This window comes from Lytechinus pictus, chromosome 17 (genome assembly GCF_037042905.1).
Source record: "Lytechinus pictus isolate F3 Inbred chromosome 17, Lp3.0, whole genome shotgun sequence".
Classification (NCBI taxonomy): domain Eukaryota; kingdom Metazoa; phylum Echinodermata; class Echinoidea; order Temnopleuroida; family Toxopneustidae; genus Lytechinus; species Lytechinus pictus.
In genome coordinates, this window is record NC_087261.1 from 6,929,185 (window position 1) to 6,994,873 (window position 65,689).

At 36.4% G+C, this 65,689-nt stretch overlaps 1 protein-coding gene across 1 annotated transcript; it reads right to left on the minus strand.

Annotated features, from left to right (window-relative positions):
- Positions 1 to 30,069: 30,069 nt before the first annotated feature.
- Positions 30,070 to 60,367, minus strand: LOC129280418 (cubilin-like). Its single transcript, XM_064112453.1, has 15 exons — positions 59,973 to 60,367; positions 55,054 to 55,413; positions 52,722 to 53,060; positions 49,915 to 50,891; positions 47,763 to 48,104; positions 41,989 to 42,336; positions 41,366 to 41,707; positions 37,783 to 38,133; positions 36,430 to 36,771; positions 35,810 to 36,151; positions 35,226 to 35,567; positions 34,565 to 34,906; positions 33,405 to 33,758; positions 32,866 to 32,974; positions 30,070 to 32,621 (listed from the first exon to the last, which is right to left on the minus strand). Exons 4-15 carry the CDS (start codon positions 50,441 to 50,443, stop codon positions 31,061 to 31,063), a joined length of 5,304 nt encoding a protein of 1,767 aa, XP_063968523.1. The 5' UTR covers positions 50,444 to 50,891; positions 52,722 to 53,060; positions 55,054 to 55,413; positions 59,973 to 60,367; the 3' UTR covers positions 30,070 to 31,060.
- Between the last annotated feature and the right edge of the window lie 5,322 nt (positions 60,368 to 65,689).

Here is a 65,689-nt window from a genome sequence, read left to right on the forward strand (position 1 = left end):
ACATTTTTTTAATTTAAAAAAGTATTTTTTTCAAGGGGCCCTAAGGGATATCCCGACGGCCTAGCCAGGGTATCCACGTATCCTAACTTGTAGAACTCGAGTCGGGCAACCAAATAAACACTAGTTTGACCCGGCGCATGCACATTTAGGGGGCTCAAATTAACAAAATTAAAGGAATAAGGGGCTATTTATCGCATTTTTTTTGTTAAAAAAAGTATTTTTTTCAAAGGGCCCCCAGGTATATTCCGACGGCCTAGCCAGGGTAACCAAGTATTCTAACTTGTAGAACGTGACTCGGGCAACCAGATAAACACTAACTTGACCCGGCGCATGCACATTTAGGGGGCTCAAATTAACAAAATTAAAGGGAATAAAGGGCTATTTAGAGCATTATTTTAATTCAAAAAAGTATTTTTTTCAAGGGGCCCCCAGGGATATCCCGACGGCCTAGCCAGGGTAACCACGTATCCTAACTTGTAGAACTCGACTCGGGAAACCAGATAAACACTAACTTGACCCGGCGCATGCACATTTAGGGGGCTCAAATTAACAAAATTAAAGGGAATAAAGGGCTATTTAGAGCATTATTTTAATTCAAAAAAGTATTTTTTTTCAAGGGGCCCCCAGGGATATCCCGACGGCCTAGCCAGGGTAACCACGTATCCTAACTTGTAGAACTTGACTTGGGCAACCAGATAAACACTAGCTTGACCCGGCGCATGCACATTTAGGGGGCTCAAATTAACAAAATTAAAGGCTATAAAGGGCTATTTAGAGCATTATTTTAATTCAAAAAAGTATTTTTTTTTCAAGGGGCCCCCAGGGATATCCCGACGGCCTAGCCAGGGTAACCACGTATCCTAACTTGTAGAACTCGACTCGGGCAACCAGATAAACACTAGCTTGACCCGGCGCATGCACATTTAGGGGGCTCAAATTAACAAAATTAAAGGGAATAAAGGGCTATTTAGAGCATTATTTTAATTCAAAAAAGTATTTTTTTCAAGGGGCCCCCAGGGATATCCCGACGGCCTAGCCAGGGTAACCACGTATCCTAACTTGTAGAACTCGACTCGGGAAACCAGATAAACACTAACTTGACCCGGCGCATGCACATTTAGGGGGCTCAAATTAACAAAATTAAAGGGAATAAAGGGCTATTTAGAGCATTATTTTAATTCAAAAAAGTATTTTTTTCAAGGGGCCCCCAGGGATATCCCGACGGCCTAGCCAGGGTAACCACGTATCCTAACTTGTAGAACTTGACTTGGGCAACCAGATAAACACTAGCTTGACCCGGCGCATGCACATTTAGGGGGCTCAAATTAACAAAATTAAAGGCTATAAAGGGCTATTTAGAGCATTATTTTAATTCAAAAAAGTATTTTTTTTCAAGGGGCCCCCAGGGATATCCCGACGGCCTAGCCAGGGTAACCACGTATCCTAACTTGTAGAACTCGACTCGGGCAACCAGATAAACACTAGCTTGACCCGGCGCAAGCACATTTAGGGGGCAACTCGGTAAAGCATCTCATGAGCAGATCTTATTCATCTATTATTCCCAGTCCTAATTCCTCCGCCAATAAAATAGTTCCGAAAGCTGTGTGATACATGTGTTTTTCTTTTATTTGCACAAAATATATTTAGTGGTTGCACAATCTTTGTTTTTAGATTCAGTCTAATCATTATACATTCTCTTTTTTGTAATCAGCTTACAAAATAACAAAAATGAGAATGGGTTGGGTCGAATGAATATCTTTAGCCTTCTGTTGTAGATCGTCATCTCTTTTGCATGTGTAGCCTTCAATTTAATTAATCAGCAAGGAATTATACCCCTCCAATGAACTTTCATGAACTAAAATGTCTCTTTTAGACGATATCGCGTGACTAATTTCAAAGCTATTGATTGATTGATTGATTGATTCATCGATTAAATTTCCAAAGCGACTATCACATAATTATAAATTAATTTCAAAATCATTTTAAAAGGCCAAAATTTTCTGGCTCGCTGGCGACTTTTTTAAATTATTCCACATTTGCTACGTTGTGCTGCCTCAACATATTTCGTTTATTATCTGCAATATGTGGTGTATGTACCCGCGATTTGCTAAAAAAAATGGCCATCTGTTTAAAAATATCACGAGGTTCCGGGGGCTCCGCCCCAGACCAGTGGCGCCACCGAATGGGAGGCCCCAGTGAGTTGCCCCCCCCCCCCCCCGAAATTTAAAGAAAAAAAATGTATAGTAAACGTCGTCATAATTCTCCAAAAACGTTTTATGTTCTTTAAATTTTAAAAATGTTCTCATCCATTCACCGTTAGCATTTAGCTCCCAACAATTTTGGTCACTAACATAAATATTTCAGGCCATTATATAAAATTCAAAATGTCTCTCGCAAATATTAATGATTGAGATAAGTAAATTATATGTTCACATGGGGCTTAAAAACTCAATCTTATTAGAGTTTTCATTATTCGTTTTAGCGAGATACATATCCTGCGTATTCATAATTTTCATAAATGAAATATTTTCAGCGAATTAGATAGCCTTTCATTTCATAATTACAAAAAGTGCTTAGAATGGCTAGGTATCATCCCGGATATAAAAAAATTTCAGCTCACGCTTCGCGCTCGCATTATTTATTTGGTGAGATATCATCTACATGACCCAATTAATGCAAACAGCTAATCCTTAACAGGTCCCTTTCCGATTTCATAGGGACTGCATTTGAAAAATGTTATTTTGCCTCCTCCTAGGTTAAAAACCCTGGTGCCGTCATTGCCCCGGACCCGATCCGCATAGCACTGCCCCCCCCCCAAAAAAAAAAAAAGTTCTACAACCGAGAACAAAAAAGAAATGATAAAAGGAAAGAAAAGAAAGGAAGATGAAAGATATGATGTCATTTTCTGCATACCATGTCAAAATCAATCTCAAAGTTAAAGGTGATTTTTTTTCTCGCCCGCTTCGCTCGCTCGAGGCTTCTTATTAAGCAATTTTTTTCTCTGCGCGCCATGGTGTGCCCCCTCTTTTATGTTCTTATCACACATTGCGCTTCGCCCTAATGCTCGGGGCGTAATCATAAAACATCCTGTTCATACAATGATATGACCCCTCCGTTCTCCTTTCTATCTCTCCCTTTCCCCCTTCTTTTCTTTCCTATCTCTCCCTTTCGCTTCTCTCTCTTCTATTTTATCTCCTCTCTTTCCATGTTGTTTTTTTACTCTACCCACGGGCAGCACCAAGGGATGGGGGAAAAGTCAGGACCGTGGTTCCCCATGCTTAAAAAAGCCCTATATTCCTTTAATTTTGTTAATTTGAGCCCCCAAAATGTGCATGCGCCGGGTCAAGCTAGTGTTTATCTTGTTGCCCGGATCAAGTTCTACAAGTTAGGATACGTGGTTACCCTGGCTAGGCCGTCGGGATATCCCTGAGGGCCCCTTCGAAAATAATATTTTTTTAAATAAAAAAAATGCTCTAAATAGCCCTTTATTCCTTTAATTTTGTTAATTTGAGTCCCCTAAATGTCCATGCGCCGGGTCAAGCTAGTATTTATCTAGTTGCCCGAGTCACGTTCTACAAGTTAGGATACGTGGTTTCCCCGGCTAGGCCGTTGGGATGTCCCTGGGGGCCCCTTGAAAAAATACTTATTTTTAATTTTAAAAATGCGATAAATAGCCCCTTATTCCTTAAATTTTGTTAATTTGAGCCCCCTAAATGAGCATGCGCCGGGTCAAACTAGTGTTTATCTGGTTGCCCGAGTAGAGCTCTACAAGTTAGGATACGTGGTTACCCTGGCTAGGCCGTCGGGATATCCCTGGGGGTCCCTTGAAAAAAATACTTTTTTTAATTTAAAAAATGCGATAAATTTAGCCCTTTGTTCATTTAATTTTGTTAATTTGAGCACCCTAAATGTGCATGCGCCGGGTAAAACTAGTGTTTATCTGGTTGCCCGAGTAGAGTGTTACAAGTTAGGATACGTGGTTACCCTGGCTAGGCCGTCGGGATATCCCTGGGGGCCCCTTGAAAAAAATACTTTTTTTAATTAAAAAAATGCGATAAATTTAGCCCTTTGTTCCTTTAATTTTGTTAATTTGAGCCCCCTAAATGTGCATGCGCCGGGCAAAACTAGTGTTTATCTGGTTGCCCAAGTAGTGTTCTACAAGTTAGGATACGTGGTTACCCTGGCTAGGCCGTCGGAATATACCTGGGGGCCCCTTGAAAAAAATATTTTTTTTTAATTAAAAAAATGCGATAAATATAGCCCTTTATTCCTTTAATTTTGTTAATTTGAGCCCCCTAAATGTGCATGCGCCGGGTCAAGTTAGTATTTATCTGGTTGCCCGAATCATGTTTTACAAGTTAGGATTCATGGTTACCCTGGCTTGGCCGTCGGGATATACCTGAGGGCCCCTTGAAATAAATATTTTTTTTTAATTAAAAAAATGCGATAAATATAGCCCTTTATTCCTTTAATTTTGTTAATTTGAGCCCCCTAAATGTGCATGCGCCGGGTCAAGATAGTGTTTATCTGGTTGCCCGAGTCGAGCTCTACAAGTTAGGATACTTGCTTACCCTGGCTAGGCCGTCGGTATGTCCCTGGGGGCCCTTCAAAAAAAATACTTTTTTTTAAACAAAAAAAAATGCGATAAATAGCCCCTTATTCCTTTAATTTTGTTAATTCGACCCCCCTACAATTACATGCGCCGTGTCAAACTAGTGTTTATTTTGTTGCCCGAGTCGAGTTCTAGAAGTTAGGATACGTGGTTACCCCGGCTAGGCCGTCGGGATATTCCATGGGGGCCCCCCAAAAAAATACTTTTTTAATTAAAAAAATGCGATAAATAGCCATTTGTTCCTTTAATTTTGTTAATTTGAGCCCCCTTAATGCGCATGCGCCGGGTGAAGCTAGTGTTTATCTGGTTGCCCGAGTCGAGTTCTACAAGTTAGGATACGTGGTTACCCTGGCTAGGCCGTCGGGATATCCCTGGGGGCCCCTTGAAAAAAATATTTTTTTTAAATTAAAAAAATATGATAAATAGCCCTTTGTTCCTTTAATTTTGTTAATTTGAGCCCCCCAAATGAGCATGCGCCGGGTCAAGCACGTGTTTAAGTTGTTGCCCGGGTCGAGTTCTACAAGTTAGGATTCCTGATTGCCCCGGCTAAGCCGTCGGGATATCCCTGGGTGCCCTCCAAAAAAAAAATCAAAAATTAAAAATTTCATGCCCTTTATTTCACTGACGTTTGTCCCCCCTATGTTCTCGTACTAGGGCAAGCCAGTCTTTCTATGGTTGCCCGAGACGTGCTGCACCTGTTAGATCCCCTAATCAGCTTTCAACCCCCCCCCCCCCCCCCCCCAGTTTTTGAAAATCGAATATCGAATATTTGGCCAACTTCACATGCGTTTGAATATCGAACCTGAATATCAAACCAGCTTCACAGTTTGAATATCGAATATCGAATATCAAACCAACTTCATGCCGTTCTTCTTTTTGTTGTTATAATGTTGGGTACCCAGGTCTGTTGACGTTGGCGCTATATCCATCGATTTCGATGATTTTCGCCAGGCTTGGTTTGAGAGCTTCGGCGTCGGAGCTTCCTGGAGTTAGGGCGCGGCGTACTGCTCCCTTCTTCATGATTATATGCCATCAGGTGGTAGTTATAAATAAGTGGTGGGAACGACTTATAAGTGGTGGGAACCACTTATAAGTGGTGGGAACCACTTATAAGTGGTGGTAACGACTTATAAGTGGTGGTAACGACTTATAAGTGGTGGGAACCACTTATAAGTGGTGGGAACCACTTATAAGTGGTGGGAACGACTTATAAGTGGTGGGAACGACTTATAAGTGGTGGGAACGACTTATAAGTGGTGGTAACGACTTATAAGTGGTGGGAACCACTTATAAGTGGTGGGAACCACTTATAAGTGGTGGGAACCACTTATAAGTGGTGGGAACCACTTATAAGTGGTGGTAACGACTTATAAGTGGTGGGAACCACTTATAAGTGGTGGTAACGACTTATAAGTGGTGGGAACGACTTATAAGTGGTGGGAACCACTTATAAGTGGTGGGAACCACTTATAAGTGGTGGGAACCACTTATAAGTGGTGGGAACGACTTATAAGTGGTGGGAACGACTTATAAGTGGTGGGAACGACTTATTAAAAAAATATTGTCATGCATGTCCCCTCCCGGGCTCCGTAAAAACTGGCCAGGACGGACTTTATTCTTATCTTTGTACCGCGTTACTCGCAATTAAAAACAGAAAATCGGAGAGAGGAGACAAACAAGCAATATTAGAGTTTAGGTCAGAACATTTCCATCCGGGGGGGGGGGGGGCTAAATCAAACAAGAATAATAATAATAAAGTCATCATTTTGACAAGGGTCTGAGGACAGAGTTGCGACAAACAAACCTGGGAATTTTTTTAAGTAATCTAACCAAAAAATTAAGTCATGTTGTTATTCTTTTTAAGTAGATATTCATGGAATTTTTGCAAAAGCGCACTTGTCTATTCCCCTTTTATCTCTGTCTCTCGTTCTCTCTCGTTCTCCGTGACATCTGAACATTTTTTTTCTATTATTTCCCTAAATGATTCTTCTTTCATCCTTATACGCATCATCACCCAGGGGAAGCGCTTTTATGCACTATGAATCACTGACGGATGTCATAAGCGCCTGTGTTGTCGGTAAATGAGACAAAGTTTTTTTTTTAGATACTGTATGTTGGTCGAAAAAAAGAGTATTCATAAAAGCTCTTTGTGTTGCTAAGTATGAAAAGCATTCAATAGGTCATCCTGCCGATAAACACTAATCTTCCTTTTGTTCGGGGCGTTGACGATCTGTATCCTGCTCTTTTCGGAAGGAATTTGTTTGAGTGACCGCCCTGACATTCTTTTGTTCGGGTAGTACCGATATCATGGACTACATGGACGTTTCCTTTTTGAAAAGAGCATAAGATGAATGGTGTGCTAAACCGCTTTCTTTTCTCCTTTTTCAGAATAGTAGACAACAATAATGAGAAGAAGAGGGATGATAGGGACGGAAAAAGTTCAAAAGTGCACCGAGATCAGCTAAATAGGTTGCAGTCCATCCATCTCTCACATGAACGAACTCACGATTTTTCTCCGTTTCGAAAAAGTTGAAGGTAAGTCTCAACCGATATTCAGGGGGAGCCGTCACTAACCAGCCTATGTTACGGTTATTGTAGTAGTTGGTGGGATACCATGAGGGATACTGGATAGATGTTTCAGAATCGGGTCTCACACTTTTACCTGTACATAAAAGTGCAACTTTTCTTTTTCATTCTTTGACAAAGCCTCCATGCTATATACTTGAGGAAATCTCGTCATTCGTTCTCATTTCAGTTTGGAAATTGCCGTACGTTGAAGAAAATTATAGAAACAGATAACCATGATATTGGGCAAAATACTGCCCAAAATTGGTTGGACATGTAATTACCCCCTGCTGGTTAAAATTTTACCCAGTATTTTTTTTTACAGTGTACCATGCAAAATAATCACAATCAGATGGTTATTTTCACGTTTTTGTACACGGTTTTGTAAAAAATGTATGTAGGGGGGGGGGGGGGCTGTACAGTAGCCCACCCTTCCCCCGCTTCCGCGGCCCCTGAACATAAAGCATATAATGTGTGAGACGGGAATCCCCCCCCCCCCCACTTAAAGATGGCACCAATTCATGATGACTTTCTTTTCTCATAGAGTAAAGATGTCAATGATAATTTTAATATTTAGCAACGATCACAATTATTGATAATCATGGCATTGATATACTCACGTATCCATCCATTTGGTTGTGCAATCGAATTGATGACACAGGGAATAAGAAACACCAAACAGATCAAATAGAATAAGTTAGCCATATTAGTTGCCTTTAAAGAGTCCATTCAATAACTCCGAACACATTTTCATACAGATGTAATCAAAGTTTTGTCATAAACTTGAATACATCGACAGAGAAATCCCAAGTGAATTTCACAAAAAAATAATCATGAGTAACCTGAAAGCTGTTCCTTCTTACAAATGACAATATTTCTTGAGTATGATAAGGTATTGTTTTACTTCCTCACTAGTATATATCCGTTGATATCATATTCGTTTATATACCATTCTTTACAAGGAAATATTTTAACAGCTATCAACATGAAACATCGGGGATTTTATTTTCATTTTTCAAGTGTTTCCGCTTATTGGTTAACGATTTCTTTTTAAAAATATAAATTGATGATGAGGTCTTTCTTTGATTTCAATCAGTTTGTTTCCATAGCACTTAATGACTGCATTATATTACGTTTTATGATAGCAACCCCGCTATCTTCTTTGGATTATCTTATAATTATTGTAAGAAACTAGCACTGTTTTAAGTTGTCGTAAAATTCTAATAAAAATATATCTAGCTGAGTGGAACATTGATTCCACTAGCACCAGCATGACCAGGAGAGCTTGAATGGTTGAGCAATGATGACGAAAAATGATTTGGATCCTTATCAAGCAGATAATTTGCATTCCCCCAAACCATGGACCTATTACGAATAGGTCCATGCCCAAACATACGTGTACATCTCGCGATACACGTCATGCACGTAATGGTTAACCATAGAGCTATTATAGCTCCGTTGTTAAACAACTGATTTTTGTAAGCTAAATACCATCACACACATGGTGGTTTTTTTTATTACGAGGTAACTAGCATCCCTAAATTAGACTCCAAAATAGCCAATCTGGAATAAAATTATTGATAATGGTTTTTCAACTGATTTGAGTAGGTATGGGTGTCAACATTTCCAAAAAAAAGTTCGAAAGAATACGGGTTGGGGAAAGTGGTTTTTAAGGTCAAAGGTCAATGACCTTTTCATAATATTGTATAATAGTATCTCTGAGATGAAAAGGCGCAGGTTGGTGATAATGGCGTAAAAATGCAAAAATTCTTATCAGAATGTAAAATAAAATAAAATTAAGTACCTAGAATGGACATTCACCAATAAAATTCAAGGTCAGAGCCTTTCAAAGGTCAATGACCTTTTTAACATTATATACACCATACTGTATAAATGGTATATCTGAGATGATAAGGTACAGGTTGGTGATCATGGTGTCAAAGTGCACAGATTCTTACAAGAAGATCAAATAAAACAAATTAAAGTACCTAAAATGGACATTCACCAATAAAATTCAAGGTCAAAGCTTTTCGAAGGTCAATGACTTTTTTTACATTATATACCATACTGTATAATGTTATCTTTGAGATGAAAAGGCACAGGTTGGTGATTATGGTGTCAAAATGCACAGATTCTTACCAGAAGATCAAATGATATAAAATTAAGCACCTAGAATGCACATTCACCCATGAAATTTAAGGCCAAAGGTCAATGACCTTTTATACATTATATACATGTACCATATTATATAATGGTATCTCTATGATAAAACGGTGCAGGTTGGTGTTCTTGGTGTCAAAATACACAGATTCTTACAAAAAGATTAAATTAAATAAAATTAAGCATCGAGAATGCATATTCATCCATAAAATTTAAGGACAAAGGTAAATGTCCTTTTTAACTTAAGATAATAATAATATCTCTGAGATAAAACACCGCAGGTTGGTGATCTTGGTGCCAAAATGCAGAGATTTGTACAAGAAGATTAAACAACACCAAAGTATCATACAGAATAAACTTTCACCCTTGAAATCCAAGATCAGAGGTTATATATATTTATATATACATATATATTTATATATATATATATATATATATACATATGTATATATTGTCACGAAAAGGGTTTATTTCGTGTTTAAGAACATGAACGTTATGCATGTTTTGTACGGTTTTTGTGGAATAATTATTTCCTGGAGATGTTTGACCGGTTAATTTTGTTATTAATAGCTTGAACTAAATAAATGCTTTAATTTGATATGTCATTCATGCATATCCGATTTCGGATTTCGGATTGTACCAGAGGTTAACTGTAACAGAAATGTCTAATTAATGCACGTACGTTAAGTTCGTAAACTCGTGAGGCCTTGCCGATGATCTGTTGAAATACGGCGCCCACGGGGTTCATTGCACGTAAAGTATGCAGATTGATTTGGATTTGATATACAATAAATAAAGTTGGTGGATGCGATCGAAATGATTCATATGATCGTTCGCATGTCTTTACACGGGGAAACCTAGGATGGATTTCAAGTCCTAGACGACGACTGTGGTGAAATTTCCTTGTATGTTGAGTCTGTTGCACGCCAGCAAGAGACTATACCAGGGCTTGCTCTTTTGGTAGTCTGGTTGGTCTGGAAGCGGACGGTTGCTGGTCTGAAGCAGACGGTCGGAGGTCTGGAGCAGACAACGGTGGAAACTACAAGTAGAGTAGAGCCAATGGGTATGGTCGTGAGAGCCTGACTGCAGAAGGACCCATACATATGGTCGAAGAACCAGACGTAGTTTGCAGTACTGGTACAGACCTGGTTTCAGTACGGACTCAGGCGTGGTCGCGGTACTGAACAGACGTGGTTGCAGTGCTGAACAGACGTTGTTACAGTACGGTATCAGACGTGGTCGCGGTACTGAACAGACGTGGTTGCAGTACGGAATCAGGCGTGGTTGCAGTACTGAACAGACCTGGTTGCAGTGCTGAACAGACGTTGTTACAGTACGGTATCAGACGTGGTCGCGGTACGGAGCAGATGTGGTTGCTGTACTGAACAGTCGTGGTTACTGGTCTGAAGCAGACGACGGAGGAAATTATATGTAGAGCAGAGTCCATGGGTATGGTCGTGGAAGCTTGACTACAGAGGAACCCATACCTATAGTCGAGAGATCTTAAACAACAGGAATCAGATGCATATGGTCGAGAGAGCTTAACTACACAAGCTAGATGCATATGTAATGGTCGGGTGAGCTGTTTGAGCTAACAATAGCGAGTGTAGCCGTCTGGAAGTTGCCTGGTGGTGGAACTGGCTGGTTCGAGGCTTGTGCAAGTGTCAACTGCGGCAGTATATATCTGCCAAACGGATCTGCGACTAAAAGTTTGGAAATCGACGTGGCAAAACACCCGCCGGTGGTTTGCATCCTGACAAGAGCGGGCTGCCGGCGGACCGTACCACCCTCTCCGCCAGCGATTCCGTCACAATATACGATATATATATATATATATATATATATATATATATATATATATATATATATATATATATATATATATATTGTGAACTAAGTACAATGCATTACCACTTTGCCTCATTAATATCATCTATGTCAAACACGCGGAATGTAATATCGTTATATATATATATATATATATATATTGTAAAATTGTATATATTGTAAAGAAATGGATGAAGAGAACAATGGTAGGCGTAGCTTAAATCAAGGTTCCCCAGAACTATCTACCCTTTGGAAAAATTGGTGATGCCGAAAAAATGTCTCTGCCGGGAATCGAACCCGGGCCCCCAGCTTTGAACGCCGGTGCCTTAACCGCTAGACCACAGAGACGGGTGAGTGGCTAAGGCGACCCCGATCCAATTGACCGTCAGATAGACAGATTTTCGTCACTTTACCAATTATAATTTCCTTTGTCGGGTAATTGTGGGTTTCGAACAATGACAAGCCGCCATGCTTTCTTTACAATATTTAAATAAAAGAGTTGCCAAAGCTGTTGTACATGTATAACTTTACACACACATATATATATATATATATATATATATATATATATATATATATATATATACACATATATATATATATATATATATATACATATATATATATATATATATATACATACATATATACATATATATATATATATATATATATATATATATATATATATATATATATATATATATATATGCATATATCTAAATCTGTATGACATAAAAATAACCAAAAACTTATCCTTTGTGTTCATAATTTATTTCCCAATAATGTAAATAAAGATGCCTAAAATTTTGTCATGAAAACATGGAGGTTTCATAATTTCAGTCTGAAATAATGAAGGTCATGGAGAATGAATTTAAGGGTCAGAGGTAAATGAACTCTTTCCAAAATATCAGTGGAAATTTATTAAAAAATTGATAACCAAATAACACTTCTTCATATATTGCGATGTGTTGCCAAAAGCAATGAAAAATATAAATGAAATCAAGTATATACTTTGAAATGATTTTTTATCTTAAGTAGCAGCATTTAATGCTTCATGATATCTAAATCAAGGTTGTCGTGTCTTTTTCTCTCCAGAGATAGGCCACTCACCTCAATGCTATAGTAAATACTATAAACTATTAGCTTCATCTTCTGAAAATATATAGGATAGGTCTAACTATCATGTCACAGCTAGCATCATCTGAGAGCATTTCCAAACAGCAGAGGGATGATGATGAAGATGAAATGAAGGCCAGTATTAGAACTGCAGCTTCTGTCATAGTAAATGGCATGTATCTCAACTTCAACAAAGATGAATTCCCGTATAATTATTATTAATAATAATTACCTTTCATTGCGAGGATTCAGAATCTCTTGAGATGCTGATGCAGGACAAAACTTCATATCTGCTCTCTGCCTTACGTCACCCATCATGCTATTTTTGATAGGTATCATTTTGTACAAGGATCATGCATTTGGTCCAGAACAACTGATTGTTATCATGCACAAATTAGGCATATAATAATGAAATTCAAAAGGAGATAATAGCTTACAAGTATACACATCCATCGACCTAACTAACAAAAACTCTTACTACAGCACCACTTTCCGTTCTTGAGAATCAAGCTGTGCAACATATCAGTAATAATATATCCTGGTCTGGTATCCCTTGACAGAACGTTAGGCTTCCATTGAATGGGACAGATCATCATTGCCCCTGGCTATATGAAAATGTTCTCGGATGATGCTTGCCAAAAGAGTCAGGCCTATCCTTTCCGTTTACAGGTTAAGTTATCGTTTATAGTATTGATTGTAGCTTTTGAAGTTAGTGACTTATTGCTACGGATAAATTAGTACATTGATTTAGATTTATGAAATGCATATCTAATTGCTGCTACTTTAGTCAACTTCATAATTTCAAATTATATCATACATTATTTTTTTTACACTTTTGGCAGTGCATTATTAAAAAGTGTTATTTGATCTCAATTTCACATCGAACTTGTATTTTGACATCATCATTGGTCAATGATTCAACTATTAAATTTGTGTTCATTTTCCACGCAGGCCAGTTTTTTTCCCATCAGAATCACTATGCCTACATGCCACAATCAAGTTATCGACCCATTTACTTAAATTCCCTGACCTTATTGACATAGTTGATTGACCTCTAACCCCTAAATATATTTTTCATGGCTATTATTTATCCTTATTTCCTTATATCAGAGTGATATCATTAAACATCCAAGTTTTCATTAGGCCTACAAATGGCTATCTTCCTTTCTATCATTCACAAATAAAATGTGAATATAATGGATTAATTTCTTTTTGGGGGTAATCATGCATGGATATATGAATATTTAATAACTTTTGACCTTTGACTTTGGATATCAAAGGTGAAGGATTATTCTTTATGATTATTTAGTGCCTTTTTATCTTCTTGCAAAAAGTTGCTTTTTGACACCCAAATCACCAACGTGCAGCAGAGATACCATTATACGATATATAGCCTATGTAAAAAGGTCATTGACCTTTGACCTTGAACTTTATGGATTAATATGCATTCTAGGTGATAAACGATCACTAACCTGTGCCGTTTCATCTCAGAGATACTATTATACAGTATGATACATAATGTAAAAAAAAAGTCATTGAACTTTTAAAGGCTTTGACCTTAAATGTTATTGCTTAATGTGTATTCTGGGTACTGAATCTTATTTTATTTTATCTTCCTGTAAGAACCTCTGTATTTTGACACCAAGATCACCAACCTGCGCCTTTCCATCTCAGAGATACCATTACACCGTATATGGTATATAATGTAAAAAAGGTAATTGACCTTTGAATGTTATTGTTTAATGTGCATTCTGGGTACTTAATTTTATTTTATTTGATCTTCCTGTAAAAACCTCTTCATTTTTACACCAAGGTCACCAACCTGCGACTTTTCATCTCAGAGATACCATTATACCGTATAAAATGTAAATAAGGTCATTGACCTTTGAAAGGCTTTGACTTTGAAGTTCATGGGTGAATGAGCATTGTAGGTACTTGATTTGATTTTAGTTGATTTTCTTGTAAGAATCTGTGCATTTTGACACCATGATCACCAACCTGTAATATTTTATCTGGGAGATACCATGATACAGTTTATTTTAAAAAGTCATTGACCTTTGACCTTGACAAAACATTTTCCTCAACCCGCATTCCTCCTAACTTTTTTGGGGTAAATGTTAATCCCCATACCTACTCAAATCAGTGAAAAAAACCATTTCCAATAATATTATTCCAGATGGTTACTAATTACGGGATACTAGAAACACCTTCGGAGGTTAAACAACTGATATGTTAAAGTTGATTACCATCATACCCTTGATGTGTTTTCAGATATTACGAGGTAACCAATTTAGAAACGCCTTCAGATGTTAAACTAATTATTTTTAAAGATTAATTGCGACCCCTATCAGTATTTTACAAAGGAAAGGAGTGGTTCTTTGTGTTGATGTCGAAAACAGGACTAGCAAATTCTACTTCGAGTATTATGTTGGAATTTCTAACCCATTTTTATTTTTGTCAATATTTTGTTTCCTCTATTTACTCACCCAATCATCTTCAAAATCTAAAAAAAGATATTATTTTTTCATTTACACTATTCATCTTCTTTCAGTGAAGCCCTGATGATCTTGTCATAAACCTAAAGATATATGTACAGTTGGAATTCATTTTGCCAGATAAAATAAGTAAAGTATCATTCGGCGTATAACTCGTGCATTAGGTGCGATTCTTGGATACATTTAAGTTTATACATGTACCATTTGATTCTAGCTACTCTGGCAGATTCGGAATGTCTACATAAAAAATGAATTATGACACAATGCTGCGGTACATGCATGCCCTAAGGATTGCACTCATGGATCTTAAATGGCAAGTTGAACGCAACTCAAACTTATTTGCAGGGCCCTGGGAACGATTTTTTCAGTGGGGGTGCTGAAATCTCTCCTCAAAGGTGGGGGGACACAATTGGGTTTTCCATTGTTCTTTTATATACACACACACACCTCTAAGGGCTCCACGCACACACCCACCTCTCTCTCTCTCTCTCTCTCTCTCTATATATATATATATATATATAGGCGTAAAATAATCCAGGCATTGACGCTCGGTGTAGCTTTCAAAGTATCTCATTTAATGCTAGCTTTTGGCCAGTAGGGCATTCATCAGGCCTATATGTATTGATTCAGAAATATAGATATGTTTTATATACACATTGGCCTGATCGAAAAGGGTGTATTAAAAGGACTGTTTGCAGTTACCCATGAAGACGATCCATATATCAAATCAAATAATGCGAGCACGAAGCGCGAGCTGAAAAATTTGACATTCCGACCTAAATACTGGACATTCTAAGCACTTTTTGTAATCATGAACAGGATAGGTATATAACTATACAATTGATGCGAGCGCGAAGCGCGAGCGGAAACAGAATTGAGATTTCATACTGAAAAACAAGACATTCTAAGCACTTTTCTAATCATGAAGAGGATAGGTATATAACTATACGATCGATGCGAGCGCGAGCGGAAATAAACATGAGATTTCAGACCTAAAAACGGGACATTCTATTCATGTTTTGTAAATCAAGAAAATGATGGGTAATTGGATATCTACCTACATTAATAATGTGAGCGCGAAGCGCGAGCAGAACATTTTTGGTTCTGATCTGAAAGTTAATAATTAAAGCACGTTTAAAGGGGTACTGCATACTGAATGTAATATGGTTTGAACAGATAAAGAAAAATCAGACGAACAAAAGAATAAAGATTTGATCAAAATCAGACAAGGAATATCAAAGTAATTGCATTCTAAAGATTGACATTATTCCGGTGAAATAGTTTCAGGCATGTTTTTATTAATATTCAATGAGCAAGCTGATGATGTAATATCCCCACTTGTTCTTGTGCATTTTATTATATAAACTTATGTTTATTCAATATTTTCCCTTTAAGAACAAAAAAGTTGAATTGACAACTGATTTAGTCCATTATATATTCTTTGCTGCAACTTATTTCATTATAAGGGAGACATATCATTAACACTGGTATGAAAAAATGAAACAATTTTGATTCCATGTAATGAAATAAGAAAAAAGGATAATGTGGATGTGACATCATCAACCCACCTATTGAATATTCATGACGACATGCATATCACCATTTTCACAAAATATTGCTAAACTTTGAAATTGAATAACTTAAAGAAATGTTATCAAAATCTGATAACAAATAGTTATTTTGATAACATGTATTTGATATAAATACTTTCAGCCCGGAGTACCCTCCTCCCCCCCCCCCCAAAAAAAAAAAAACAAGCTGCGTATCTGAATAAACATGCGTGCGCGTGATTAGATTTAGATCTAGTATCTGGGCATTCTAAATGTATTTTTTTATTATAAAATTCAATAATGCGAGCAGAAAATTTTTGATATTCCGATCTGAAAAAGGGTGCCTTCAAACACTATTTCAAGTACTGTGTCTGAAAATTCTAAAGGGGGGTTCATTTTCATTACATTTCTGTCATTATCTTACCTACCAGATTTCCAGAAGGTGCTGCCTATGGAAAATAACACACGCAGCACCCCTATATTTTGGGGGTGCTTCACCCCCATTCACCCCCAGCACCCCCGCTTCCCAGGGCCATGGGGTAGGGCGAAAAAGACTGTGAAATTTGATTTCTCTTGTCTGACTTGTAATATTGTTTATTCAAAACAAGGGTGGTCGGGCGCGCGCACACTTGATTATCGATTCGGCATAAAACCTGGAAGTTTCAACAAGTCCATTAGAGATATCTCTATGGTCCAACCACACCCATGCCCCCCATGTCCCTCCCCGCTATCGAATAGTGTGTATGGTTATCAAGTACCGCGCGCGACCACGTCTGTATCGGAATGCCGGAGCTTGATTGAGTCGCGCTAGGAGGGATATATGTTATTGGAATATATGTGAGAGACAGTAGTAAATGATTTGTGATTGTCGGATGTGATAATTAAGTACATCATAACATATTTTTGAAAATACAGGGGGAACTTGATTTCGTGGGGGTGCTGCCTTTGGAAAATAATACACGCAGCACCCCCAGGGAAATTTCTGGGGGTGCTTCAGCACCCCCGCTTCACAGGTCCATGCTTATTTGAACAAAATTCTAACATGTCAACCAATTTTAAAAAGGGGGTTATGACAAAAAGCAAATTCAACTCAAGAAAAAAGTAGAGTTGGGTGACAGAGAAATCAAACAAGCATTACATCAAATCGAAAACATTAAGGCCTATACAGCATGTCCCACAAAAAATCTTAATGGCACTCTAGAAGGATATGATATAAAACAATTACAACATTACATTGTTTTTGTCTTTACACTCGTTTAGTACAATTCATTTCTAGAACTGGATTTTATGTGATATGGTCTAATAATTACAAAGATTTATGCATTTGTTCATAACACATCAGGAAACCTCTCCATCCAAGTTTTGCATTAAGTTATATGTGCAGTCAAGTTCAGATGAAATGATTTGTTATCTGTTCAATTGATGCAAATCATATTTATTCCCGTTCAGCCGCGGTAGTACATCTGCAAGGCTCCTAATTTTTCCGGACTTGGGGATTATTATTATCATTATTATTTATTCGACCAATATAAAAAAGTACATACACATTACATCAGAAAATAACAATTACAGTACATGAACATGCAAAGAAATGCGGGAACGGCATGTGGGTCAGGGGGCACAAAAGCGAAATTCATCACTGTTGCCCGAAGGTATGAACCCCCACACATGCCGCTCCCAAGACATAAATCAAATATATAAATATTCTTACACAAAATATTGCACGTTGAAAAAAAGGGAATGCAAAAACAAGAAACCTATTATTCATCCCCTCTGATTAGACTACAAAACTCTACCACAATACTGATAGGTACTTTTTATAGGCCTTCTAGTGCAGATTTAGGATATCAAAGATTGATAGAGGATTCCATTAACAGGGCGATGAGTTTAAATAGAGAACTATATATCTGTGGAGACTTCAATTGTGACATGCTCTGTAAAAAAGTCACAGTTAATTCTGTCACTCTGTAGAACTCATAAGTTTTAACAATATATTCAAAATGCAACCAGAATTACTGAAACAAGTGTAAGTTTGATTGATATTGTTCTAACAAATACCTCTCATAACATTGTAGAAAGTTGTGTTCTGTCTGAAGGATTGAGTGATCATAGTCTTGTGTATTTTGTAAGGAAATTACATAGACCAAAGATTAAACCCAAAACTGTAATCTTTCGTAATTTCAAGAGATTCGACACACAATGTTTCTTGGAAGATCTTTCCAAGACTGAAATAGGGAGGCAACTCCAAACACAGGATGTTAACTTCATGTGGAATGCGTGGAAACAATAGTTTGTAGAATCTTGTAATATAAATGCTCCAGTAGTAACTGTGAGAGTAAGAGGACAAAAAACACCTTGGGTAAACGATGAGTATATCCAATTATCATATGAACGGGATAGGCTAAAAAGAAGGGCAGAAGTTAGTTGACTGAGTATCTATTGGCAACAATACCGCTTTTGTAGGAATCACATCAATAATTATAGACATGTCTTAAAGAAGGATTACTATGTAACAAATATAATTGAGCATAAACGAAACCCCACTCAACTGTGGAAAATCTTGAAAGGTCTCAGTGATAGTAATGTCCAAACTTCCATTGAAAGTCTAAGAGTAAATGATAAGTACATTCATGAACCACTCGAGATAGCAAACGTACTAAACCATTCATTTGCAAATTTTGGTGTTATATCTGAGGGTGACCCCAACATTATATGACGGTAACTTGCATCGAGTTGTTTGTAACCATAATTTTGCATTCACGGACATCAACTCTCAGCGTGTATTAGATATTCTGAAAGCACTGGGCATTAAAAAGGCAACAGGAATAGATGGTTTGGACCCTAAATTGCTCAAAGAAGCCGCCCCAATTATATCTGAACAATTGACTCAGATTTTCAACAGCCACCTTTCGCAATCATCACGGACGCTAATATTAGGGTCCCCTAACACATTTTTAAGATTGATTGTACATTATAGTCAATAGAATCAAACGTAGAAAACTGCTCTACAATCAATGCTAAGCTTTGTGTTACAGGGGGGTTACAGGCCCTACAGATCTGTTTTTCGTGTGCAAAATTCTTTCCCGCGACACCCGCACCATATACATGCATGTACATTACGACTGATGGCTGGAGATATTCGAAATGCAGGACCTACAATAGATTATGACATGGATAAGAAAGTGGTTTTTCAAACAAATCGAGTACACATTGAGTGAGGAAAAAATTACTGAATTAATGCTTAGATATAGATCATTACAGTCCATCGAATCGATATTGCATTTAATGTGGATTATTGGTGGATCTCTGGCAATTGATTCCATGGGTCAAATCACCTCTCCAGCCGAAACCATTTCGCATGCGTTGATTATGTACACAGCATGTATACGTCTGACGTTTTTTCTTTTGTTTATTCCTATACACAAACGATATGCCTCTAGCACACAATGTAATGGGCATTATGTTTTACTATCCCCAGAAATGGGGATTAGATTCGAATTCCCGGGGGGACCACTTCCATTGATGAGTGGATACCAGGCACGACCATGCGGTTTCGAAAAGCACCCTAAACAAGGGAAGCAAGGCTTTTCCAGATTATGAAAATGCATCTCGTAACAAGTACTTAGCTTGTGAAACCCTACAAGTATTGAAAACATATCCTCCTTTTCAGTATTTTAAACATCGTTTTTGACACCCTTATATCGTTACATAGGCCTATACGTAACGTACTTGCCCACTCTGTCCCTTTTTACGCGTGGTCGCGCCTGGTATCCACTCTTCAATGGAAGTGGGCCCCCGGGCGGCTTCTCGAGCTCTGGGAGGAACAAAATGTGGCTTTGGAAAGTCGTCCTAGATCGGATATATCGCTGTTACCATAGTAGCAACCAGAATTTTGCACACGAAACGCATATTGAATGTTTCCGTTGCAGATGCGAAACGAAAAAAAATCTCATGTCACACAATTTGCATTGCAGGACAGAGTTTTACGACCATGACGACGGGCCCAAAAGTCTCTTCCAAAATCAACTAACGTCGTAAATAAGCGTTCGCGTTCTCAAACGAAAGGTCGGGAACGTCTCTCTTCAGACCGGGGTAATACCAAATGAATGGAAGACTGCTAAAGTCACATCTATATACAAAAGTGGTGATAAACAGGATCCAAATAATTATCGTCCTATATCTATTATTCCCATGATAATGAAGGTTCTTGAAAGAGTAGTTCATGATCAACTCTATGCCCATTTTAGTGATAATGATCTGTTTGTAAAACAGCAATCTGGTTTTAAGAAAAACCATTCAACGAATACTGTACTTACCTGTTTTGGATCCCCCAGGAAACTACCAACCTGTGATTATATTAATCTAGTTGTTAATAACCATGTGCTTAAAAGAGTCAATAATTATAAATATCTAGGTGTATGGATGGATGATACCATGACATGGCAAAAGAATGTAGAAGAATCGATGAAGAAGATTGGCTCACGGATAGCTCTCCTCAGTAGGCTCAGAAAATACCTCACGAGTGACAGTTCAAAAGTCCTAGCTTATATTACCATACTTTGATTACTGTAGTAATTCTTGGAGCATGTGTGCACATTATCTTAAGGATGGCTTGATTAGACAGCATAAGAAAATGGCCCGTCTAATTCTAAAAGTTAATTTTTCTACACCTATTGAACAGGTTCTCCATAGACTCAAATGAGTTTCGATTGAAGAAAGGTGGAAATACCATAGATGCAAAACAATTCACACTTTTCTTAATGGGGAAGCGCCAATATATCTCTCTGAACTCGTAGTAAGATCTAGTTATGTCCACTCGTACAGAACTAGAAACTCAGTGCAGAATGGTTTAGTGGTACCGCCTGTACGCACGCAGGCTGAAAAAAGCCCTTTTCTCATCGTGCTGCCATTCTCTGGAATCGGCTGGATAGTGGTACCCGTAGTGCAGTCTCGAGGCAATCCTTCGCTACATCTTATTGGAGAGCAAGAAACTACTACTAAATTAAAAAGAACTAGCTGGCTGGTTCCAGGGACAAGCAATCAAGTAAACACAAAATTAATCAATAAACATATGATCATGGGGAATATATAATATATGGATTTGCTTTATTTTATGGACAATATGTTGACTTTTGTTCTACATACACACATGTATGTCTGTGTGTATGTCCTGCAGGTTGCCTGTCTCTTTGAACATATTTTCTTCCTTGCTTAATACCTTTTCATTGTTTGTACTTGTTATATGTATGTATTTGTTACTTGTATGCAGGGCCCCCAAGAAAAACAGTGCTCAGTCCACTGATGGGGTTACCCTGGGTAAACAAAACGAAATAAATAAATAAATAAATTTAATAAATGAGATCTAGATGAGATCGCGGATTAAAAAAAGTTTAATTAATTTCCTTACATTTATCCTTTAGTTGGCCTATAATCACTCAATTTTTCACGTTTGATTAATCATTAAAGATATCATGTTTGATCATGTTGATTGAATATATCCTGGCTTCCTGCCAAAATTTTGAGCTTTTTTTTTTTTTTTTTAAAGATCATCTGCATGCAAGTATGGGCCGAATATCTAAAAAGGAAAATAACAAAAGACTGAATAAAGAAGTTATAGGATTACCTACTTTATTCAATGTAAACAAAACCTGCATTGAGAGGATTTATGATGAGTGCTGAAAAAATTAAGGCTCATATCTCTGTGTTCAATGATCATATATTAAACTTAAGTTTTTTAACCTGGTTTTTTTATGTAGTTTTCTTATTTACTTATTAGAGTCTACATTATCACTGTACATATTTTTCATCTCATTCTTGTAATGTTCTATATAAGGGGCCCCTCTCACAAGCTCTGCTTCTATGGGGTCCCAAACCTATCATGTATTCTATTTTTTGTTAAACTGTGTAATATGTCTCTTGTTTTGATTGGTTCAAATAAACTTGAACTTTAGTCGGTTAGAAATGCTAGTTTAAATTTAATAAAAATTATATACAACGTGCTCAAGAAAAAATCCCCCTCTGACATAGGGCTTAATTAATTCCAAAATATGGTACTGCTTTCGATTATATGCACAGGGCTAGAAAGGTAATTTCATTTTCTAAATTCTAAGAGGATTCATTGATCTCCCTTCAGCGGTTTTGAATGCACACTTTGTTACGTAACAATGGTGCATTTCAGCCCATTCTAAGTTTACAGCACTGCTGTATTTCTGCATTGTCCTTAGCATGTTGATCCCCATTTTTACATCAGGGATCTGAGCAGGGACATTTTCCTGATCTATCCAAGCTCATCAAATCATAACATTGAGCATGGGACCTATTCTGAAGGGCAAGAAAGAAGTTTGTTTGATGATTGTTCGGGGAATTTGCGAACAAACCTGAAAGAAATTACTTTTACTGAGAATTAACCTGACCCCAGTAAATTAATAATGGAAGCGAAAAAGTGCATGTTTGGAATTAGGTATTACCTGTTGTCTCCATCAGTGTGCATTTTTCATTATCAAACGTGAAAAGGACTGCCAAGCACTGCTGATGCCCTGCTGAATATGCTCAAGGTTGCGATTTGATGAGCTAGTAATTGTTATAAACCTCTCTTTAAGAATGTCGAATAATCCGTTCCTCTGCCTGCAAAACAACAAACTAAGGTTGTAACCAAGGGCAACGGGCATAGTTGACAAGATTTTGCCCCCTGACCCGCCCCTTAACGACGGGCATAGTAAAATTTGGCTCAGATCCCCATTTGATTGCATGCAAAATGTTGCTTTCTGCGGTGATTGCGGATACCATAAATATACGCTCATTTTGATCGAAAGTTTTAGACAATTCGCGCATTTACGCGCTTATTGCGCAAGTGCGCGCAGCGGATATGACATATCGACGGAACGATGCCAATCTTTGACTTTTGCTTGTTAATTCCTGTTAAAATATATCAAAGAAAACTAACTTATTAAGGACCAACGAACGTAGAGGGCAGCAACACACAAGCGTGTTGCTATAAGGAAGGTCAACTCGATACGCGCATGCAGCTGAGCTGCGCGCGTATTTTATTGTTCATGCCAACGAAATCAAATGCCGATCCAATACAACAACAAATTAGTAGCGATCAAAAAACGAATATGAAAGAATATGACTACAACAATATCAAAGATAACTTAAAAAATATGTTGAGGAATATACATACATATAAAAACATACTTTGATATTTAAAACTTTACAAATATAAGTTTCAGGAAACTAAAATCATTACCAAATCGGTGATTGTTGTTATCAGCGATTTCACCAGACGGCTGTATTAGGTGATTTGCGTCGAGACGATTTTGTGACCACTCGCAAAGCATTTCGGGATTGAATATAACCACCAACGAACGTAGAGGGCAGCAACACTGCCGTGTGTTGCTGCCCTCTACGTTCGTTGATAACCACCTTATTTGCTCTGAGCTCTTCGCTGAACCCATCATCACAGTGCAGCTGCAGCGCAGCGCGCAGCCAATGCAATGCATCCGATGCATGGGTTGTTTTTTCGCCGTCCATGCCATGGTCTCGGACTCAGAGTTGAAATTTAGACCCGGATTTCGGGGATACAGCGCCTTTATTTCAGATTTATAGACTTAAAAGTCAAATGACATTTAAAATTTGAAATCTAACCTTGAACAATCATCGTTGATAAACATCAGCCCTGAAGCCATTACACTTCAAATCAGGCCAGGCAAATTAGACGTCATTGTCTAAGTTGCTAGATCTATGACGAGTCGCCTGAAGCCCCAGCGCATCATCAACGTCACTAGCTAGCTGCGCGACCGGTCCAGACTCGGCGCACCCAGGCCAGAAAAATGACCTCGATTATTACGGTGGTTGTCTATGCATTTATTAGTGGTGCAGCGAAATTCAGCAGAAGAAAATAAGAGATATGAGGTATCCTCGTTACAGGCTTAATATTCCAAAATGAGGAAAAATGTCAAAATCATGATTATTTAAGCTAAATATTTTCTTTAAAAATAAAAGTAATATTTTTAATATTTATACCCAGAATAACCGATCTAATAATTGTTCATTAAAAAATATTTGAAATTAACAAATAAAAAAAAATCAACTCGACAAATTTCCCAAAACCCCACCTTATTTTTTAAAGTGGTCAAAAAATTCGAGCGGAGTTGACCTTCCTTAGAGCAACACGCTTGTGTGTTGCTGCCCTCTACGTTCGTTGTCAAGGACATAACGGGTGCATCAATCATCAAGTCCTGTTGCAGTTGTTCGTTCAAATGCATGCTCGCAAAAGGGGAGTCGGGGTGAAAAGATAAAGTCTTGTCTCTAGATCTAACTTAGTCTTAGACGGTCACTGCACTTCCTATATAACGTTACTCGTTATGTATTGACAAACGATAACGCCGTTAGGTATTGTACAACGCCTACTTAGCTTGTTGTACGGGAGCAAATGGGAGGCTGAATGTCAAACATTCGTACCGTTGCACAAAAGACGTACCATCCAAAATGTACCGTTGCACAGCTTTAGGAGATGACGTCACAATACGATTCAATTCATTGCGCTCGGTAAAAATGCAGGTGCAATACGCGTATAGCCTGCTGGCTAAATGCGCAATGCTGCCCGAGGTGTTCGCTTGTGGGATTTTGCTTTTCGCTTTCCATATTTTGGCTCCCTTTTCATAGATTACTGCAGGAAAAACTCTTTGTTTTTTCATAAATTCGCTAAACTCCGAGGCGTTGTACAACACAAATAGCGAATATTCTTATTCGTGCAATGGTGCGAGATTTCGCATTCGGTGAAAGAAAGAAACACTCTATTCAACTCGGCTAACGCCTCGTTGAATAGAGAATCTTTCTTTCACCTCATGCGAAATCTCGCACCATCGCACTCATGCCTATTCGCTATTTGTATAATATTAATTGTCATATAACGTTAGCTTAGATTATAGACTCTAGATCTAGTTAAAAATCTAGATCTAACTAAAAGTTAGACCTAACGTTTATTTATTTATTTATTAGCAATATTTCAACAGGATACCCAATCAACATAAAAATTGCTCTCCCTTAGGGTCCTGCATATTAAAAAACAATCACAATATATCGTATACACAGTAGAATTAACATGAGAAAATATACATACATTATGATAAAACATAACAGTTGAAGTAAGATATAAACGAAACTATAAATAACTATTAACTACGCACATCATTAGAAAGAAGGGAATATACATACATAGAACATAATAATCGAAATTAACATCGGAGATATTTACTATTGGAAAAAAAAAAGCTGCAACTGGATTTAAAGGTTATCGTTTAAATATTTCTTAAAAATTGAGAGGAAATTTATGTTTTGAGGTTCAGGTTGAAGACTATTCCATAATGAGACGGCTTGATAATGAAATGAGTGTTTGAATGATTCAATATGACATTTTGGGAAGTGTAACTTATTTTGTGAGGAACTTCTTGTACAGTGTGAATGAATTTCTTTCCTAAAAGTAAATTGTTTGGACAGACAAGTGGGAGCAATACGTTAGGCCTAATGTTCCGTTATTCTTAGATCCGACGTAGTCAAGAAAACTAACGTTAGATCTAGATCTAAGTTAGATTCTAACATGTTAAAGGAGATTTAAGACTATTATTGTTAACTTTAGATCTAGGCCTATTCAGACCCTAATTTGGTTCCTAAAATATCTAGGCCTAGTACCGGTATGGACTGCTTTGATATTCGACTTCGAGACCCAACGTCAGGGCTAAGCTAGTGCCTAGGGCAGGTCTAACGTTAGCCTACATCTAGGGCTTGATTTAGGCCTACGTTGATTAAGATATAACATAGACTAGGCACTAGGCCTAGATCTAACATTTAATTCGGTTCATAAAATATATATGGACTGCTTTAATATTCGAGACACGGTTGTTTCTTTCGGCTCGCGGGTACCGCATCGGCCAGACCATGCCCTCGGGCATAATCGCGTTGCGGTCCCCTTGAGCCTCTAAAAACAACCATGCCTCTCAAAGCAGTCCATATATCTATATTATTTATATCATGGATATTTTCTTGGTCAGATCAGGGAATTCCGGGGTCAGATTCCCGGATGAACAAAGAGGGTCGATATGCTAGACAGTGCAGAACATACAGCAGTGCATCATGTAAACTTGGAATGGGTCGAACGTACCACTGATACATAATAATATTGTGTATTCAAAACCGCTGAAGCGAGACCAATGGAATTTTTATATAGAAGTTAGAACATGAGATGAGCTTCATATTTCCACATATTTAATTAAGTATAGTATTCAATTTTTGAATTAATTTTGAGGTACATCAGAGGGACATTTTTGGGGGACGAGCTGTAAAATATGATTTGGTAATTTTCACAATATACTCATGTAAAATATCATTAACATTTTTGTGGGACACGCTGTATATGCGCAGTGTGTTCGATACGCATATTAAAGGAATGAAGTCACCCTGTCACTATTTATTTGGTTAACATTACTATGTTAATATGAAATATCTTATTTTTGTATCCGTTATAATGTGAAACACGGTTTGATTCCTCATTGTATTTGCTCCTCATTGTCAAATCTTCAGAAACTGAAATATTTCTTTTTTCAAAGTCATAATGCAATAAACAATAAATATTGAATGCGTTACATTATCAATTCTCTCATTTGCATATCATATATGTTGTGCAAATTACTATTGTGTGAAAATAAGCGATACATTGATATTTATTTTACATTCAATGTTGATGAAGTTTGTAGCGTTGTAGTTCTTTGAATTTTCTAAATTTTATCCTAATCCACCTTTTCTCGGTGATTTTTTTTTAACCAAAATGTTTTCTTCTTTTGTATTTCAATATAAGAAATATAAATTATATAGCTTGATTAATTGTATTTCTTGTTCAATATGAAGATCTTCGATATTCTCTATCGAATCACAGCTAAAAATAATCACTTTTAAGTACTCTTTCTATGAGAATTAGGGAAAAAGTCGTCATCTGTTGCATGCGCTCTCGCATTCATGATGCCTCATCATTAGATCTGATTACCTATATACTATCTCAGGAAGTAAAACATACAATATTGGGATTGATGTGAAGAAATGAAATAACGAATCCGACACAGATTTATTGCGACTTTGACAATTTATTGTTAATTAATTGTTCAAGGAAAAAGAAGAAATTTGCTGCGGCAAATCATATATGCCACTTATATGAATAAATTAATCACCGGCCATGTTATTGGTTGACTACTGAAAATTTCCAGTAAAACCATCATAAACTAGACACTGCTAGATCCATTACTTTCAAAATTAGGATAATATCTCAAAAAATTAATCTTGATTATAGATTTCAATATTTATAACCAAAACATGGTTAAAGTTTATAGACCCTAAATGACCGTTGACCGTGGTCATGTGACCTGAAACCTATGAAAGATGAGCAGTAATACTTTTATTACCCTTACGTTCATGTTCTAGGAATAATTTCGATACCATTTTAAAAAGTTAATCTTGGATACGAATTCAATATTGACGAGGCCGCGCGCCGCCCCCTTCGGAAAAGATGCGCCTACAGTATCTGAGGGTTTGGAATACACTCATGTGCGCAATTTTCGTTTTAAATAGTCCAATGAAAGAAGTAAGGTAAAGAAGGTGATGAATTAAAATGTTAGTTAGATGGAAGCGAGCGAGGTGCAGAGTATCTTATCATTAACTTCGAAGGAGAATTTTGTTTTAGTAGGCTACCTTATAGAAACGAATTCTGACATAAAAAAGTTGCGAGTATAATTCTGCAGTACACAAATAACACAATGGTAGTGGCAAATCTTAGAATATGCATTTTTTTACATCTAGGTGCTGATTCACTTGCTGATTCACTTAAAACATATAACATTTTAGAACCTGCAGGTGATTTCATTTTTGTGAAATTCATATTTTTCTCAGATAATTTCAGATGTTCGTTTTCCTTTAGGACTTAAAACATTGTTAAATCAGCACCAATCGTGCCAATCTATCTCAAGTGAGCTTCATTTATACTGTTTTGGGGTGCAATAATATTGATGATAATAATAATAATAATAAGTTCATATTTTACCCAGGGTAGGTACTTAAGTTACAAAAACTGTTTTCCCAGCTGGCCCTGCTTAACATGGTAATGTTATTATTACCCGGCTTTAGCGCGGCTCCCTTGATCGGGAGCTCGGGCATTCGAGGAAGGGTACACATTCAACTCACCTGGGTCGAGTGCAGCGCGTTGTGGGTAAATCTCTTGCTGAAGGAAAACACGCCATGGCTTGGAATCGAACCCATGTCCCTCTGATTAAAAGACGAGAGTAATCGCTAGACCACGATGCCCCCATTCAAAAAGAAAAAAGTCTTATTGAGACAAGAAAGCTTTATGATTTTGCTATGGGTGGATATAGTACATTTATAATGTCATATTTAGCGCAACTGCTAATTTGTGTGGGTATGCAACCACACAAGCTAGACGTTCTTTAGATATTAACAGTGTAAATGTTTTAAAATCAACAAGGTGAAAATAAAACATGACCAATGCCTCGGTTCTTTCAACATACCCATGATTCTTACAAAAAAGAATGTGCGTGTATCATTAGATTTGTATTTTTCCCTGTTGACTAAAAGTTTTCCTTTAGGCCATAACTCTAAAAAATATGAAGAATTTATTCTATGTGCATAACAGATGTAATTTCATAAGGGGTTAAAAAAAGCCCGTATATTATCGACCGACAACCGTAATGGAAATGTGTTTTGATTTCTATTATTTATAATACAACATGGCATGCATAGATATCGCCTTGAACAGTTGACAATATTTTTGATTTTCTTTACCATGAATAAAATTTTTATTCATTTGAATTATTGAAATGACACACCACTCTTCCTTTGTGTAAGCACTATTTACATTCACAATAATTTTCTATGATTTCTTAAGAAAACAAGTCCATAGAAGTTAGAAATATTTGTAAATTAATTGATAGGAAGCAATCTTACAACACCAAATAATTTATCATTCCATTCATATTTACTTTTCCCCAAGATAAATCAAGATTTTGAAAAGGGATCTTTTTGATAATTGACGCAGGATGAAGACTAACAATACTACAAAGAAAATCATGAATAGACAAATTTGCCCTCGCATCTCGGCGTTTGCTCAATGAAGTTATCCATGTACGTTAATTAGAGAGAACACGTATTATAATAAGAATAGAAAAGACAGATTACCTCTTCAGAAATGCCTAAAACCCATATTCAATGACAGGAAACATGGTAAACAATATATGTTGTTGTTAAATCGTACATGTGTATCAAAACAACTACCTACTGCATTAACATCAAGAAAAACAAGTGGCGTATATAAGAAAGTCCGAAACAAGCTCTTGAATTATAACACTTCCAACATCTTATACGGGTGGGGGTGAAATCGCACCCAGTCACACTCTTGTGTTCTGTTTGGGGATCGTGATAATACAAGTTAAATATTCCCCTACCTCCCTTTATACGTCATGGTCCAAAACCAAACAACATTTATTCAAATTTTGATATGTTTCAGGTAAAAAGTGAATGGTCTCACGACTTTGCAAAACTAAGTTATAATATGTGTTAATTTTAATTTACAAAATTTTTACAACACAAATATCACAATGATACCTATTCATGTAGACTCACATTTGTTATCTAATACAGTTAAAAGTGTTATTATTAAGAACATTACAGTTAAGAGTGTCATTAACATTAATTAGTGATTACAGTAATATATGAAAAGATAGATGCTTTTACACTGAAATATTGTGTTTTCATAGATAAAATGTATAAAATAAAATACAAAATTATTAATAAAATACATAAAGTTAAGACTGTCATTAACACTAATTAGTGATTTCAGTCATTCATGAAATTGTAGATGCTTTTACAGTGAAAGTTTTTTTTTCATAGATAAAACGCATAAAATAAAACGGGTCCCATGCCGTTACGCGACCCCTTTGTCATGTTTGTAGAATACAATCACAAACCTATACTGCATAAAATTCGTAAAAATTCCTTCTTGGATATTGAAACTATTCAGTTTTGTTAGTTGCCTAGTTATATATTTTTTTCTTACATAATAGTGTTATTACTGGTGATATTACTGATAGAGCAACGTAGATATTGTTTTACCATTCATTGACCACATTGACCGATATTCCTATTATATCCAATCCAATTGAATGCAAGTACATAGCGTATTTCATCCATGTCCTAGCTTTGGTACAAAACGCTGCATACACCAGATTTAAAAATAAATACAGGCAGAAAAACGCACTTCACTGGACACTCCTCCATTTTATATACATTTCTTTGCAAGTTTACTCTTTCAATTTGCTATCTATCACCCAGTGCACATATATTTGTGTATCTTAATTCACGAATCTTCCCCGAAGAAGGTAGATGACTACCGAAAATTTGGAAAGTGAATAAAAGAACTTGTTGGCATTGCAAAATTGCATTACTGATATATATATATATATTTGTGTGAGGTAAGGGTGTGTGTGAGTGTGTGTGAGGGGGTGCGTGCGGGTGTGTGTGTGTGTGTGTGTGTATGCAATAGTTCTGTCCTCACCAGGAAATAACGCATTATTACAGTTCTTTAAAGATGAATGGACTATCTTTAGATCGAGATGCTTCGCAGATGCCGAGTATTGTCACAGTTACTTTGCTCGTTTGATAGTGGGATAAACGGTAAATTAATAATTTAAGTTGGAGTATACCGAATCATAGTTCTCAGCATCCAGCATTTTTTTATCACGTGGGCCCACTACGGCATAGGCATCTTCGTTAACACTCACATGATCTATATGAGAGTCTTTAGCCTCGGAGCAAACAGAATTTTGATAAACCGGGTGCTCTTCATGAAACGAACCGTTTTCATAAAGCCCTTCTGTCTTGTGTATCTGTGGAATCGATTTATCTTCATCTTGTTTATCAGTATGAACCTTCTTCATATTTCCATGAGTTGTGCCTTCTTTACCAAGCTTTCTTGGGGGTTTCAACGATTTATTCGGCTTCGTCAAAACATTTGAGCTAGCACGTCCGTCATAACCCTTGTTGCCACGTTGTCCATTGCCGGTAATGGTTGATGAAACTCTGCCCGTGTTCCCAAACGCCTGGTGATCACTTTTCGATTTAGTTTTCCTGTTCTTTCGACTTTTATCTTCAGAAAAAGCCATGTGCACAGAAGGCTTAGTCGTTATTCCCCCTTCTGGTTTCTGACAGTCCACGTCTGATCCAGTTGTAGTTAAGGTGCCATAGACGTTGTCGTTATGCAGAATGTCTTTTCCCTTGTCAACCACATGTGAGGATTTCGGTAGCTCTAAAACACCGTAAACATTTTTCTCAGCCACTCCCTCCGTTTGCTCATATGACTCTTGGATAGGTTTGCTACAGACCCTCGATTTGGAGTATGAAGGTTGCCTATAGTTCAAAGAATCGTATTCCTTCTCATCGTGGAGTTTCGCATTTCCAGTCTCAGTTTCATCAGCACCTCGCACCTCGTTCATGTCGTTGGTCTGACTGTTCCTTCGAAGGTTTTGGACTTTGGTGTCGAAATTAGCGGCGAGCTCTGCGTTTTGATAATGATTGAACGACTCCTTACCAAGTCCTCTTGCTTCTGATTTGTCATTCATTGCCTTCGATGATCTCATTTGGAATCGCAGTGGTCGACCACTCACCTTCAATTCAGTAGAATTGGATTCGGCAACGCTAGCTTCGTTGAAACTTGTTTCCTCGATTCCCTGGTGGTCCGAACTATTATCATCGGCTTCTGCAACTGGTGATTCAAAGGTGAAGTATGTGACATCATCGGAAGAAGTATAGGGGTTGTTGCAATAACTTGCATTCGATGGTATGCCCCCATCCCGATATGGCATCGCTTCGTCTATTTCACCGTATTCATGGTACTCGTCGTTTCCGCTCACCTCAGCTTGTTTCATGGCGCGAGAATAGTGTGGTGGTGAATGTGGGTGATAAACGTCAGTGTCACGGGAATCCATGTTCCCCGATGCAGGCATTCCATAATCAGGATGGTTCCGCCCTCCATATTCCTGGTACTCGTTGCTTACAAGGTCATGTGTGGGGAGGATGGTTTCGGGTGTCATGTATGCATTAGACGGTAAAGGTTGGTGGCTTGCCAGGAGATCCGGAGTAAGAGGTTGCCGATTCACGGGTCTTGATTCTTGGACGTTTCCCCTGTCATTGTGTTCTTCATGAGATGTCCGGGGCTGGGTAGAGGATTTCCTAGCTGCTAGCCTGCGAACACGATAATATGAAAGAAGAAATACATTCTTTGGTTATATAAAAAAATACAGGAAATAAATTGATTTTATTCTCAGGTTTACATGCCAGAGAAAAAGATCTCCCATTTGAAACGTGTGCAAAAAGAAACATTTGTTTGCTTTATGCACATCTGGGATATAATTGGATGTTTCCGGGTGTAACGTCATGGGTTACATACATGTATGCGACGAAATACTTAACATGTAATTTAAATTACCTTTTCTTCCATATGATATATATTGAGATGACGATTATGGACAGAAGGAGTGTCACCAACACTGATAATATTGTCGTCGCATTATTACCGGTATCCGATGTCAAGCGTTCTACAAAAAGATACGAAAAAGGAAAGACAGAAAATGGAAGAAAGAAAGTTAGAGAGAGGGGAAAAGGGAGATAAAGAGAGTTGTTACGGAAGGCAAGTGTGTGAGAGAGAGCGAAAAAGAGAGGGGTGTGGAAATGACGTCTGCATGCAAGGCCTTGTATGTTTCTTTATGTCAAAGAGAAAATATGTGGCAAAAGCAAGGCAGATATAATGCAAATATTTCTTTTGCAAAAACAGTATGGTCGTGCTACATTTACAGTTGGTGTGCAATCATTTGTCTAGTGTTTATGTCTTTTTGGGGAAACTAACATATTGTACTTTTATTTAGATAAAAATATGTTGGAATGCTAATTTCATGTTTGTAGATGCAAAAAAAAACCCATTAAAACAAGGAAGAGGTCACCTTTTGTGATGTTTTAAATTGTACTAACCAGGTATTGATTTGGCAATCAACGAAATCTTAAATCCTCTGTAAATTCCCCGCGATGCCTCATCACTTGTAAATCGAATCCAGAGATAAGCTCCAATAGGTTTGATGTTTTCTGGTAGATCTGATCGGGAAATATTAGGCGTTACTAGCTCAGACATCTCAAATTCAGACGATTGGCCCTGAAATAGATGAAGGAAGTCTTTAGAAGGCTCAAGCTGAAAATCAACGAAATGCATAGAAACTTGATGGTTTTCCGGAGCGATCACTTGCCACATTAGGTCGATGTTGTTGGGGTACTGCGCTGGGTAATTTGGTGACTGCAGGGATACTGCTTTTGCGGCATCTACAGAAATGACTGCAGAAGGAAACAGGGGAAGAAAATGGTACGATTATTAATCATAGTACATACCCATATTCATTAAGAAAAACCCAGAAAACAAATGAATCACGAATATGTGCCATTCTAATGCAATATAGCCAAACTGATTTAATGATGCAGTAGGAACGAAAATACTGTTTAGTTTATTTATTTATTTCTTCATTTATTTATTTATACATTTATTTCTTCTCGAATATGTAAAACAAAGTAAGATAATACATTACGAGACCAAAAAAAAATAAATATATATATATATTTAAGTAATCAAATGAGTTACACCTTTTCAGGACTGAATTAGGACTCATTCTCTGATTAAATCCGCTCAGACATTTTAAAAGAAATGTTTCCTTCCTTGAGATATGAAAGCTACTAGATTTATTCATCATTTCAAGGGCGTAGGCTGGTTTGAGCTTTGAGCATGGGGGGTGCACATCCTGTGGAAGTGGAGCTAAAGTGGTATGGGGTGCACATCTTGGGAGGTGAAACAAAATTTGGAAAATCAGCTGTTAAAAGCAGAAGGGGTACAACTTTTGTTTTGCTTTCCAGTGTCGGAACTCCTCTGCCTCAGTGGGAGGGTGCATGTGCACCCCCGTCCTTTATTTTCTTTTAATATGGCATACGCTATCATGTTCGTTAATAAATGATAAATGCATTAACATAAAAAAAAAAGCAACTAACATGACTAAGGTTGGGATATAGTTTTAAGACCATGGGTTAAGTGTCACATTGTTGTTATATCGGAATGCTTCAAATGTTAAGGAAATGGTATTTATCAGACTCACTGGGTATCACGGCAAAGAGCGATGCACGGAATCCTGTGATCTTGTTTTGGGGCAGGGTTGTAAATTGGATCCAAAGATACGACCCTATAGATGTCATGTCAGTGGAGATAGATGATGCAGATAAAGACCCCCTCAGCGTTGAACGTGAATAATTTGACGTCCATCCTTCGCGTAGAGTTACCAGGTCTCCGTTCTCCAATCTGGAGAAATCGCTAAAATTAATCCCAACACGGTACGGTGGAGAAGCAACAACAAACCATGTCACATTGATAATATAGTCGCCATTAACAGGGGAGTCTGGTGATGTGACTACTGCCTCACCAGTGGTGTTCAACTGTATACCTTCAAAATGAGGAATATCGATAAATTAGATAAAGATAATTAAAGAAAATTACTACTAATACGCCATTCAATGTCCAACAGATCGGAGAGTGAAGGAACAAAATGTCAACAACAACAACAAAAATCACATACAGTCAAAGTATCCAATACGAAAATGAATAATGTTCAGTCCAAACATAGTATATCATGAGAGTAAACCCTGTACTTTTTCACCATACTTCAAGAAAGTTTGCTTCTTAAACATGATAAAATTGTAGGATGCCGCCTTGGAAAGTCTTCGATGACCATAGCAAATGTTCATTTGATTTATTCAACCTACTTCGTAATTCAGTCGTAATGTTGACAGTGAATCCAGAAAAGTTGCGTTCACCATCACTGGTGAAATAAACCCAGAGATATGATCCTCTTGATATGATGTCATCTGGACTCGAATCTCCTGATAAAGATGCCAGTTGTGTTGAGCTTGAATAGTCTGATGTCCATCCATCTCTCACCTTAACGAAGTCTTTATTCAACTCGGTTTCGAAGGAGCTGAAGTGAAGTCTAACTTTGTATGCAGGAGGAACATTGACGAGCCATGTTACATTGAGATTGTTGTAATAATGGTTTGGATAATTAGGAGACTCAATTGTTCTACTCTTCCCATCCTTCAAGTGGAGAGCTGCAAATGAAGAAAGATATTAAAAAAAAAAAAGATTTTCGAGTTCTTACACGTAAAAACTTGTTTTAATATACGTGTGACGTATACTTGCTAAAATGACAATTGGTACATGTTTTCATGATAAATTTTTATCCTAAGAGGTAAATTATTATCTACAATTCCCCTTTTCCTCATATTCTTGTGATGTTGTGAAGGATTCAAGAGTCAACAAATAACAATACAGATGTATTCCCCGCACTTACATCGCAACTCGGTCGTCAAAAGTGCCCTAAATCCTTCCGATCTCCCCTGATTATTAGTGGTGAATTGGACCCAGAAATAGGATCCATTCGATACGATATCACCTGGATCAATACTTCCAGACAGATTCCTTCTTTCGGTTGAGCTCGAATAGTCCGATGTCCATCCATCATTCACGGTTACAAAGTCAGGACCTTTTTCCGTTGAGAAGCTGACAAAATGAAGCCTCATTTGATATGCAGGGGGCACAATAACAAGCCATGTTACATTGAGATTGTTGTAGTAATTGTTAGGATAATTTGGAGACTCGATCGATCCGCTTTCCCCATACTGCAAGTGGATAGCTGCGAATGAAGAAAGACATCATAAAAAATAGATTTTTGAGTAAAAAATACAGATTTTCTTGTAAAAAGTGTCTTAATATACTTATGACATGCACATGTACATGCTAGAATTGCAATTGGTACATGTTTTTCATGATAAGTTTTTGACCCAATGAGGTTGAGTATTTTCGATTATCAACAATTCCCCTTTTCCACAAATTTTTATGAACTTCTGGAGTATAATTCAAGAATCATATGGGTACCATTATAGGAATTGCAGATGTATTCCCTGCACTTACATCGTAACTCGGTCGTCAGGAGTGCTCTGAATCCTTCCGATCTCCCTCGGTCAGTAGTGGTGAATTGAACCCAGAGATGGGATCCATTCGATACGATATCACCCCGATTGATACTTCCACTTAAACGCCCCCTTAGAGCTGAGCTTGTGTAGTTCGATGTCCATCCATCATTCACGATCACGAAGTCACGATCCACTTCCGTTGAGAAGTTGTTGAAATGAAGCCTTACTTGATATGCAGGAGGGACACTCACAAACCAGCGTATGTTAAGATCGTTGTAATACAGGTGTGGGTGATTAGGAGACTGTATCACAGCTACTTTCCCGACTTTCAAATGAATAGCTGAAATAAAACAAGAGATAAATTTCAAACAATGATTTCATGTTATTGAAAGACTTTTGAAATACATTATGCAAAACTATGTCCACGAGTAATTTATGCAGAAATCATAACTGTTTTTATCATGAGTGATCAGATTATTTGAATGTATAGATTCACTTCTAGCCCCGACAGGGCGCGGGGTGGGGGTATATTTGTTGTGTAATAACACATCATATTGTTATCTGGTAATAACATATTATACTGGTATACTGGCCCCTAATTATATAATTATCTTCCTGAAAATGTAAAAAAGTCATTGCCGATGTCAACTTCAAGCCTTAAATACAAATATCATGACATCCACCTACATCTGAATCGTGATGTTTTCTATAGTACTTGTTACTTAACTGGTATATACTATAATTTTGTTGCTGCCTCTTTGTATCAAGAATGCCTGTTGTACTATTTAATCGTGTATTTCTTGTATCATGTGAAGTAGTTAATATCTGTTCTTATTCTACCTGCTTGCTCGCCTCTATATAAGCGCTTTTCTTCTCTTTTCTCTTCCTTTCCCTTCTCTTAGCCCTTTCTTTTTTTAATTGTTGTTTAGTCATGTAGTTTTACAGGCGTATCCCGGGGTTTTTACGTATTCTTCAATGTACATAATTTACATACTGAATTTTACATTCATTGTTTTTTGTACTATATTCATGATATTATAGATTTGTATATTCTATTTGAAAAAGGATTAGATGTTAGTCGGAAGAAAATAACTGTTTAACTGAATTGAATTGAATATTCAGCCTAGCACATACTGCACATCGAAAAGGGTCTAGATCATGAGGATGTTACATAAAACTCAACAATCAATATTTATATTTAACTGCAACTAATCTGTTCATTGTTCGACATAGACCAGTAGACGGACAATTACACTTGTTCAATTGACTCTATCTTCCTTGTTACTAGTTACAGGATTATGCTATCATACCTTAATATTTGGTTAGTACTTGACAAATCACATATACTTACAACGTAATTCAAAAATCAGGTTAGCTCTGAATCCTGCACGACTATTCTGTTCATCACTTGTAAACTGAACCCAGATATATGACCCATTAGATATGATGTCATCTGGTCTCGAATATCCAGATAGAGATGCAAGTTGTGTTGAACTCGTATAGTTCGATGTCCATCCATCCCTCACGTAAACGAAGTCATGATCCTTATCGGTTGAGAATTGGGTGAAGTTAAGTCTTACTTGATATGCAGGAGGAACACTCACGAACCATCGTATGTTGATATTGTTGTAGTAGAAATACGGGTAATGATGCCTATTAGGAGACTGAATGGATGTAACATTCCAAGGCTGTAAACTGATAGCTGTAAATAATAGTAATAAATAAAAACATTTATCGGAATTCCTTGCCAAAACGGACTATATTTACAGACTAAAAATAATGAAACCTCAAGACTTATAAATTTTACAATAATTGTATATTTCTAATAGCATAAACACTTAGAAATAAAAGTTAAAATTTGAAACCTTAGAGGTTGATGCAAGAGCAGCAACCCAGGGGTTAAACATGGATCCCCTGGTTAGGGTTCATTTTTCCACCATTTGGGTTCGAAACTGCACCCTAGGCATGCTATGGGTGCAATCTAAAAGTACTCAGGGTTCATTTCAACATCCCTAGGGTTCAATTTGGCATCCTTAAGTTAAAGGTTTATTTTTGCACGTTTCAGGGTGCATTTTCTATCATAGTAAACTCTAAATGCAGGACGCATAATTGTGCCTTTCACTGAAAGAGTTCTTTTTGCGACAGCCATCACCCTGAATAACAAAATAGGCTGACGAGACTTCATTTACTTGCTGTTTCTCTATCGATTTTTTTAGTGTTGCTTAACCTTGCTTGGGACTCGAACTCACCTCGTTGTAACTGTAGTCAAGACCTCTTCCCAATTGCTAGCGAGAAGCGCTGATACCGGATGGGTTTTTTAAGCGATTATGTGCCGATAGTTCGTCTTACTATACTAAATAAACCGATCTATGGACAATTACACGCACTCGACCCTGCTCGAAAATTTGACGGAATAAAGTCATATTTTGGTGTGTATTTCCACTCTCTCATCATCTATGTTCTATATCAGGGCTGGATATATTACTTTGAACCTTCTCCATATTTTTATTTTCAATTTCGGATCGCTTTCGCAAAAGGAACTTTTCCTCCTTTCACAGAAAATTTGTAAAAAGAATACCAAAGTGCCAATTTGATGTCTTGCCTTCCTTAGCGTGATCGTCTGATCCACGCCTTCTAGCCGCTTTGACAATTGGAGTCATTTACTGTCTATAACCTTTTAATTAATTCACTTTCGTAAAAGATAATGGCTTTAACGAATAAAATGATAATCACTTTTCTGCAGGTTTCTGTACCAATAAAGGTTCAAAATTGATCATTCATGCAAATTGAACCCCTGCCCATACAAAGTGTATCCGTAGGAGTGAAATAACCTCGTTCACCGAACCGCGTTTGGCCCTGGATTTCAATTTTAGTCGGCAAACATTGCTTCATTACAGAAGTAATATTTGCCGAACTCCTTCTCGCTACTCACCGGGGCTCTTTCCGGTGAGTATATAGCCATACAATTTTTTTTTATTAAAAAATAAAAATCATACAAAAAAGAGCAAATTTCCTGGAAAGTGACTTCGCATGTCTCTTCTACGGAAATAAAGGGAAGCCCGATGGTGGCGCCAATAAATTTCACAGCCTTGATACAGCTCCTCGGTAATTTTATAACTGTGTCTAAATTCTTTGAATGTGCAATTCCTATGATTACTTGATTAAATATGGGCACCAATGAATGAAATACCTTCAAAAATATAATTTAAGATTATTATTGGCGATGATTACATTCTTTTGCAAAAAATTAAAAACGATGAATAATTTGAATAAAATATAAAATTTACGTACCTTGAACGAAACCAGCAGTACAAGCTTTGTTTCGGGAAGTAATCCCCCTATTTTTTGCTGATATCTTGTTCCTCAGTTTTTTGTTTCATATGTATTTAAATGTTTTGTTTTGTTTTGTTTTTTTGCATAGAAAAAATATTAATATACAAGAAATAATAAAAAAAGAGTAATAAAAAAATAATAATAATAGATAAAATTGTTACCCTACTTTTCATACAGTGGGTGGCAAAAATAGTCAATCATGACTTATAGCCAAATAAAAACAGGGAATGGAATGGAATGGTTCGTTTGTCAATAAAGCGGTCTACCAAAGTCTATACAATAAAAAGATTGGACATTCCACGGAATTCGCGTAATTCTTTGCGCAATTTGCATGTAAAATAGTTAAGGTGCCCAGTTAAGTCTTTTCCTTGTCGTGTCTTTGATAGGAATATAAATCGCGCACCCTCTTTAGGCCAAAAAATTGATGTTGTCGCCGTGGGCCAGGCAGCGACGTCTAGAGCAAGAAAATATGAGGGACAGGCAGCTAAAAGAAGTCACCAAAGGGATTTTTATCGATTGGTATGTGAAGTGGAACAATTTGATTAGATTTTAGATTTCGTACTGTCGTGCAGTTGCATGGAAGTATTTAATCTGGACTCCAGGAATCTCCAAAAAAAGTCGGAAGATCAGCTTATAGAGAGGGTTGCATGCGTCGTGCCTTGATTTTCCCGTGCACAGCGGCATGTAATGAACCCTTGAGTGACCCTAGTCGAGATAGGGGTGCTAAGTGCAAAATTGAACCTTAAAGTGCACCTTTATTTCTTAGTGTGTTCACAATGTAAATGTAATCCCAATCAACGTCTTTTTTGCCCAAGGGTCAAAGGTTAATTGATGCTAAATATGTATGAACAATTATATAATCAAAATTATTTTTATTTTCTATATATCAACAGGCCCCTTTGCGTAACAGCAAGTCTGTAAAAAAATGTATACAAAAATAACGATATACATTACCTAAATATTACGCGTAGAGCTACTTGTATCTCTTGTATATTACCGCCCCCCCCCCCCCCTTTCCCCCAGGGAAGCTTATAAAACATAATGTTCAAAGCATAATTCATATTAATATTTCAAATTCAAGTTTAAATACAAATAGGGTTCTTCTATATCATTTACATAGATGTAGCATTTACTTAATTTAAAAAACTGATTAAGTGATTTGACAGAATTTATAATGTTAACACATGATAAGTTACTGGGCAATATTGAGAATAAGTTCAATTATGAAAAAAGAGATACATTTTGTTCTCATTCTTCTACCTCATTCTGTCTTCTACTAGAATGGTCTTGTGAATAACGTTCCGCATGACATCAAAAATCGCGAGAATTGGGGACGGGGATATAAAAACATCTATTACACGCTCACTATACATGTGCTATCGTATTTCATCAAACGCTAAGTCGTTATATATAAATCATTTCTTCGAACAGTATGAGTCATGTTTTGAATCCTTTTATCACCATTTTGTTAGTCAATGGTGAATTGAACCAAGAGATGAACTCATAATAATGCGTATATTAACAACGAAAATGCATAATGCATTTGGACACAATTTTAAATATGAATACATTCAAATCATTTTTAATCAGTTCGAACTCACTTCGAAATGGTGTCAATCGGGCTTGGAATCCTGTATTATAACGATTCCCATCGTCACTGGTAAAGTCAATCCAAAGATATGATCCTCTTGATATGACGTCATCTGGACTCAAATATCCAGATAGAGATGCCACTCTTGTTGAGTTTGAGTAGTCTGATGTCCATCCATCCCTCACGTAAACAAAGTCATGATTCTCCTCGGTTGAGAAACTGGTGAAGTTAACTCGTACTTGATATGAAGAAGGTACACTCACAAACCATCTTATGTTGATATTGTTGTAGTATGAGTACGGGTAATTAGGAGACTGAATGGATGCATGATTCCAAGGCTGCAAACTGATATCTGTGAGCAGTGGAAATACGAAATGTATTTCATTATGCCTAAATAAATAATAATAATAAATCATTACAAATTCAGATGTTTGTTGTAAAAATGTTGACATTTTTGCACGCTCAATTTGCTCACAAGCAATTCTTTGTATAAATTTTGCAAAATACGCCTGTACCTGGACCCTCTACGTGCATTTTTAGCTCATTACGCCACTGCTATGGGCGAGACTGCCAGAGGCGTTCCACTCGCTTTTTTTATTGTATGTTTGTTTTTGTCAATTATTTCACACTCACTTCGGAATGGTGTAAGTTGTGCTTCGAATCCCGTACTAGTAGCCCAGTCATCACTGGTGAAAGTAACCCAAAGATACGATCCTCTTGATATGATGTCATCTGGATTCAAATCTCCTGACAGAGATGCCACTCTTGTTGAGTTTGAATAGTTCGATGTCCATCCATCCCGCACGATAACAAAGTCATTATCCTTCTGGGTTGAGAATCGGGTGAAGTTAAGTCGTACTCGGTATACAGGAGGAACACTTACAAACCAGCGTATGTTGGTATTGTTGTAGTAGAAATACGGGTAATGATGCGTATTAGGAGACTGAATGGATGTAACATTCCAAGGCTGCAAACTGATAGCTGTAAATAATAGTAATAAATAAAAACATTTATCGGAATTCCTTGCCAAAACGGACTATATTTACAGACTAAAAATAATGAAACCTCAAAACTTATAAATTTTACAATAATGTTATATTTCTAATAGCATAAACACTTAGAAATAAAAGTTATAATTTGAAACCTTAGAGGCTGATGCAAGAGCAGCATCCCAAGGGTTAAAAATTGATCCTCTGGTTAGGGTTCATTTTTCCACCATATGGGTTCGAAACTGCACCCTAGGCATGCTATGGGTGCAATATAAAAGTACTCAGGGTTCATTTCAACATCCCTAGGGTTCAATTTGGCATCCTTAAGTTAAAGGTTTATTTTTGCACGTTTCAGGGTGCATTTTCTACCATAGTAAACTTTACATGCAGGACGCATAATTGTGCCTTTCACTGAAAGGGTTCTTTTTGCGACAGCCATCACCCTGAATAACAAAATACTGACGAGACTTCATTCACTTGCTGTTTCTCTATCGATTTTTTTAGTGTTGCTTAACCTTGCTTGGGACTCGAACTCACCTCGTTGTAACTGCAGTCAAGACCTCTTCCCAATTGCTAGCAAGAAGCGCTGATACCGGATGGGTTTTTTAAGCGATAATGTGCCGAAAGTTCGTCTTACTAACTAAATAAACAGATCTATGGACAATTACACGCACTCGATCCTGCTCGAAAATTTGACGGCATAAAGTCATATTTTGGTATGTATTTCCACTCTCCCATCATCTATGTTCTATATTAGGGCTGGATATATTACTTTGAACCTTCTCCTTTTTTTTATTTTCAATTTTGGATCGCTGTCGCAAAAGGAACTTTTCCCCCTTTCACAGAAAATTTGTAAAAGAAAATACCAAAGTGCCAATTTGATGTCTTGCCTTCCTTAGCGTGATCGTCTGATCCACGCCTTCTAGCCGCTTTGACATTAGTTTGTGTTTGTTACTTCTTCTTTTTTTACAAAGAATTATAACTTGTATGTTTCGTTTACACGGGTTTACGTATCAAATTAATTAGTAATGATCATTTGACAATTGGATTCATTTACTCTCTATAACCTTTTAATTCATTCACTTTCATAAAAGATAATGGCTTTAACATGAGAATAATATGATAATCACTTTTCTGCGGGTTTCTGTACCAATAAAATTGATCATTCATGCAAAGTGAACCCCTGCCCGTACAACATGTACAAAGTGTATCCGTAGGAGTGAACTAACCTCGTACACACTCACACTATTGCGAGGTTAGTATATATGCTACACTGGACCGCGTCTGGCCCTGGATTTCTATTCTAGTCGGCAAACATTGCTTCATTACAGAAGTAATATTTGCCGAAACTCCTTCTCGCTACTCACCGGGGCTCTTTCCGGTGAGTAGTCATACAATTTATTTTTTCAATTAAAAAATAAAAATCATACAAAAAGAGCAAATTTCCTGGAAAGTGACTTCGCATGTCTCTTCTACGGAAATAAAAGGAAGCCCGATGGTGGCGCTAATAAATTTCTCAGCCTTGATTCAGCTCCTCGGTAATTTTATAACTGTGTCTAAATTCTTTGAATGCGCAATTCCTATGATTACTAGATAAAATATGGGCACCAATGAATGAAATACCTTCAAAATATAGTCTAAGATTATTATTGGCGATGATTACATTCTTTTGCAAATAATTTAAAACGATGAATAATTTAAAAAGAAATGAAAATTTACGTACCTTGAACGAAACCAGCAGTACAAGCTTTGTTTCGGGAAGTAATCCCCCTATTGTTTGCTGATATCTTATTCCTCAGTTTTTTGTTTCATATGTATCTAAATGTTTTGTTTTGTTTTGTTTTTTGCATAGAAAAAAAGAATGAATATACAAGAAATAATATAAAAAAGTAATAAAAAAATAATAATAATTAATAAAATTGTTACCTTACTTTTCATACAGTGGGTGGCAAAAATAGTTAATCATGACTTATTGCCAAATAAAAACAAGGAATGGAATGGAATGGTTCGTTTGTCGATAAAGCGGTCTACCAAAGTCTATACAATGAAAAGATAGGACATTCCACGGAATTCGCGTAATGCTTTGCGAGAATTGCGTGTAAAATAGTTAAGGTGCCTAGTTAAGTCTTTTCCTGGTCGTGTCTTTGATAGGAATATAAATCGCGCACCCTCTTTAGGCCAAAAATTGATGTTTTAACTGGGCGTTGTGGCGTGCGCCTGTAATCCAAGCTGTGGGGAAGTTACAAATTGATGCAGAGGTTCGAGGTTCGAGCCCTGGTCACGTCTTTCGGATGGTGACGTTAAAGGTCGGTCCCAGACGTAAATAATCATATCTGATTGATACACGTCTGACAAAACTCAAATACACACACACACACACACACACGCCGTGGGACAGGCAGCGACGTCTAGAGCAAGAAAATATGAGGAACAGGCAGCTAAAAGAAGTCACCAAAGGGATTTTTATCGATTGGTATGTGAGGTGGAACAATTTGATTAGATTTTAGATTTCGTAATGTCGTGCAGTCGCATGGAAGTGTTTAGTCTGGACTCCAGGAATCTCCAAAAAAAGTCGGAGGATCAGCTCATAGAGAGGGTTGCATGCGTCGTGTCTTGATTTTCCCGTGCACAACGGCATGTAATGAACCCTTGTGTGACCCTAGTCGAGATAGGGGTGCTAGGTGCAAAATTGAACCTTAAAGTGCATCTTTATTTTCTACTTTAAGTGCGGGAATTCCAAGCATAAGTGGACATTTTCCTTTTTTTTTTTTGGGGGGGGGCCTGTATTTCAAACCTAGATTTCTATTTAGGCTTGTAAAACATCAACGCCGTTAGTCGAAATCTAGTTTTGCCACTTCTTCGCTTCAAGCAAAATATTAATATTAGATGAATAATTGGTAAATAATATATTAAAAAATAAGTGCATGAAATATATCATTAAGGATCCATTTATCTGGGCTGGCAAAACTTTAAAAACAAAAGTTAAACGATCTCTTTAATCCACCTCATCCAGATTACAAGTTATTTGAAGAGTTGGTTCTTGACTTTGAATTTTCAGCAAAAAATAGAAGAAGATTCTTTTACTAAAAAACATCCCTGGTCCATTATTAGATTTGGAAAATAATCCAGATTTAGATATTCATTCCGAAGTTGTAAATAAATTATTAGAGAAAAGGGAAGTTAGTAGTTATGCATACTCAATATTTTTTGTCTTCCTGCGAATTGTATATTTCCTTTTGGAAAGAGTCTTGCCCTCCTAACAACAAAGTAGACTGGGAGAAAACACATTTGCAGAATTTAAAGAAAACCATTGATAACCGCCTGAGATCATTTTATTTCAAGGTCTTCCATACGACAATCGGACAATCGCCCTGAATGCATTTCTATTTGAAATCAAGATAAAATATTCCCCTAACTGTTCATTTTGAAAAAGAGACACTGAAACAATTGTACATATTTTCTGTGATTGTCCGGTTGTTAGCATTGTGTGGGACGATCTTTTTATCTATAATAAACCAAAAACATCATTCGAATATTATAATTTCCCCCTTTGGAAAGATATTTGGTGTTAAAGGTGATATTTTTCTTACATTAATTTTCCTTGCTTTCAATACACTTTCTTAAAAATTAATAACAAAACCCCCAATATTGTGGAATTTAAAGCTCGTATCAAAGGTATTAATGATATTGAATATTTTTTGTCGAAGAAAAATGGTTAATTACTTGTACATTTAAAAAAAAATTGAGATTTGATATTTAATTTGTCTTATGTATCTGTCTCTAAAGACTTATACCTACTGAAGTGCTGCTCTGTTTAATCATTTAAATATCTTGTTGACTTGTTTGATTTATATTATAATTTACACTCTGATCAATAAAGATTGAAAGATGAAAAAACACAATTCATGTTTCTTTTTCTCGCAGCATTTACTAGTACTATTCCAATGATTGACTTAATGTACATGTAATAGTGTATGTTGATAACGGTTTAGTAATAGTATTGGTAATTATAACACCCATGGGATACAGCATTTCAAAGCTGCAACATAAACATGCAAAATATTTTGTTGCAATGGCAATAAGTTATTATCACTATACATATGTATATTATTCCTTACATCATGAGGCCTATGTAATTTCTAACACCCTCAATGTCAAATTAATGAGGAATAATATATGTATACAAAACAAGATTAAAATGAAAATTAGAATTAAAATAGGCCTAGTTGGTAATCGGGTCCATGTTTGCAGCTTTTTGTAAAATTAATTGTTTAAAGCTTATTTCCGTCTCTCAATCCAAACGCAAGTTAAATGTACACAAGAAGTTCCACTCATTACAGGAATCCATGATTGACCTAATCTAAACATTGATTTAAATGCTTCGACAGAATCAATTTAGATACATTTTTAGCACATTATACCGACCGAATGGCAGACTGAATCAATATGATCTATGCTCCTCTTTTTTAATATATTTTAATATCTCTAACTCACTCAACCCAGGTGAGGTAAATGGGTACCGGTAGGAAGAAGCTGTGAGCGCTGTGAACGCCTTGCTTAGCCGGGTAATATAGGAGCGCCTTGAGCACCTAACAAGGTGGATATGTGCGCAATATAAATACCCTATATTATTATTATTATATTTGTTGTGTAATAACAAATCTCTGATAATAACATATTATACTGGTATATTGGTCCCTAATTATGGAATGATCTTCCTGAAAAAATAAAAAAAAAAGTCATTGCCAATATCAAGCTTTAACTACGAGTTTTGAAATATCATGTCATCTACCAACATCTGAATCGTGATGTTTTCTATAGTATTTGTTACTTAACTGGTTGAATACTATGCATTTGTTGTTGCTACTTCTTATCAAGAATGCTATATTCATGATATTATTGATTTGTTTATTCTATACGAAAAAGGATTAGATGTTAGTCGGAGGGAAATAACTGTTTAACTGAATTGAATTGAATATTCAGCCTAGCACATACTGCACATCGAAAAGGGGTCTAGATTATGAGGATATTACAAAAAACTCAACAATCAGTGTTTATATCTAACTGCAACTAATTAGTTCATTGTTCGACATAGACCAGTAGACGGACAATTACACTTGTTCAATTGACTATATCTTCTCTGTTACCAGTTACAGGATTTCCATCTTAATTTAATTTCTATTGAAAAATAGTATACATATTTAAAACCTACAATGTGTTGCCCAAATTGTCTAAGTGTTTTTTCACAACATATGTATCATTAATTTTTTTTGCAACGGATACAAATATTTATGTTTATATATGGTTTACAATTTGTTTTTGTTTGATGGAAGTGAAATAAATAAATTTGAATTTGAAAAAAATTGTGCTATCATACCTTAATATTTCATTAGTACCTAATAAATCATATATACTTACCACGTAATTCAGAAATCAGGTTCGCTCTGAATCCTGCACGACGAATCTGCTCATCACTTGTAAACTGAACCCAGATATGTGACCCATTAGATATGATGTCATCTGGTGTCGAATATCCAGATAGAGATGCGAGTTGTGTTGAACTCGTATAGTTCGATGTCCATCCATCCCGCACGTTAACGAAGTCATGATCCTTATCGGTTGAGAATTGGGTGAAGTTAAGTCTTACTTGATATGCAGGAGGAACACTCACGAACCATCGTATGTTGATATTGTTGTAGTAGAAGCGAGGGTAATTAGGGGACTGAATGGATGTAACATTCCAAAATTGCAAACTAATAGCTGTAAGTAATAATGATAATATATATATATATATAAAGCATTTATAGGAGTTCCTTGACATAACGGACTATATTTACAGACTAAAAAATGAAATCTCAAAACTTTTGCAAACTTAAAGGTTCATTTTTTTTGCACCTTTCAGGGTGCATTTTCCACCATATTAAACCCTTCTGGTTGCATAATTGAGCTTTTTACTGAAAGAGTTTTTTTTTTGCGACAGCCACCCTGAATAACAAAAGACTGTAAACTAGAGACTTCTTTCACTTCATGTTTTTCGACCGATTTATTGTTGTTGTTGCTTACCTTGCTTGGGACTCGAACTCACCTCGTTTTAACTGCAGTCAAGACCTCTTCCAACTATGGTAGCGAGGAGCGCTAATACCGGAAGGGATTTTAAGCGAATTTGTGCCGAAAGTTCGCTGTAGACTTACCATGCTTACAAACCATTTTGCTCGAAAATTTGACGGAATAAAGACCTATTTTGGTATGTATTTCCACTCTCCCATATATTATGTTTTATATCAGGGCTAGATATATTACTTTGAACCTCCATCATATTTTTATTTTCAATTTTGGGCGGCTGTCGCAAAAGGAACTTTTCTCCCTTTCACGGTAAATTTGTAAAAAAAAAAATACCTAAGTGCTAATTTGATGTCTTTCCTTCCTAGCGTGGTCGGTTTTACATTAGTTTGTGTGTTTACGGTTATTTTTTTTTTCGTTTTAATACACGGGTTTATGTAGCAAATTAATTAGTATTTTGTCATTGATAACTGGCTTCATTTTTTTGTCTATAACCTTTGAATTAATTCATTTTCGTAAAAGATACTCGGCTGTAACATGCGAATAATATGATAATCACCTTTCTGTAGGTTTCTGTACAAGACTAGCAATGGCTCAAAATTGAACCACAGCCCGTACAAAGTTAACCCGTAAGAGTGAAATATTCAACCCTCGTCGAGATTGGGATGTCAGGTGCAAAATTGAACCTTAAACTGCACTTTTATTTCTTAGTGTGTACACAATGTAAATGTAACCCCAATCAACTTTTTTTGGCCCAAAAATCAAAGGTTAATTGATGCGAAATATGTAAGTACAATTTCATATTCAAAATATCTTTAATGATTTATGTATCAACTGGCCCCTTTATCATTAAGCGCAATTGCAAGTCCATAAAAAATGTATTAAAAAACCGATATACATGGCATAAATGTTGTGCGCAGGCCTACATGTATCTCTTTTATATTACCGATTTGAATTATGCTTTGATCTGTTCAAAGCTTAATTCATATTAATATTTTAAACTTAAGTTTAAATGCAAATATAGGGCTCTGCTTTTACTTGCATAGATGTGACATTTACCTTATTCTAAAAATGATTAAAATGATTTGACAGTCTATAATGTTAGCACATGATACATTACAGGGCAATATTGAGAATACGTTCAATTATAGAAAAAGTTGAATTTTGTTCTTATCTTCTACCCCCTTTATGTCTTCTACTAGAATTGGTCTTGTGAATAACGTTCCGCATGACATCAAAAGTCGCGATTGGGGACGGGGAAATAAAAACATCTATTACACGCTAACTACATGTGATATATTATTTCATTAACCACTAACTCGTTAAATATATATTATTTCTTCGAAACAGTGTGAGTCATGCTTTGAATCCTTTATCAACATTTTGTTAATCAAGGGTGAATTGAACCAAGAGATGAACTCATAATGATACACAACAACGACAATGCATACTTTGGGCACAAGCTTAAATATGAATACATTCAAATCCTTTTTAAACAGTTCGAACTCACTTCGAAATGGTGTAAGTCGGGCTTGGAATCCTGTATAATAACGATTCAAATCGTCACTGGTAAATTCAATCCAAAGATATGATCCTCTTGATATGACATCGTCTGGACTCAAATATCCAGAGAGAGATGCCACTCTTGTTGAGTTTGAGTAGTCTGATGTCCATCCATCACTCACGTAAACAAAGTCATAATTCTCCTCGGTTGAGAAACTGGTGAAGTTAACTCTTACTTGATATGAAGAAGGTACACTCACAAACCATCGTATGTTGATATTGTTGAAGTAGTAAAACTGGTAATTAGGAGACTGAATAGATGCATGATTCCAAGGCTGCAAACTGATACCTGTGAGCAGTCGAAATGCGAAATGTATTTCATTATGCCTAAATAAATGATAATAATAATAAATCATTACAAATTCAGATGTTTGTTGTAAAAATGTTGACATTTGTGCACGCTCGATTTCCTCACTAGCATATTTTTTTGTATAAATTTTGCGAAATACACCCATACCTGGACCCTCTACATGCATTTTCAGCTCATTACGCCACTGGGCGAGACTGCCAGAGGCGTTCCACTTGCTTTTTTGTTTGTATGTTTGTTTTTGTGAATTATTTCACACTCACTTCGGAATGGTGTAAGCTGTGCTTCGAATCCCGTACTAGTAACCCAGTCATCACTGGTGAAAGTAACCCAAAGATACGATCCTCTTGATATGATGTCATCTGGATTCAAATCTCCTGACAGAGATGCCACTCTTGTTGAATTTGAATAGTCTGATGTCCATCCATCTCTTACGTAAACGAATTCATGATTCTTCTCGGTTGAGAATCTGGTGAAGTTAACTCTCACTTGATATGGTGAAGGAATACTCACGATCCAGTGTATGTTGACACTACTGTCGTAAGAGGATCTAGAGTAGGAGTAATCAGGTGACTGAATGGATGTATGATTCCAAGGCTGCAAATTGATACGCACATCTGTAAGGGAGATAGAAAATACATACTGCTATTATATTTTAAGTGCGGGAATTCCAAGCATAAGTGGACATCCCCCCTTTTTTTTGGGGGGGGGGGAGGCTGTATTTCAAACCTAGATTTCTAACACCAGGCTAGTAAAACATAGTCGAAATCTCGTTTTCCCACTTCTTCGCTTCAAGCAAATTATTGATATTAGACGAATAATTGGTAAATAATATATCAAAAAATAAGCGCATGAAATGCATCATTAAGTATCGATTTATCTGAGCTTACAAAACGTTGAAAACAGAAGTTAAACGATCTCTTTGATCCTCCCCATCCATATTAAAAGTTATTTGAAAAGTTGGTTCTTGACTTTGAAATTTCAGCAAAAGATAGCAGAAGGTACAATTCTTTTATTAAAAAACATCCCTGGTCCATAATTAGATTTGGAAAATTATCCAGATTTAGATATTCATTCCGAAGTTGTAAATAAATTATTAGAGCAAAGGGAAGTTAGTTATGCAGACTCTATATATATATATATTTGTCTTCCTGCGAATTGCATATTTCCTTTTGGAAAGAGTCTTGCCCTCCTAACAACAAAGTAGACTGGGAGAAAATACATTTGCGGAATTTTAAGAAAACTATTGATAACCGCCTTAGATCATTTTATTTCAAGGTCTTCTATACGACAATCGGACAATCGCCCTGAATACATTTCTATTTGAAATCAAGATAAAACATTCCCTAAACTGTTCATTTTGAAAAAAGAGACCCTAAAAAAATTGTACATATTTCTTGTGATTGTCCGGTTGTTAGCATTGTGTGGGACGATCTTTTTATCTATAATAAACCAAAAACATCATTCGAATATCAGAATTTCCCCCTTTGAAAAGATATTTGGTGTTCAAGGTGATATTTTTCTTACATTAATTTTCCTTGCTTTCAAATACTTTGATCACTTTCGTAAAAATTAATAACAAAACCCCCAATATTGTGGAATTTAATGCTCGTATCAAAGGTATTAATGATATTGAATATTTTTTGTCGAAGAAAAATGGTTAATTACTTGTACATTTTAAAAAAATGGAGATTTGATATTTAATTTGTCTTATGTATCTGTCTCTAAAGACTTATACCTACTGAAGTGCTGCTCTGTTTAATCATTTAAATAACTTGTTGACTTGTTTGATTTATATCATAAATTACACTCTGATCAATAAAGATTGAAAGATGAAAAAACACAATCCATGTTTCTTTTTCTCGCAGCATTTACTAGTACTATTCCAATGATTGACTTAATGTACATGTAATAGTGTATATTGATAACGGTTTAGTAATAGTATTGGTAATTATAACACCCATGGGATACAGCATTTCAAAGCTGCAACATCATATACATGTACATGCAAAATATTTTGTTGCAATGGCAATAATTTATTATCACTATACATATGTATATTATTCCTTACATCATGAGGCCTATGTAATTTCTAACACCCTCAATCTCAAATTAATGAGGAATAATATATGTATACAAAACAAGATTAAAATGAAAATTAGAATTAAAATAGGCCTAGTTGGTAATCGGGTCCATGTTTGCAGCTTTTTGTAAAATTAATTGTTTAAAGCTTATTTCCGTCTCTCAATCCAAACGCAAGTTAAATGTACACAAGAAGTTCCACTCATTACAGGAATCCATGATTGACCTAATCTAAACATTGATTTAAATGCTTCGACAGAATCAATTTAGATACATTTTTAGCACATTATACCGACCGAATGGCAGACTGAATCAATATGATCTATGCTCCTCTTTTTTAATATATTTTAATATCTCTAACTCACTTCGAATCGGTGCAAGTTGGGCTACGAATCCTGTCGCATTAATTACGTGATTACTTGTGAACTGAACCCAGAGATATGACCCTCTTGATATGATGTCATCTGGATTCAAATCTCCTGATAGAGATGTCACTTGTGTTGATCTTGAATAGTCTGATGTCCATCCATCCCTCACGTAAACAAAGTCATGATTCTCCTCGGTTGAGAAACTGGTGAAGTTAACTCTTACTTGATATGAAGAAGGTACACTCACAAACCATCGTATGTTGATATTGTTGTAGTAGGAGAACGGGTAATTAGGAGACTGAATGGATGCATGATTCCAAGGCTGCAAACTGATATCTGTGAGCAGTGGAAATACGAAATGTATCTCATTATGCCTAAATAAATAATAAAAAATTCATTACAAAATTTGGATGTTTGTAATAAAAATGTTGACATTTTTTGCACGCTCGCTTTGCTCACTAGCAACTTTTTTAAATATAAATTTTGCGAAATACGCCATACCTGGACCCTTTAAAATTTTTAGCTCATTACGCTCATTCGTGGAGGGTCCTTTTTGGCGCCATATTGGCCTGTACAAAGCCCAATAGGATAATCCATTGTTTTCAACCTTATTTCTCACTTTTCTTCGCCAATTTTATTTTTAAGTTGTGTGAGGGGTACAAGAATGAATATTTGATGATGTTGTGATGTCAATGTTTTTTCACTTTTACCATATGGGGGCGGACTTTACGAAAAATGCCCCAAAATTGAAAAATATTACCCCCAAAATGTTATTTTCCCCTCTTTTTGGCACTAGAATTAGGACAAAAGGATTACAAAATGAAATAAATATGTTTTGTTATACAGTCCAATAACAGAAGAATACATCACATGTAATTTATATCATTATTTTTGGTCAATTGATGTCAGAATCAACCCCATTTCAGGATTTTATGCAGTGATAACCTTACTACAACACCAGATGGCGCCCTAACTTATGATAAGCACTTCCCTTTGAAAATACCGAATTCTAGGCACTGTAATTTTATCAATGAAATTGTAATCTGACACATATGGCGCCAAAAAGGACCCCCCCCCCCCCCAAAGGAAGGGAGGGGTCTGAAAATTTGAACCCCATCATTTTTGGTCTAAAGGGACCATATTGAAGCCAAAACAACCAAAAAATCAATTTTGACACGAAAGTCCTACGGGATTACACACCATACCGCATGTATGGGCAGGTACGTATTCCATCCACTACTAGGGAATTACCCTATATTACATATAGGTGTCACGCGCGTAAAACATTCCCCATAGACTTGTGTGTTGAAATGGCACTTATACAAATAAACGTGAAATTAGAGGGTCGAATGTTTACTACCATTGGATAGGATATATATCTGACATTCCATATCTGACCAGAGAAGGGTATCGTAGCCAGCTCATTTTAAAAATAAATCGCCATTTATGAAGATAACTATGATGGGTTAAATTTTTTCAACTGACACAGTAAAATAGCCCTAATTCTTCCGCCAGTCAAAAAATAGTTCCAAAGTCATTGATATATCTTCCCAATTTGGGGAAAGGAAGTTCAGTAGTTACCAATTCTAAAATCAGTATTAGAATCTCAATTAAATTCATATACTTTTGTCAATCAGCAATATCAAATTTTAAAAAATCTAATGGGTTGGGTCGAACGAATATTATTAGATCGGAGTTCCTGTTGTAATTAGGCTCATGAAACCTTGAGCATAACGAGCTCCATGCTCGATTATGAGCCATGCAATATGCTTGGCAGTAAGAGGTTTCTGAACGAAACTCTGTTCAATTATTATTGGAACCTGCTGCGACAGGATGAGTATGATTCAGTGAAGTTATAAGAACTGAATGCTTTGCTTCCTGCTTGTCGTTATACAGTACAGACGCTCGGAAAAGCCGAAGCACTGACTAGAGGAGTGAGAATACTGACTGTACTGAATTCACCGAGATACTGAAAATACTGAGATATAATTACTTTAATTAGGGCTATACATAAAACACCGAATAATCGAAGTGACTATACTGAATTTCTTAATGAATCTGATAGTCTTTATCAGGATGTGCAATGAAGGGTATTGGAAGGGTGTTTTTTAAAAAAATGACTCAACAAATCATTTGCTCAAGTGCCACTTCACAATTTGTGACTTCCAAGGAATGGCATCTATCCCCCCTCATTCACAAACAAAAATGGGCACGAATGCACATTCTTATATTCCTCCTTTAAACATCTTTTCCCCCTTCTGTACATTAAAATAAAATGTCCCCCCCCCCCTCCCTTTGTCACGTCGTTATAGAAACCTATCCAACTTACGTCGAATCTTTGTAATCAGCTGAGCTCGGAATCCTCTGTAATTATACTGATTGTCACTGGTGAATTGAACCCAGAGGTATGATCCTCTTGATGTGATGTCATCTGGACGAATATCATACCCTGTTAGAGATACCCGTGGTGTAGAACTGGAATAGTCCGATGTCCATCCATCTCTCACGTAAACGAAGTCTTTATTCTGCTCGGTGGAGAAGAAAACGAAATGAAGTCTTACTTGGTAAGCAGGAGGAACCGTCACCAACCAGCCTATGTCGAGATCATTGTTGTAGGGGTTCCAGGTATACTGCGAAAAGGAAGAGTGGCTCTGAATGAATGTAGAACGACCTGGTTCCAGATTGATAGCTGCAAATAATAATTCATTAAAAAAAATCACACAATCTTATTTATTTTATGTTGTCACAGTTATTAAATCTTTGAACATGTTGAAAAAAAAATCATATTTTTTTCAGGTTCAAGTTCAAGTTTATTTCATTTCTCAACTCAATACAAGATAAGAAATAATTACACAGATATAAAATGATAACCATACAAATCAATACAAATGAATATACATTGCAAGAAATATGACTACAAGAAGAGTAAGTAAATGTTTATGGTGAACACTAAATAACGTGATAATCATATTAACCAATAACAATATATACAATGGAAGTAGAACAAAATGTATGCCATTCTCGTTAAAAAATTGCAAGGCTACCTTTATAACTCTTTTTTTTTTCAATAAGTAAGGTTGAGTAGATGGAGGGATCCACTAAAAAGCAGGGCTTGTTGAGTGTGGACCCCTCAGAGAATTAATCAAACATTTGTAAGTACAGGTATAAAGCGAAAATGAGAATGAGAGAGAGAGAAAAAAAGAATAAGGTTGATATGGTGGTCGATGAAAAAATACCGAGATAATGGATGAAGAATTGAATCAAAAGAATAGGGTGGTGCACATTTGTGGTTGAAAGAGGAAGAGGAGAAGGAGTAACAAAAAAGCAAAAGAGTGAAGGGCATAAGACCGATGAAGGAGAAAGAGCGGAGGAGAGCGAGGTATAGAGAGAGACGGTCAGGGAGGGGAAGGGGGGGGGGGGAGAAAGAGGAGGGTAAAATGGATTGGTTATCGACTGTTCAATTGGAATTTGCTTTATATGATTCAAGAATTTGTTTCTTCAGTTTAATCCTAAAACTGTTCAAACTGACAGCATTTACGATGTCATTGCTGAGTGAGTTCCAGTATTTAGGGCAATAGAAGGTAATTGTTTTTTGTGCGAAGAGAGTACGGGTACGGTGGAAGCGACGGGATTGTCGGGTTGGATAATTGTGAATAGCGTTGTTTTTTGTAAACATGATCATCAAAATGTTTGGTAGTTTATTTGTATTCAGTTTGTACATGAATTGTCCTGTATGAAAAAGAAATAAATCCGGAAATTTGAGGAGATTCGACTTGTAGAACAAATCATCAGTATGACATCGAAAAGGAGCATTGTGTATAATCCTTATAACCTTCTTTTGTAGAATAAGCATTTTGTCGGTGAGACTCTTGTAGGCGTTACCCCAAGCCAGTATTCCATAATTAAAATACGGAAGTATAAGTGAGAAATAAAGGGTAAATAGTGTTGATTTTGGAAAGAAATGTCGAAGTTTGTTCATTAAGACAATAGAAAACAATTTGTCTCTATCTATCTCCGAAACCAAAAAAAGTTAACAGTGGGGATCCGGAGGGCTCTATCTTGGGTCCCCTACTTTTCCTTATATATATATATATATATATATATATATATATATATATATATATATATATATATATAAACTTTTATATATATATATATATATATATATATATATATATATATATATATATATATATATATATATATAAACTTTTATATATATATATATATATATATATATATATATATATATATATATATATATATATATATATATATTAATGATTTTTGCAAGTCTTCCAATATGTTATCTTTTATTTTGTTTGCTGCATGAAAACTCTAATATATTTTATCCCACAAGGATCCACGCCATTTACTTTCCACCATTAATCATGAACTTGAACAGGTCTCAGAATGGATCAAAGCCAATAATTTATCACTTAATCTTCAAAACACAAACTATATGCTCTTCAGTCATATTATAGATGATCTTCCAGGCAATATTATTTTTTGAAATACTAGCATACAAAGAGTGAACAGTACTAAATTTCTTGGTGTAACTTTTGATCGACAGCAATTTATCCTGGAAGGAACACGTAGATCACATTTGTAAAATGAGTTCGAGAAATTGGTATCATAAATGAAAGTAAACTTTTTCTTCCCCACCCATATATATTTAATTTGTATTCAACTTTGATTCTGCCGCACTTAAACTATGGCAAAATAGCATGGGGAATTGTGCTGACTACCTCGTCAACAGAATTCTACTTTTGCAGAAAAAGGCTGTGCGTATTATTTGTCATACAGATTTTCGTTCACACACTGATGCACTTTTCTACAATCATAATATTTTGAAGGTCGGTGATTTATATAATTATAATCTTGGAAAGCTTATGTATACTTTAGATAGAAATGAACTACCAAATATTTGTTATTCCATGTTCACTAACAATGTCACTATTTATCATTATCCAACAAGGTCCGCGGGACTATTTCACCCACCAAGAGCTAGAACCATCCTTCTGAATAAAACGTTTATTTTTACCGGTACAAAACTTTGGAACTCTCTTTTAGAATCAGTGCGCAGTAAACCGACACATTTTAGTTTCAGTAATGGGTTAAGACAATTCTTCTCCACAAATATTAGCGCGTTTTCGCCCAGCGTCGTACGACGTAGAACGTAAGGGTCGTGTGCAAAAATCGCCAACTTCCATGGAAACAGAGGCCCGAGCGTTCTTGAGCTCAAATCACGGACGGTTCTTCCGCAAATTAGCGGGCGTCCGCATTAGAACGTAGGATTTGTCAACAGCCGTCAACAGCCAATCAGATCGCTTGTAGAGCGAGCAAGCTGAGCCGATGTAAACACATTCGCCCATCGCGTGCATGCACATGTTGTACTCTACTCTGACTACACTGATAGCTGAAAGCTTCAAAACATGGACTCGAATGCGAGTTTTTCGGTGAGTACCATTTCAATTATACTAAAATCAAGCTAAGTATAATTTCAAAATGTTACAGTAGAAGTTTAAACGAGTATGATTATTGAAATATGATTGAAAAGCCGTTGCATGGCTCGGTCGACGACGCGACTGCAAGACACATGGCACTGCCAGTTGTGTGCACATAGTAGGAACATATACAATGCATATGTTGGCGGTCGATCCGGCCGCGTTCAGCGATTTGCGAAACTGCTTACAAGCGAGAGTTGAGCGCGACGGACGCACGAACCAAGAGATCGTTCTACGTCGTAGATAGCGTCGTACGACGCTGGGCGAAAACGCGCTATTAACTGCAGATCTCCAACGTCTCTACTTCAGTAGCTTCCGTCTTTTTTTTTTCTTTTTCTTATTCTCTCTTCACCTCTCCTCACATTTCTAACTTCTCTTTTAAATCTTAATGTGCAGTTTTGCTGTTTGTTGTGTCTGTTCTGGTCTTTTGGATTTTTTTCTGTGGTGTTTTTTTTTCTCTCTGTCCTGTTTTGCCCTGTCTTGTCCTCCTCTGTACATTATTTTGTTCTCTCTCTGTTGTTAATATTCCATCTTGTCTTCTTTAATTTATCTTATATACGATATCTAATCGTTGTCCTGTATATATTTTTGTATACCATGGGTATGAATATAATGTTATGATTGTATTATATTTTGTACAGTGCATGAAAATACTAAGCTTGACTCCATTAATATTTTTTAATTATTCTATTGAACATTGTTATTTTCTATTTGTATTTGATAAATTTTAATCAGTTATTTATTTCATGGGACTCACATAAATAAGCAAAGCTTTCCAATGAGTTCTCTTTTTTTTTCATTTCTGTTAGTCATATTCTGTTTTGTTCTTACTTACTTTGTCAATTTGTTTGAAATGAAGAAGAATAAATCCAATCAATCAGTCATTATATATCTATGTTTGTAACACGTGTTCACATAGTGGTATACAGTTTCAACACACACACATATGGATATACTGTGAATACTTAAACATACTGACCTAACTACAGAGTTGACAAAAATATCCACACTTAATCACAAAGGACTGAATATGTGTACTGAAAACCCAATCACAAACAAGAGATTTTACTGTGTTCACATAGTCATCCACTCCAAATAAAGTGGTGGTTCTTACCACTCCCAAGTCACTATGGACATGATGGATGATAATTATTCGGTGTTGACACATAACGTTGGCATATCCACCCCCCCCCCCCCCTTAAAAATGTTGAACACCTCTTTTTTGGGGCGGTGGTTTGTCAAATTTGTGGGGGATACGAAATGAATCAAAATTTTCTCTGATAATAATAATGATAATCAGTTCTTTTACAGGCCATATGACACATAGCTTCGCATGCCCCTATATGCAATCGGATTTATCGAATTAGAAAGTAAGTAAAGAGTGTTGGGCACTGAATTCATTATACTTTTTAGGGAAGTCTTAAACTTATCTAAATCATGTACATTTCTCATATAATTAGGAAATGCATTATGATTGATAACAAAGGCAAAGCATCTGATTTATATATACTTATATATATATATTAGAGAGAGAGCTACTGATAAGAATACTGTACCCTGAAATATTCAGTCCATGCCAAGCTTGAGAAGGTATATAAACAACAGATGTGAATACGCAGATATTTTATTTTGATCGGTCATACGATCGAAATAATTTTTGTTTTGAAAATCGATAAATAAAACCAATCAGGTCCAACAAGTTTTAATCATGTTAGTTTATTCATGATGTTGATATACTTACGTGTCCATTGAACTGCCTGTACAAACGAATATGTGACATAGGCTGAGAGAAGCACCATATAGACCAAAGAGGGAGTCATATTTGCCTTTAATGCGTCCATGTAATAGCTCTCACCATCATACTTGTCTTATACTTGTCATACAAGTTTTGTCACAATTCCCAAACGTTGAATACATAAAGATCTCAAGTGAATGAGATTGAAAGATGATCGTCAATAACCTGAAAGTTGTCGCTGCTCACAAATGAGAATAATTCTCGAGTATGATAAAGTTTTGTTTTTACTTCCTCTTCAGTGATGCCAGATTTTCGTTGATATCATATTCGTTTACACAGAAAATAGACCATTTCTTACGAGGAAATATCTCAACAGCTTCAATATGAAATATCTGTTTATTTTGGGGGTTTTTTTTCTTCGTTTTTCAAGTGTTTCCGTTTCTTGTCACACGATTTGTTTTTTTTATAGAAATCGATGACAAGGTCTTTCTTAGATTTCAATCATTTTTTTTTTACATAGCAATAAAATATTGACCATAGGCGGATCCAGGGGGGGCCCCCCTATTGGCGGAGCAAAAAAAAGGAAAGAAAAAAAAAGGAAAAGAGAGGAGGAAAAAAGAAGAGGAAGACGAGTGAATAAAATAAAGATTAAAATGAGGGGAAGACTTAAAAAATAAAAAGAACCTTTCATTAAACTATATAAAATTTTCGCTTCGCGCTTGCACTGTTAAGTGATATACATAACTTGTTCAATATGGAGCATATATACAAAACATATTTCACCTCGGAAATCAAACTTTCATTATTTTGTGTGATTTACAAATTGATTTTTATAAAGTGCTCTGTGAAAATGTCAGTTTTATGGTCTGAATATTAAAATTTTCTGCTCGCGCTGCGCGCTCGCAAATTTTGATTTATCAGGTACTTATTATTTTCGTGTATTCCATAAAGTTTTCAAAATATCCCTTTCCAGGTCTGATCGTCAAAACGTATCAGCTACCGGTGCTCGCCCGCCTTTTGATTGGCGAGTTATGTATGTGTCAATATTGATTACGCAACAAACTACTTAAGGACGTTCCACAGTTAGAATGAAGTCCATGTAATTTTCACCAAATTTTGCACAGAGAGTTACTTTGGTATCTATGCATTATGAAAATGCAAAAAATGATATAGGTTAATGTGCTTATTTTTTTCTACGGGACTTCGAAGTCGCCGTATTTGAATGATATGAAATGTTGCGCAATCATGAGAATTATGCCTCTCTTAGACCTCCCAAATTCACCAAATGAGTTTTTATCATCTTTACTGAGTGGATAGTGGATACCGCATCAAACTTCATCAAATTTTCAAGATATATTACAAAGTGTATACCAAAGTAAAAGAAAGTCTTTTAATTCTCGCTACCCCAAATAGGAACAAAAATCTCATAATGCGCGAGACGAGATAATTTTCACTCCGTCGGGTCGTCATCACCACTTCCGGTTTAGAGTCATGCTCGCGCGAGGTTCGCGATACTGAGTTTTCCACCACGCTGAAATCGATGCCAATCAGCGTAATATGTACAGAGTATAATACTTTTTATTACATTTGGTCAGTTTTGATTCCATTTGAATTATAAATAAAAATAAAAAATATATTTCACGTGAGAATAATTTTTATTCATGTTTTTATTTGGTAATGAATATCTTAAAATTTGCATTTAGCGACCGGCCTGACATCACGATCGTATTCAACTAGACACTAAATATATACAGCATTCATTTCGTTCAATCTTTCGTCGACCACAAAATGGATAAAAATCAGTTTCGGAACTTAAAAAAATCTTAACTGACAGATGAATACCGTGCAATGGAAAGCGTCGGGCAGAATTAGTGACTTTAGCAGAAAAGGCTGTAAAACTGTTGGTGAAAGAGAGGGTTGTGATCACGAACTTTCCGAGCGAAAGCTACGTTGTGTTGTTGTGCATGACGGCACTGTTGATCTGAATGGCAAAACAGTGCGTTGGACTTCCGAACAGGAAGTTGTAATACCGAAAAAGCTATCCCATAATGCAATGCACGTTACAGGGATTTTCCCGGATCTCGGCGAAATCGCTATTTGGGGTAGCGAGAATTGGTAAAACTATATCTATTTGGAGTCAGCAGCGCCCTCACTTGGCAAGAATGGTGTAAAAACTCGGAAAAGCAAATCTTCAAAGACGTGAATCTACTCAAAAATTATAAAAGTATTTTGTAAGCTGCACTTTTTTGTATAATCCATGTCATTTTCACCAAATTCTGCTAAATTGTAGAGGAATGCATATCGAAGGTGTAGGGAAGTTAAAAATATGGGGTCCATGTGCTCGTTTTTTAACTATGAGTGTCCAAAGTGATGCGAGTTGGCATGAAAATCGCCGAAAATGCGCCCAAAACGTGCTAAAGTCTAATTATTCCGTCTAAAATGCGAATGGTTCCGCAGTTTTGCCCCCGAACATTCAAAATCCATGTTATTTTCATCATACTCTCTAAATTTGTAGAAGAATATATTTTGAACACATTAAAATATTAAAAATATGGGTTCCATGTGCTCGTTTTTAAACTATTGGTGTCCCAAGTGTAGCAAGTTGGCTTGAAAATTGCTTAAAATGCGCCGAAACGTGCAAAAGTCTCTCAATACCCTCTAAAATGCAAATGGTTCCATATTTCGCTCCCAAACATTCAAAATCCATGTCATTTTCATCATACTCTCTAGATTTGTAGAGAAATATATTCTAAAGGCATTAAAATATTAAGAATATGGGGTCCATGTGCTCGTTTTTAAACTATCAGTGTCCAAAATGTTGCGAGTTGGCTTTAAAATATTGAAATCCACCTAAAATGCGCCCAAAACGTGCAAAAGTCTAATAATACCGTCGAAAAATGGGAATGGTTCCGTAGTTTTGCTCCCTAACATTCAAAATCCATGTCATTTTCATCATACCCTCTAGATTTGGAGAGGAATATATTCTTAAGGCATTAAAATATTAAAAATATGGGGTCCATGTCCCCATTTTTTAAACTATTGGTGTCCAAAGTGTTGCAAGTTGGCTTGACAATCGCCTAAAATGCGCCGAAAACATGCAAAAGTCTGATTAAATGTCTAAAATACGAATGGTTCCTTAGTTCTGCTTCCAAACATTTAAAATCCATGTCATTTTCATCCTACTCTCTAGATTTGTAGAGGAATATATTCTGAATAAGTTAAGATATCTAAACTATGGGGTCCATGTGCTCGTTTTCAAATTATCAGTGTCCAAAGTATTGCGGGTTGGCTTGAAACAGCCCAAAATGCACCGTAAACAAGCAAAAGTCTGTTAATACCGTCTAAAATGCGAATGGTTCCGTAGTCTTGCTCCCAAACATTGAAAATCCATGTCATTTTCATCATACTTTGCACATAGATACTATAGCACCTGAATATTCCAAATATACAAAAATTAACATGGGTCCATGTGCTTGATTTTTTACTATAGAGCTTCAAAGTTGACCCAAAATGGATGATGTTCTTAAAAATTGCGCATCCGAGAATTTGGCACTTTTAGATCTCACGAGAACACAACAATGAGTTTAAAGCTCTATAACTCAGTAAAAATCCATGAAGATTTCATCAAATTTTGCAATATGATTAATAATTGTATCCGTAAGATGGATAATTTATTTATATTGCTGTCAATTATGTTGCTCATTGAAGTCTAGCAACACTCTCAGCTCTTAGAAATTGCGGGAAAGATACTCAACCTCAAAAATTTCAAATTTCAATAACAAACTTGAGAAGTAAAAGAAATGCTGCATGCACTTTAGTCAAAACCCGTGTCATTTCCACCAAACTTTGCAAAGTTGTAGAGGAAGGTATACCTAAGAAGTGCAAACATTAAAAAATATGGGTTCATGTGCTTGTTTTCAAACTACAAGCACTCTTATTAGAGCCATTTGCTTCTTAAAACACCCGAAAATGCGACAAAAGCTTTGTATCTATATATGTGAGGAAAAATTCCAAACCACTTTTCCATTTATTCAAACTCGGGGTCATATTCATCATACTTTGCAGCACTACAGAGAAACTATTTTGAAATTGTAGAGGAATAAAAAAAATGGTCCATGGAATAATTCCAGTTTATTAGCTTCATAAAATAACACGTCGGATCTGCAGTTAGTTCAGATAAGGAGAAAAATCAGCTCACATACCTACAGCTGATTAATCACCAGTTCATCTATTGTGACGTCAGCGCGCAGAGTGTACAATATGCGCAGATCATGTTGCGCACAAACATAACTGTGGAACGTCCTTAAAATCATGTTTTAATGACTGTTTATCAAAAATTTCAGCTCCCGATTTGCACTCACATTAAGTCCGCGCCCTCATTATGCATTAATAAATAAGATATCAATTTAATAATTAAATTGTCCCTTTTGTTTCATCTCGCACTTAGCAAGAGGAATAGAAAGAGAGTCATCATTTTCATATGATGAAATGTCATAAGGATTTCCCGGTGCTATGTCAAAACTCAAAGTAATAATAATGAAAAATATCAGCTCTTTATTAAGTGCAATCCATATCCACCTCACAATTTTCCTACAAAGTGCTTGAAATACAGAGCTAACATTGACGCTTTTTTAGATCGGAATATCAAATATTTTATGCTCCCGCTTCGCACTCGCTTTTTTATTTCCATGATAAAAGATGTATTTAGAATGCCTAGATTCTATGATTAAATATGAAACACGCGCGTGCATCTGCTCGCGCTTTGTGCTCGCATTATTAATGTCGGAACATCCCCTTATTACTCATCCTTTTCATGATTTACAATTCATAAAAATCTCGAATTTTTCCGCTCGCGCTTTACGCTCGCATCAATTGTTTAGTTATCACGACTACAAATATTGACTAAAATTTTCCATTCTTTATGTACTAGAAATGTCAAAAATTTTCAGCTTGCGCTTCGCGCTCGCATGATTTGATTGTTGAAATGAACGTCTTCATGGCTAAGTGCAAGCAGTCCTTAACAGGTAGGGTCTACCTTTTCGATTAGTTCAAAACGTATATAAAAAATTTCTGCTCACGCTTTGCGCTCGCATAATGTAAGAAAGATCCCCAATTACTCATCCGTTTCATTATTTACAAAACATGAATAGAGTGTCTCGTTTTTAGGTCTAAATCTCGAAATTTTCGACTCGCGCTTCGCGCTCGCATCAATGTTAAGTTATATGCCTTATTCTGTTTAAGTTACAATAGTGCATAGAATTTCCAATCTCCAGGTAAAAGTGTCAAAAATTTTCAGCTCGCGCGTGGCGCTCGCATTATTTGATTGTTGAAATATGTAACGTCTTCATGGCTAACTGCAAGCAGTAGGTAGTAAAGCTAAGAAGTAACTATCAGGACTACCCCTTCAAAGAAACGAACAAAAATCATGTTCGAGCGGCCGATCGGGGAAAATATGGCTGAAAAAAATCCGGGCCCCCCCCCCCCTATTGGCGAAGGCTGGATCCGCCCCTGTTGACTGCATTAATATCATTACGTTTTATAATGACTTCATCGTATTTTAACTTGGATTATCTTATAATTCTGGATGGAAACTAGCACTGTTTTAGGTTGTCGTGAAATTCTAATAAAAAAACAGACCTAGTGGAGTGGAACACTGATTCCACTACTACCATGAGAGCTTGAATGGTTGAGCAGTGATGACCGTCGAAAATGATTTGGATCCT

Coding starts and splice junctions, on each gene's coding strand:
- LOC129280418 (XM_064112453.1), bottom strand. CDS start 50,443: ATGCATGTAGAGGGTCCAGGTATGGGTGTATTTCGCAAAATTTATACA. Junction 36,772..37,782: donor CCTGATTTTTGAATTACGTT/GTAAGTATATGT, acceptor GTTTTATTTCAG/CTATTCATTTGAAAGTCGGG. Junction 32,975..33,404: donor GATTGCCAAATCAATACCTG/GTTAGTACAATT, acceptor ATCTTTTTGTAG/AACGCTTGACATCGGATACC.